This window comes from Bos taurus, chromosome X (genome assembly GCF_002263795.3).
Source record: "Bos taurus isolate L1 Dominette 01449 registration number 42190680 breed Hereford chromosome X, ARS-UCD2.0, whole genome shotgun sequence".
NCBI lineage: Eukaryota > Metazoa > Chordata > Mammalia > Artiodactyla > Bovidae > Bos > Bos taurus.
Genome location: NC_037357.1, coordinates 119234881 through 119294923, shown reverse-complemented (window position 1 = coordinate 119294923; position 60043 = coordinate 119234881). Strand labels below are relative to the sequence as shown.

At 38.9% G+C, this 60043-nt stretch overlaps 1 protein-coding gene across 3 annotated transcripts; it reads right to left on the bottom strand.

Moving 5' to 3' along the window:
• Positions 1 to 21088: 21088 nt before the first annotated feature.
• On the bottom strand, positions 21089 to 55189 carry KLHL15 (kelch like family member 15). Of its 3 annotated transcripts, XM_059883508.1 has the most exons (4): positions 55175 to 55189; positions 54409 to 54608; positions 41541 to 42252; positions 21089 to 26668 (listed from the first exon to the last, which is right to left on the bottom strand). In XM_059883508.1, the coding sequence occupies exons 3-4, from the start codon at positions 42243 to 42245 to the stop codon at positions 25559 to 25561; spliced, it is 1815 nt and encodes a 604-aa protein (XP_059739491.1). In that variant the 5' UTR covers positions 42246 to 42252; positions 54409 to 54608; positions 55175 to 55189; the 3' UTR covers positions 21089 to 25558. The 3 variants fall into 3 exon arrangements, with proteins under 3 accessions (XP_059739491.1, XP_024843944.1, NP_001192728.1); XM_024988176.2 differs by lacking the exon at positions 55175 to 55189 and having other exon boundaries at positions 54409 to 54833; NM_001205799.1 differs by lacking the exons at positions 54409 to 54608; positions 55175 to 55189 and having other exon boundaries at positions 25559 to 26668; positions 41541 to 42245.
• Between the last annotated feature and the right edge of the window lie 4854 nt (positions 55190 to 60043).

Sequence of the window (60043 nt, the reverse complement as noted above, 5' to 3'; positions counted from 1 at the left end):
ATTAATCTATTTGTCAGCGTTTTACCCAAAAGAAATTGTGCTAAGACTTTGGGGTTGCATTGAATTTTTGATCAATGTGGGAGAGAATTAATATCTTTGTGGCCACTTGTATTCCTTCTTCAGGTGGAATATAGAAGGATGGATGAAGGTCTCTTTTTCCATCTTCAATACTCATCACTCCAGTTATCTGCTTCCATTATCACATTACCTTCTCCTCTTACTCTGACTTCTCTTGTGTTGCCCTTATAAAATACCATTGAAATTACATGAGGCCCATCCAGACAATCCAGACTTATTTCCTCATCCCAATAGCCTTAATTTAATCACATCTGCAACTTGTTCCCTTTACTATGTAAAGTAACTTTCACAAATTCCAGGGGTTAGGATGTGGGCACATTTGGAAAGCAATTATTCAGCCTATGTATGTTTAACTTTGTAAGTGTATATTCAACTTTATAAGAAACTTCCAACTCTTTCCCAAAGTGACTGTAACATTTTGCATTCCCACTAGCAAAGTATAGGAAAAAAAATAAAAATTAAATTTAAAAATACAATTTAATATGTAAAAAAAAAAAAGAATTCGAGTTGCCCCACATCCTTGCTTTGCGCTTGATGTTATTAGTCATCTTAATCTTAGCCATTCTAGAGGGAATGGAGTAATATTTCATTATGGTTTTAATTTGCGTTTTCCTAATAACTAATGATGTTAAGAAGATTTTCATGTGCTTTTTATCATCCATATATCTTCTTTAGTGAAGTATCTGTTTAAATATTTTGACCATTTTTAGTTGGGTTGTTTGTGTTCTTACTGAGTTTTGAGAGTACATTATGTATTCTGCTACAATTTCTTTATCAGATATGTATTTTGCAAATATTTTTCTCAGACTGTGGTTTGTCTGTTTCCTTTTCTTAAAAGTGCTTTTAAAGAGCAGAATTTTAGTGAGTCCAGCTTATCAGTTTTTTATAGATTGTCCTTTTAGTGTTGGAGATAAGAATTCTTTGTCTAATGAAAGTCACGAAGATTTCATTCTAAAAGTTTTATTGCCTTAGATTTTACATCTAGGTCTGTAATTTATGCTTAATTCATTTGTGTATATGATGTGAGGTATACAATGAGGTTCTCTTGCTTGTTTGGCATGTGAATGTTCAGTGGTTCAAACAACATTTGTTGAAGAAATTATCTATGTAAAACTTGCTTTTGTGCCTAGGTCAAAAATCAATTGACAATATATGTGTGGGTTTATTTCTGGATTCTCTGTTCTATTTCATGGATCTAGGGGTCTATCTTTTTGCCAATACCACACTTAATTACTCTGGCTTTATATCACATCTTGAAATCAGGCATTGTGAGTCCTTTAGCTTTGTTTTTTTTTTTTTTTTTTTTCAATACTGTCGACTATTCTAGTTCCTTTGCTTTACCATATCAGTTTAGAGTCAGCTTGACAACTTCTAACAAAATCTTTCTGAGATTTTGATTGGGATTGCATGGAATCTATCCATCAATTTGGGGAAAATTGACATTGTCTTATCTATTACTACATAACTAACTCACCTAAAATTAAGCAGTCTACATCATCAAGTATTTATTACCTTACAGGTTCTGTGGATCAGGTGTCTCAGTTTAGCCAGGTACATATGTGGTGGTGGTTTAGTTGCTCAGTTGTGTCCGACTTTTGGGACCACATGGACTGTAGCCCAACCAGGCTCCTTTGTCCATGGGATTTCCCAGGCAAGAATACTGGAGTGGATTGCAATTTCCTCCTCCAGGGGATCTTTCTAACCCAGGGATTGAACCTGTGTCTCCTGCATTGCAAACAGTCTCTTGCATTGCAGGCAGATTCTTTACCGCTGAGCCACCTGGGATTCCCAGAGTGCCTCTGGCTCAAGTCTTTGCATCAGGTTACAATAAGCTGTCAGCCAGGGCTTAGTTGAAGGCTCAACTGGTGGAAGTTCTCCTTCTAAACTCGCCCATGTGGTTGTTGGCAAGATTCAGTTCCTTTTGGGGTGTTGACTAGAATCCTCCCTCAATTCCTTTACCCATGGGCCTTTCTTTACCCATGGGACTTCCCTGGTGGCTCAGATGGTAGTGTCTGCCTACAATGTGGGAGGCCCGGGTTCGATTGCTGGGCCGGGAAGATCTTCTGGAGAAAGAAATGGCAACCCACTCCAGTACTCTTGCCTGGAAAATCCCATGGACGGAGGAGCCTGGTAGTCTACAATCCATGGGGTCACAAAGAGTCGGACACGACTGAGCGACTAAACTTTCACTTTTCTTTCATGGGCCTTTCTTTAGAGTAGCTCACAATGTGGCAGTTAGCTTTCTTCTAAGCAAGAAGATGAGAGAGTACTCAAGACAAAAAGAATCTTTGCCACTTAACCTAGAAAGCAACATCATGTTTGCCCTGTTCTCTTCATTAGATGTGCATGATCTGGTGTAGCCCACCTTCAAGGGGAGGGGTTTGTGCAAGGGCATGATTACCAGAAGGCAGGGATCATTAAGGGTCATCTTAGAGGCTGCCTACCACAGATGTCTTATGTATGCTGTTTATTTCTTTTTTCTTGCCTTTTTTCATTACCAATGTTCCAGATGTTCCTCTTAGAATCATTTTTATCCTTCTGGGATATGTTCTTTAAAAGTTCTTTTAATGATGTCTGTTTATGTCTGAAAATATCTCAGACCATAATTCATAAATTTTCCAATTTTATCTTTAGTTCTATCTGCTCTTTTTATAAGATCCTTTGAGTTTCTAATTTAAATTATTACTTTTTATTGCATAAGCTCCTATTTGATTTTCTTTCCAATATACCCTAGTCAGTTTTGATAGTCTCTTTGCCCTTAATTGGCAACTCTATTTTTAGTTCTTTGTATACAACAAACATTAGTATTTTGTAATCAGTACCTGAATATCACATATCTATTGTTTTGTGTGTTTATGTACCTGATTCTGAATTTTGATGTTTATGCTAATGCTTACAGATTTCGTGATTTACATATTATTCTAAATTAGTAACTTTTTGGTAATTCTTAAAGCTGGTAAATGTGTTTTTTCAAAGAAAAGTTTTTGTTTTCTTCTGGTAGTTTTCTCAAGGCACTTCCCAGGACCACTTTGAACTCTGTTTTGGGCATGGGGTTTATTTTGGCCACAGCGATTGAGGCTTAGATCTGGCCCACACCCATGCAAGTTTGCTTGTGCTTGACTGTTCCTATGAAGTTGACTTTCCCGAGCTCCATTGACAAGGTGGGTTTTTCCCAACTGATCTTCTGGAGGCTGTTGCTCTTTGGCTCTCCAGCCTTGATACAATCATCTCCATCCTGACCTATCACACTGCTTGGGCTCTAAGCTTTGTCTCCTGTCCCCCACAGCAATGGCTCATTAAAACCTGGCTCTAGGCCATCAGAAATCAGCAGATACCTCCAGAGTAACATGATCTCTAACTCTTGTGAATTTGTGCTTTCTTATCATTCCTGCCCCCACCGCAGGAATTCCCATATTTTCCTACCACTGCCTTGTGTATTAAAACATTAAAACTTCTCTCTTTTTTGTCATTTAATGTGTTCTGAAGTAGGAGTTTCTCTAAATATCTAGTTCAGCATATTGTTGGAAACACAAGTTCCACTATTAAATTATTAGTATTTTCCTTTACGGAAAGTTTTTCTATATGAGACATGTAATCTGTATAATAAGAAAACACCAGGCGTCCTGCTTTATAACTTGTTGTGTCATTTAGCAATATATTTTGAATATCTTTTTTATATGAATAACTGTGTCAGCAGTACTGTGGGTGGGGTTCCCAGGAAACAGACTCTGGAGAGATTTGAGTGCAGGAAGTTTATTAGGAACTACTCTTAAGATCAACACCACCGGGAAAGGGAATAAAGTAGAATTAGGCAGAAGGGGAAGTTAGGCAATGGTGCAGTCGTCACTGGGGCTCCAGCTCTGGAGCTGGGGGGCCCTCCAAGTTGAAGAAATAAGGCTGGACCTGTACCCTTCTGTGGAGATGTTGATGTGGGCTGCCTTGCAGGGCTGGTGTGGGGGGTGATGTGACATTGGGCAAGGCAGCTAACTTCAACTGAGTGCAATACCTGGAGAGGGCTGGCAGCTGAAGACTGGCAGCCTGGAGCACTCTTAGCCCTGAAGAGACATCTGAGGAAGCACATCACAGCATCCACCAAGTTAGAGACACTTTGGGCTCCAAATAACAGAAAACCAAGCAACTCTTGCATAACAAATAGTTAAAATTTTCTCCCTTAATATAAGGTCTGCAGTAGATGATTACTGGCTGAATCAACAGACTCTTTCTCTCCGACTGGTGGTGGTGGTTTAGTTGCTCAGTCGTGTCAGACTCTTTGCGACCCTATGGACTATAGCCTGCCAGGCTCCTCTGTCCATGGGATTCTCCAGGCAAGAATATTGGAGTGGGTTGCCATGCCTTCAGGGGGTCTTCCTGACTCAGGGATGGAACCTGCTCTCTTGCATCTCCTGCATTGCAGCCAGATTCTTTAGCACTCAGTCACCTGGGAAGCCCTTCCCTTTGATTAGGAAAACAACAAACTTTCTCAAAGCCCCAGTAGATTTCTCCTTATATTTCATTGACCAGAACTGGATCACATGGCCACTCCTAGGTACAAGGGAAGCTGAGAAACTGGGAACAGGATTGTCATGATTTTCTGCCTGGAAAGTGAGCACTGTCGCCCTGAACAATAGTTGGGTTCTGTAACTACAGAGGAAGAGGAGAAAGGATTGTAGATATGCAACTAACACAGCCTGCCACAACAGACCTCCACAAAACTATTTGGAATAATTAGACATGGATATAACTTAGTGAAGTGGTCCCCATGTTACTGGACATTACATTTCCAATATTTTGCTATTATACACTCCACTGCAATAAACATCCTTGCCTGCCCATATCCTCAAGTATACTTGAAATGCCAAATATGTAACTTCTGGACCAAGAGAATGTACATTTTTAAGGATCTTGATATAGATACCAAGATGTACCTGAGAAAAAGTCTATAGATTTATATTTCCAGGAGCAGTAAATGTGGAGACCCAGTTACCCTGGATCCTTACTGATGCTAGATATTAACATTCTTGTGAATTTTCATCAGACTTATGTTCTCAAAAACGTACCTTGTTATAATTTGCATTTTTTATTACTTTGTACTCATCATATTTATCCCTTTTTTTTGGAATTATGGTCCAAAAATAGAGTTTGTATGTTTTCAGCATTTTGGAAATTACTGAGTTATGCTTTGTGTTTTGCTATTGAACTGGAAAGGTGAATCACAGCAGACCTGCAATTAACCTGAGCTGTTTGGTAAAATTAAAGCTCCTGCTTAACAGTGACTCTTGGTCATAGCACAAAGCATTGATGTGTAGTGTGTCTACATATCCAGGAGTCCAAAGACTTTCAGGGTGGTTTGACCCAGCTTGTCAGCCTTGTTTATTAATAACGATGAGCTTGAAGAGTTGCACCTGGTTTGGTGTGACACTCCCCAACGCCCGCCCCAGGGTTCTGCTGGTTCTACAGCAGGGCTAGGCCTAGGTGGTGAGCAAAATATAAATAAACTCAGCAAAGACTTCATTTTAGTATCTCTGGTTCCGAAGTGTTCTGTGCATACGTCAGTGGTTCCTGATCCACAAGACATCTGGCCTGGCCCTTCCAGTGAGAGGACAATAGGAGCCTGCACCTGGCTTCTCCCCAGCCCCTGCCGTGAGTCATATGCTCTGATGTATGTTCTGACTTTCACGCTCTTGCGGTAGTATGTCCTTTCCCTGTAATAAACTGTTCGTTTGTAAGCTTTGCCATTTGGGGTCCTGTCAGTCTTCTTCAGCAGTTGAGTCCTGGTTAAGCACCACTGTTACTACAGCTATATATTTAGTTTTTTTTACTCCTCCATGGGCACTAGGAAAAAAGATATATTGTCTGACATACATGTCCCTTTCCAGGAATCTGTAAGACTTACTGTTATTATTTTTTAGACCTTTTTAAAAAAATAATTGTATTTATTTGTTTTTGCCTGTACTGGGTCTTCATTGATGTGCGGGCTTTTGTCTAGTTGCGGTGAGTGGGGGCTACTGTTTAGTTGCAGTACACAGGCTTCTCATTGCAGTGGCTTCTCTTGTTGTGGAGCACAGGCTCTAGGCACGTGGGCTTCAGTAGTTGTGGCTCCCAGGCTCTAGAGCACAGACTCAGTAGTTGTGATGCATGGGCTTGGTTGCTCTGTGGCATGTGGAATCCTCCTGGACCAGAGATTGAACTCGTGTCTCCTGCATTGGCAGGCAGATTCTTTTCCACTGAGTCACCATGGAAGCCCAAGACTTACTGTTATTGAGGATCTATCCTTCATATTTTAGTTTTATACATTTCCATGCCATTTCATTCGGTTTTGGGTCTCAAATTCTACTAATTTAAGTATTTTGATCTTGATGTCCCTTCATTTATGTCTGTTTTGCATATATTTTCCTATTCCCTTTTTGTGCCATTGTATGACACTTTTAAATACCATAGAATTGATTTTTTAAAATCCAGTCTGCAAAATTTTATTTTTAAATATGGGAGCAGATACCATTTATATTTTTCATTATAGCTAATACATCCAGTTTATTATGTTTCATTTTTTTCTATGCTATTTAAATTTTTTTTTGCCATTTCCTTTAGTTTATGATTTGTTTTTCTCTTACGAGTATTTCCTTTGCTTTTATCTTCTTCTTGCTTTGGAGAGCACATATACTTCTTTTAGGACTAGTAAAGTATGACCTTTAAGCATTCTGTGAATTTGTGGAAGGACACATACAAGATGTTCTGATAGCAGTAAAGCTATCAGAGACTGCTAGATCATGGCAAAAGGATTCAGGCGCCTACATTGTTCCCACTAGCCATAGTGGTGATCATTTGAGTATCAATAAAGCTAATTGCAGTGGTGTGAAACATATCAAATATGTTTGAATCCATGACTTCATATTATCAAAAAACCCTTACTGCTTACCTTTTAAAAAAAAATTACAGTTTTTCATTTAGAGATCTTTACAGTCCCAGCTATATTTGGAAAACTGCTAAATACTGATAAAATACTCAAGCAGAACAACAATTTTTTAAAAAAGCATTCTGTGGCCTCTATTTCTTAAATTATCAGAATTTTTTAAAATAAAATGGTAATGTTTTAGTTCTTCCTGACTCAGCCAGGTTGAGCTCACTTTTACTTTCCTCCCTCTTTGTTACTAAAATCTTACATTTATGATAGATACAGATTAATCATTTAGACTTTCAAAAACTCTGTTTTTACATGATTTTGACCTCTGTTTATTTACTCTCTTGTTTCATCATACATTTTTATTACATTTTTTCCAAGAAGTGTGTCTTGATGATATGCTTTTGAACCATGACCTTGTGGGAGGGTAGTTGCCTGCATGGGTTTAGGAGATCAGATTGCCTAGGCGCCACCCTGGCTGTTAGATAAGATCCTCAACCTCTCTGGCCTTCTATTTCCTCATCTGTAAAATGAGGATAATAAGAATTTCTGTCTTACAGTGTAGTTCATGGAGTGGTGAGTCAATACAAATAAAGCCCTTAGAACAGTGCCTGTCACACAATGTGTGTTTTGTGTTTGTTCCTTATTGTTGTGAAAGACAATTTGTCAGAGCACACAAATCTTCGGTTACAGTCTCTTCCCCCTAAAAGTCGAGCTGTTGCTAGACTTTTTCTTCTGAAAACTGATGTTGCAGAGAAGTCTGTAACCAAACTGGCTTTGTTGCTTTCGAGCACAGTGGTTAAGAGCTCTGGTCAGACTGCCTCGCTTTGTGTCCTGGCTCTTTGACTTGCCTGTGATGTGCGACCTTGGGCAAAGTGACTTGACCTCTCTGATCCTCTCTGATCCTTACTGTTGTCCTTTGTAAAGTGGGGCAGCTCCTAGACCTCCCTGTCATGGCCCCTTTGGATCTGTTAGCCAGACCAGCCTTCCTCTCTTTTCTTTGTCTGTTTCTTCTCGCTCTAACCTTTTAGTTCTGGTGGGACTTCTAGTCATAGTACCCTCAGCCCCTGCTTGAATATCTCACTCCATCCTCTTGCCCACCGTCATGGATCCAAGGGCGAGCACAGAACATAAACAACCGGTGTCCTTCTGTGGGGAAACCAGAAGAGGGACTCTGTCTTCTTCTGGGGCAGCTGAGTTGGGACACTGTGAGCCCAGAGCTGCCTGTGCATCTGGGGGAAGCCTGCCTGCTCCCACGCGCAATGAGAGAGCTGAGGCAGCTGGAGGGCAGAGGGATCCTGACAAGATGGTCCGAGTCACTGAATCCAGTCCACTTAACAGCCAGCACCACCATTTTATTGGAAGGCTATGAGGGTTAAATGAGAGAATTCATGGAAAGTACCATGTGGCGTGTGGAACTCAAGCCCTCCATTAATGATGACTTGTTTTCTCCTCCCTGAATGATGGCAGGGCTTTTCCTCCTCCTTAAGCATCATTGCCAAGTGTCTCTGTGGGCAGGTAGTTAATTTCCCATGAACCGTGGCGCGTTCTTTCAGTCCACAGATACAGATCTTCCTCCAGCTTAGGAAGACCTTCTTCTCAAAGAGCTCTCTTCGCATGCCTTGGTGGGAACAGCAAGTCCCTGGGTGCGGATGCTCCCTCTCTGTTCTCTGTATCTACCATCTCTCTTTTCATTCCTCCCTCAACTCTGATGAGTTCTTGGGGGCACTGTTGTGGGTAACTCCTTCCTTGTTCTACCCCCAACCTCCTGGGCCACAGAAGGCCCAGATTTGTGCCATTTGTGTGTCCGTTAATGTTTGAAAAGCTCAGCTGCAGAGCACAGGCATTTTCAACCCTTTATTCATAATCCTTTTTTTGTGTGGGGACGTCTACTGACAGAGTCATTCTTTACAGCAAAAAGCTTCCCAAACTTCTCACCAGACCACATCATGTCATGTTCTGTTTACTTCTTGCTTCATCTTCATGTGAATTTTCCCTTCATGTAATGCCACTACCATAAGTTGGGGGCTCTATTGTCAGGGACTAGGAATCTTATATGCACAATTCACACTTTCTTGAGCCTTTAATTTTACCAGGTCAGACTCCTGATCTGTCCCTGGCTTGCCTCACCTTTTCAAGAATTCCAAAACTTGCCATGGTTGTGTCAGTAGCTTCTGTTTGGTTCTTCCCTCCCTAAGAATTCAGTGATTTGAATACTTTCTCCTGGAGTTTAGAAACTTAAGTAATTTGTTTCCACTCACTAACCTGGATATATTTTTTCCCTCCAATATTGGATCAATATTGCCCACCCAACAATACCAAAATAATAATGGCTAACATTGGTTAACCACACACTGTTGACATGGTGAATCTCATTTTATTCTCATCATAACTCCATGGAGTAGGTTCAGACATTCCCATTTTTTTTGGATGAGTTGGAGTTGGGAATCTTTCTCTCTTTAGGATACTTACCATTCTCATGACAAAATATTATACATACTATGATGGGTACATAGAAATTCAGTATATAATTCTACTTTCGTGTATCTTGGAATACTTCCATCAGGAAAAGGTATGTAAAAGCAAAATAAATAAGTACTGTAGGTAATGGTGAATGACTGGCCATTGTATCTCTGCAGCTCTGACCTCTCTTCTGAACTTCATCTAGATGTCTGTCTAGGGACTTTTTGGACCTCTTCACTGGTGAACACCTCACAAGCATTTGAGACCTGATGTGTCCGAACCTGCATTCCTCCTGTTCCCTCCCCAAATTGCTCTTCTGTCTTTCCCATTGTAATTTATGGCATCATCATATGTACTGTCCTCAAGATGGTCCCCTGTCGAACACTTCTTGTACCCAACCTATCACCAGGTTCTGCCAGTTGTAATCTCCCAAGCATGTCCTAACCATTCGCTCCTCTGTCATCATCACCCTTCACACTTCACTGACCCCTCAGTGAGATTTCCAACTCCATCCTTACCACCATTTGGAAACCAGATGACCCTTTAAAATGTAAATCCCATCAGCCACCTACTAGAATGCTTCAGTGACTTCCCATTTCCCTTAGAATAAAATACAAACACCTCACCCAGCCGTCAGTGGTGTCGTATGATATGGCCCTAGTAGCTCTCCCATCATAACATGCACCACATTCTTACCTTCCTCTCCTCAGCCCTCTTTCAATCTCTCTGCTGTTCCACAAGCATTTTTTGCTGCACAGTTACACACCCTGCCCCACTCTCTATTTTTTTATCTTGTTTTACTCACACTTTATATCTCTTGCTATATATACCTTCTTTAAAGAGACCTTTCCTAACCATCGAAGCAGAACTGGCTTCTTCTGAGCAGTCTTTATAGTGCCAGTTGTGACAGCCATCACAATTATATTTATGTTCAGTTCACAGGCTCAGTCCTGTCCGACTCTTTGTGACCACATGGACTGCAGCACACCAGGCCTCACTGTCCATCACCAACTCCAGGAGCTTGCTCAAACTCATATCCATCGAGTCGGTGATGCCATCCAACCATCTCATCCTCTCTCATCCCCTTCTCCTCCCGCCTTCAATCTTTCCTAGCATCAGTCTTTTCAAATGAGTCAATTCTTCGCATCAGGTGGCCAAAGTATTGGAGTTTCAGCTTCAGCATCATTCCTTCCAATGAATATTCAGGACTGATTTCCTTTAGGATGGACTGGTTTGATCTCCTTGTAGTCCAAGGGACTCTGAAGAGTCTTCTCCAACATCACAGTTCAAAAGCATCAATTCTTTGGCACTCAGCTTTCCTTATAGTCCAACTCTTAAACCAATATATGACTACTGTAAAAACCATAGCCCTGACTATACAGACCTTTGTCGGCAAAGTAATGTCTCTGCTTTTTAATATGCTGTCTAGGTTGGTCATAGCTTTTCTTCCAAGGATCAATCGTCTTTTAATTTCATGGCTGAAGTCACCATCTGCAGTGATTTTGGAGCCCAAGAAAATAAAGTCTGACACTGTTTCCACTGTTTCCCCATCTATTTACCATGAAGTGATTAGACTAGATGCCATGATCTTAGTTTTCTGAATGTGGAGCTTTAAGCCAACTTTTTCACTCTCCTCATTCACTTTCATCAAGAGGCTTTCTAGTTCCTCTTTACTTTCTGCCATAAGGGTGGTGTCATCTGCCTATCTGAGGTTATTGGTATTTCTTCTGGCAATCTTGATTCCAGCTTGTGCTTCATCCAGCCTGGCATTTGGCATGATGTACTCTGCATGTAAGTTAAATAAGCAGGGTGATAATATACAGCCTTCAGGTACCCCTTTCCCAATTTGGAACCAGTCTGTTGTTCCATGTCCAGTTCTAACTGTTGCTTCTTGACCTGCATACAGATTTCTCAGGAGGCAGGTCAGGTGATCTGGTATTCCCATTTCTTGAAGAATTTTCCACAGTGTGTTGTGATCCACACAGTCAAAGGCTTTGGTGTAATCAATAAAGCAAAAGTAGATGTTTTTCTGGAATTCTATTGCTTTTTCTATGATCTAATGGATGTTGGCAATTTGATCTCTGGTTCCTCTGCCTTTGCTAAAACTAGCTTGAACATCTGGAAGTTCATAGTTCACCTACTGTTGAAGCCTCATTTGGAGAATTTTGAGGATTACTTTGCTAGCATGTGAGATGATTGCAATTGTGTGATAGCTTGAAAATTCTTTGGCATTGCCCTTCTTTGGAATTGGAATGAAAACTGATCTTTTCCAGTCCTGTGGCCACTGCTGAGTTTTCCAAATTTGCTGGCATATTGCATGCAGCACTTTCACAGCATCATCTTTCAGGATTTGAAATAGCTCAACTGGAATTCCATCACCTCCACTAGCTTTGTTCATAGTGATGCTTCATAAGGCCAACTTAATCTCACATTCCAGGATGTCTGGCTCTAGGTTAACCATCGTGGTTATCTGGGTCATGAAGATCTTTTTTGTATAGTTCTTCTGTGTATTCTTGCCAACTCTTCTTAATATCTTCTGCTTCTGTTAGGTCCATACCATTTCTATCCTTTATTGTGCCCATCTTTGCATGACCTGCCTTTGCACCTGACCTGCCTCTTGAGAAATCTGTATGCACGTCAGGCAGCAACAGTTAGAACTGGACATGGAAAAACAGACTGGTTCCAAATCGGGAAAAGAATACATCAAGGCTGTATATTGTCACCCTGCTTATTTAACTTATATGCAGAGTACATCATGAGAAATGCTGGGCTGGATGAAGCACAAGCTGGAATGAAGATTGCTGGGAGAAATATTAATAACCTCAGATATGCAGATGACACCACCCTTATGGCAGAAAGTGAAGAACTAAAGAGCCTCTTGATGAAAGTGAATGAGGAGAGTGAAAAAGTTGGCTTAAAGCTCCACATTCAGAAAACTAAGATCATGGCATCCGGTCCCATCACTTCATGGCAAATAGATGGGGAAACAGTGGAGACAGTGTCAGACTTTATTTTCTTGGGCTCCAAAATCACTGCAGATGGTGACTGCAGCCATGAAATTAAAAGACACTTACTCCTTGAAAGTTATGACCAACCTAGCCAGCGTGTTAAAAAGCATAGACATTACTCTCCCAACAAGGGTCCATCTAGTCAAGGCTATGGTTTTTCCAGTAGTCATGTATGGATGTGAGAGTTGGACCATAAAGAAAGCTGAGCACCTAAGAATTGACGCTTTTGAACTGTGGTATTGGAGAATATTCTTGAGAGTCCCTTGGACTGCAAGGAGATCCAACCAGTTCATTCTAAAGGAAGTCAGTCCTGAATATTCATTGGAAGGACTGATGCTGAAGCTGAATACTTTGGCCACCTGATGGGAAGAACGGACACATTTGAAAAGACTCTGATGCTGGGAAAGATTGAAGGCAGGAGAAGGGGACGACAGAGGATGAGATGGTTGGATGGCATCACCAACTCAATGGACATGAGTTTTAATAAACTCCGGGAGTTGGTGATGGACAGGGAGGCCTGGCGTGCTGCAGTCCATGGGGTTGCAAAGAGTTGGACACGACTGAGTGACTGAACTGAACTGAACTTGCATCAAATGTTCCCTAGGTATCATTAATTTTCTTGAAGAGTTCTCTACTCTTTCCCATTCTATTGTTTTCCTCTATTTCTTTGCATTGATCACTGAGGAAGGCTTTCTTATCTCTCCTTGTTAATTTGTGTTTAAGGATTTAATGAAAGCCTCTCATACTCTCAGGATTGAGAATATGAAAGCCTTTAGATCCTGGCACTTTGCACAGTGACTGGCTCCGTAGTAGGTATTCATGAAGCATGTAGTGAGAACTAAATCTCCTTGTCATTTTCTCTTGCACTCTGGGAAAGCATCTCAAAGATGACTCACATCAGCAGGTGAATTTTCTACAACATCCTTTCTATTCTTTACTGACTTCATATGGATTTTAATTCTCTTGTTGCCTTTTCTTACAGTCTTTGAGTCAATGACCTTTTCAACTTTTGCTCATTTACCTGTGACCTTTTGTTCCTCACACACAGAGGTTATGATTATTTGCAATCTTTTGAAAATGCCAAGCAGTGTTACTTATTTCTTCTGGATCTGAAAGCAAATTATTTTTCACAAATATTTCCTTTCTCTGAATCTCCCAACTACTTCTTTTATCCCATAGTCTTTGTAAACCCCAACTTGTTTTTTCTCTTAATTCATACACAAACAAGGGAAGACCTTTCCAGTCTCAGTGTGTGGGTTGCCTTTACTCTTAACTTCTATCCATTGGGTAATGGTTCCATTCTTTTGATGCATTTGCAGTTGGAAAGTGGGTAAGGTGATGAGCATAGCTTCCAGTCCACATTTCAGCTTCTAACAGGCTTTTCCCTCATTGTGCCTCTTTCAACTCTGATGCTTATTGCCCTCCTCTCGTCTCCTTCTCTGGTACTGGAAGCCAGCGGCAGTAAGTGCAACTGTCCTTCCTGTCTGTGGTCACCTACACTGATTAATGGGGGAGGATATGCTTTGTACCACAGCCCCTCAGCTCTTACTTCCTACCTAGTTGATTACTGGGCTTGTTCTGTCTCAACGTGAAAATACAAAAAGACAGTGGGTAGACTGAGGAGTGGAGATGGGGGCCAAAGGGGTCAGAGGGTGCTGGTGCGGGTGAGGGGTTTCAAGGCAAGAGGCAAAACTCAGCAACAAAACTGCTTCCCTTACAGTGTAGCTCCTTGGAATCGAGAGAATTGAAGGGCCAGTTCTCTAGCTAGTAAAGGCACAAATCTCTGAGTCAGGATGCAGTTGGTGGAGCAAGAACAATATACCTTAAAAAAAAAATCTTTCTCTGATTTGCTGTCTATCAGGAAGGGAAGCCTGAGTATTCCATAATGTGAAGTATAGATCTGTTTTTCTCAGTCTAACTCCATTTGCCTTAAAGTTTTCAAGGCTGCTCACAATTTTGTATTATGTTGTCTGTCAATCTTTCATTATTTTATTGGGTTTTTATTCATTTCTGTAAGGTCATGGGATATTAGTGAAAAGTCGTGAGGCGTTTCACTGGAGGGCTGTAATATCCAATTTTTCTCTTATCCTCTTTCAACAAAGAACTCTGCAGATCCACAGAATATTCATGAATATGATTTTTTTTTTTTTTTTTGCTTAACATCTGCTCCCATAGCTCTGTCAGTGAGGAATTCATCATTCCCAAAGCATTCCATATGCTTTTCCACTCTGCATTTACCCATGCAATTTCCCCTGGCACAAATCCTCTTCATTTTTTGGCCTCTAGCAGTTCAGGAACAGGATGTTTCTACCCTCCTCTTGTTTTGAGCCTGAGGACACTGTGACTCCATGTTTGTGAGTACAAACGTTCTAATCAAAATCATGCCAACATTGATGAAATTTAACGAAGAACATATTTTCCTGAGCAAACTCAAAATCAATTTAATTTCTTGATATCCTTTTTCTGTATAATGCAGGTAAAATGTTTTTAAATTTTTTACTTGCTTTCATTTTGCTGAAATTATTTTCATCTGGAAAATTCTTGTTCATAAAAATGTTACCATGGAAACATGTTTTAAAATTTGTCCCAATAAAAAAATCTTAGCTTTAACCTCTTACAAGGTGAGTTTACTTTTATGGCAATAATGTCAACCAATTTCTTGACATGTAAATTTTGTGGCCCTAAATTTTGTCAGTAGGTGATTCTTCTAATAGTTTTGAGTCAATAACAAATGTAGCTGATAGTAATTGTGGCCCTCCCCATCCTCCCTTGGCACTCACCCTTCTGAATACATACGTGCAACTCCCCACCTGAGGGCTCTCAGCCAGACACCCCAGGCCAGAAGTGCTGGGGACTTAATGTGCCTGCAAGTAACCCTAAGCCAGTGACAGATGGCAATCAGTACCCCAGGTTCCTAGTCCTCTGGTGGGGATGATTCAGGTATGTTCTACACGGTTTTTCCCAGTACCCTGGGGAGGATGGTGGAATTGAACCCAGTCACCCCCAGTAAAAAACTGCTTGATGATACACCCTTTACCCTTTACTGGTTCATCCCTATCTTTGTCTTTTTTTTTTTTTTTTCCCTTGTTCTCTCGAGCTGAGTTGCTCTGCGGCAAGTGGGATCTTCCTGGATCAGGGATTAAACTCGTGTCTCCTGCATTGGCAGGCAGATTCTTCACCACTGAGCCATCAGGAAAGAACCCCCATCCCTGTCTTATTTCCCACCTCCCTAGTGATGCTTTCTGGAATGACCTCTTAGATAACTTGTATTCACATTCTAGTCTCAGATGGAGTCAGCTACCAGGGAGCCCAACCTACGATTACAAATGTAATTGTATAAAGTTTTTGCCATTCTCAGTTTTATTGTGTTGATTATTTCTACAGAGCCTAAATTTTCTATGGTAGTTATTTTTTTAATTCTCAGAGATAAATAATTTTAATGAGTTAAATGAGCCCTTAGATAAAAATAAGCCATTTTTTTCATCTTCACAAATTTTACTAGGTGCTCTTCTATGTTGATTATTTCTACCAGTACTAGAATCCACTTGAATAGAAAACCGGGTGCATGATGGATTGGATCTGTGTGCATGCCTGGATCAGAACCTCCCACCTTGTGTGACCTCCTCAGATTTTTTGCATAATCTTTCTTTAAAATTCTTTTTCGTATTCTCCACCTAGAGAAATCCAAGTCAATCTTCATGACCAACTAGAGATGCCAATTTCTCCATAAACCTGATTCTCATCAATAGTAACTAACTTCCTGACTCATTGGAAAAGACTCTGATGCTGGGAGGGATTGGGGGCAGGAGAAGGGAACGACAGAGGATGAGATGGCTGGATGGCATCACCGACTCGATGGACGTGAGTCTGAGTGAACTCCGGGAGTTGGTGACCGACAGGGAGGCCTGGCGTGCTGCAATTCATGGGGTCGCAAAGAGTCGGACTCAACTGAGCGACTGAACTGAACTGAGCTCCCACAGCATCCTGTTTTTCCCTCTACTTGGCACCTTTTCTTGCCTTAAGTGACTTATGGGTGTCTGTTTCCTCATTAGATTGAAAGCAAAGGAGATCTTTTCTTTCATTCCTACTAGCACCCACCTAGCAGGTATTCAATACAAGTATGAATATATGTTTCCATTAGAGAAGATGGCACCCTACGAAGAAAATTCTCATACCCCAGATCTAAGGGGTATGTTTGTTAACTTTTGAATAAGGTTTCTTTTGAATCTGTAATGTATACCATGCTTTTCTCAATGTTTTTATTAGCTTCTCCTATCTCTCAAATATATTTGATTCTTAATCATTTTGTTCCATCAGTATACTCTCCATCCCTTTGTTTTCTCTAAATTGTTTTGTTTTCCACATTTAATGAGATTTGATTATATGATTTTTAATAATCGCCAGTAATTAAAGATACCTAGTCATCATTTGAAATACTATACTCAAGTGTAACAAAGCATTGTTGATGAAGAATCCTTCAAAATCCATAATAAGACACCAAAATACCAGTGAAAAATGCATAAAAGACATGAACAGGAATTCATAGAACATTATGGCAAATAGACATGGGAAATATCACTCAACATTTACTGTAATCAAAGAAATAGTAATTAAAATACAGTTTTCACCTATTAAATTGCTAATTTATTTATAAGTACAAGATGTGGTAATAGAGAAATTCATATTCACTGCTGATGTGAGTTTAATATTGTACAACTTTCCTGGTGCTTAACCTGGCAATATTTGTCAAGGATTTTAGTTCATTTTTTAATTCCATCTTACAAAACTACATAAAGGAAACAATCAAAAGCATGGAATATATCAAATGAAAGAAATTTTTTAAATGTAGTATAGTGTCACAATAGGGGCATAGTTAGATAAATTATGTATAGCCATATTACGGCACACTAAGCAATTGCTACAAATATTTTCAAAGAAATTTTAATGACGTGCAATTGTTTTCAATAAAATTTTATGTGGAATACAGGATATAAAACTAATCTCACTCATCTCCATAATACTCTGATCCCTGAGACAGCTTTCTAATGACTCCTTATTTTCCTGGGTATGGTCACTTTGCTGTTTCTTTGCATGTCTCGTAATTTTTCATTAGAAACATTATAGATAATATATTTTAGCAACCCTGGATTCTGTGTGGTTGTTTTGCTCATTTTTGTTTTTTTGTGGTTTTTTTGGTTTGTTGTGTGTTTAGCGACTCGCCAGGAGGAATTCTATGGAAGCCATTCCCCACTCGCCTCCCCCACCCATGTACAGCCACTGATGGCTCAGCTCAGTTTCTCCCTTTTTAATTCGTTTTTATTTTTAAGCTTGGATTCCCAGGGATCTCCCGAGTCGACACAGCTTTGTGGTCAACCAATGACTGCTCAGAAGTTACACTTAAACACCTTAAGCCAGTAAGGCTTCTGCTCTTTGCTGAGCAATGTGTGTGTGGCCTGGGGAACGCATTCAAAGTTCAGTTTCCAAGTCTGCTGCAGTTTTTATTTTCTGCATTTACAAGACCTCACATCCAGCCAGGGACAAGTAGCTTCATAGGGCCTTCTTAGGACTCCCCTTAGATACACATGGCCCTGTCCATGAGCACAGCTTCCTGGAGCACCAGGAGCTATCTAATTCCCAAGATCTCCTGGCCTGTCCACTGTCTATTGCTAAACCAGATCACTACTGAGACCTCAGGCGAGCTGCAGTGTTAGCCACAATGACACGTGGGATTCTCCACGCTCCATTCCAAAGGAAGGCAGGCCCCCTCTGATGACCCTGGTAGAATTTCCATGCCACAGAGTTCCAGGACATGGAGATGGAATGGAAACAGCCTCAGGCTAAAACATTAGATTCCCATCGTTCTTACTCAAGTTCAGTACATTTTCTCAAATAAATACTTCTCAAGTTGTTGTATGCCTTTGGTCAGTTTCCAGAGTCTTTACATTTTTTTTTTTTTTGGGACGTTTGTTCGTTTTAAAATTTATTCATTTATTTATTTAGGCCACAGCACACGGCTTGAGGGATCTTAATTCCCCAACCAGGGATAGAACCCATGCCTCTGCATTGGAAGTGCAGAGTCCTAACCACTGGACCTTCATGGAAGTCTCAAGTTTGTTCACTTTTATCATTGCTTTTTAGGGAGAGGATTTGCTGAGCTCCTTACTTGGCCATTCTGGAAGTCCTGCTCCTTAAATCATACAAGTTGTACAAATTAATTATACAAACTTATCTTACTACTTGGGGGAGAAGGTGGGACCTTCCTTGGGATGTGAAATCTCCAGGGTAACGTCATCTTGGCAAGATGTTGACTTCAAGCCTGGAATCTAACTGGAGCTGCAGGAGTAAGTCCTACTTTGTAGATGAGAGTGCCTGAATCAGTGGTCCTTTTTGTTTTCTTTCAGTTACTCATTAGCCAGGCTTTTGCAAGAGCAATCATGGATCATATATATTCCATGAAAAAAAAAGAGCTCAGTGGTCAAATGTTTGATTTACACCTAGCTAAACCAAATAAAAATGAATTAACATCAGGACTTCTCAGAGGAGATGTTTGTATTTGCTGTTTGAGATTCTCAAGAGATGAAATGTAGAATGAAATAAGATTATTGTGACCACTGAACACTTGCCCCATCCTCCACCCAGAGCATTTCAGGAGATTAATGATCTACAAAACACCCCTTGGTCTTGTTTTATTTAAAGTTTTCAACCTGGGTCAGAAATATTGGATATTAAGGGAAGAACTATCTGTTAACAACTGTATAGCTGTATGCATCAACCTTTTAGACATAGGAGCAGTGGTAGTGGAAACTGAATGGAGGGAAATTCCTCAGGGAGGTCAGTTTTGGCAGACAATCAAGCTCTCTAATAAAACTGCCCCTCCTCACCAGGAGTATTTCAGTGGTGACCTTCCAAGTTTCTGGGTTCTATTTTTATTAAGGAAGACTTACCCTGTCCCAGACATTATCAGATTCTTGGAAAATAAAAAGACAGAATCTTTCCTCAATGCATACAGTTAAAGAAGACAGTCATAATCAAGTGTCAAGAGGAGGTGATCTAGGTATCCATAGGGGACAGTTCAAAAAGATAGAAAAAGGCCATGATGCTCGGGCTGGTTCTTGAAGGTCAAGAAAAGGGTTAGCCAGGAAAGGAAGATGGAAAGAGCATGTGTGAAGGAAGACTGGAGAAAACATGACATATTCAGGGAACTCCCAGCATCATGCATAGCTGGAGAACTGGGCACAAGAGAGACTGAACAGGTCCAATGGGCATGCTAAGGAGTCTGGATCTTATGGTGAAGAGGGATTATTAAATGCTGCTGAATCTCAGGACCAGATTAACCTTTTAAAAGCTCCCTCTGGCAGCAGAGTGGAAAATGGATTGTGGAGGTAGAAGATCGGAGAGAAAGCTCCAAGACGTTGGGGAGAAGTGGGAGAGGCAAGGGTAGACAATTCCAGATTTCTGACTTGTAACGATCTCAGGCAGTGATAGAGCCACATAATAATACAGGGAATACAGGACAAGGGGCAAGTTTGGGGGGGAAGATAATGCATTCAAGTTTGTACTTGTTCAGTTTGAGATTCCTATAAAACATGTAAGACATGTTCATGAGATAGTTGGAGATATTTCTCGGTTGAGAAATACAGATTTACAAGATATTAGAATAGAAGTGGTAGGTGAAGCCATAGCTGTGGGTGAAACTGGACAGGCAGTAGACTTGAGAAAAAAGCAGAGACAAAAACCTTGGGGAACTATATTATCTCCCTCTTCTGAATGTCTACAGCATCTTTCTATAGCTCAGGTAGAATTAGTCACATGCTACGATAAACATGTAGCTCAGTGCCTATTATGTACAAAAAGTATCACACTAGGTATGAGGGTACAAAAAGGAATAAAAGATGGTCCCTTCATCCAAGGAGATTATGATCTAATTGTGGAAGGAATTATACCCAACTAGTATGCAAAATGAAATAAGAGCTATAAATGTGTTGAGTACAGAAGAGGCAATTAATTCAATGGAAGTAACACAGGTTTCAGGAGGAGAGAAGAGTATTTGAGTTGGGCTTTGCAAAATAAATGGATTTTGCAAGCAGGGAAGGGGAAAGAAGGCAAGTGATTTGAAGCTGGAAATTAACATACAAAGATCACAACAGAAAGGAGTGCAGGAAGTGATAACAAAATAGGCTAGAAAGGTGGCTTGAGGCCAAGATCCATGGAGGCACACACGTGCCTAAAAATACCCAAGTGCTTGTGTTGTAGCAGATTCATTTCTGCTGGGTTCCCTAATTTCAGAAATGCCTTTAAGAACAATGAGGCAAAAATGCTAAAGAAAATAAAAAATCACCAAACTAAAGCTTGAGGGCTTATAAATGCTATTTATTAGTTCTCTATTTCCATTCTGCAAAATTCTGCTAGTGGAACTTTAATTACTTGGCTTCATTGTAAAATTTCCATTGCATGTAAGTGTAAATAATTTCACTCAAATGCTCTCATTTCAATCTGTGGCTGAAAGCATCAGTAGAAATTACATTTTTGTGGCACTTCCTTGGCAGGTTGAAGGAATATAAAATGTATACTGTTAATCAAGTCATGAGTGACTTTGAAAGTGATAGATTATATCAAGATAGTAAATAATAAGAGATGGAAGTATATTTTAAAGATTGAAAATATTTTATTTAAACTTTTCTTCATAAACACTTTTAACATTTTTTTCAATTTAAAAACAGAATGGATAGCATAAACATGTTTTGAATAGATTATATTCACGGCATGGGAAAAATTACCTGACAGAAATGTAAAGGCTTTCAAAATAGGTATAAAAGGCAAACCTTAAATTAGTCTAAGATTTTTAAATCAGTCCTAGGATTACTTGACTACTGGCCCAAAATGTACCTAAAGGTCAAAATATTTCTTCTATAGACAAAGTATGCCCAAGAGGTACAGGGCATAAACAAGTTAGATAGAAAATAACCTCTCTGATCACCTCACTGGAACATTCTTTCGGAAAGCAAACACCTAATCCTTACTGATATACTGATTAATAAGGTTCTTAATGTAGTTGTTCCCAAAGATGTAAAACGAAAATCCAATATTAAGGGGGAACAAATCTAATGGCATTCTCTCAGTGTTACTCATGTAATATTGAAGTTATACTGGTATACTGAAAGGATACGACTTTCATGAGTTTACCTATTCCAGTCTATGTCTATGGAATATTTGACTTTATAAACTCTTGATAAACTAATTTTTCAGGACTTTCATTTTTAAGATAAATCTCTTTTTAGAAGATACTTATTCCCAAACCAACTCTAATCTGATAGATGATCCCTAAAAATGTTCAGAGTACAAAAAAAAATAAAATAAAAAATGTGTAATAGGCAAAGAGGAAAAATGGCACTAGCAGTTTTACTGCCATATAGCCCTCATTTATATCTAATTTTACTATTATCTATGTTGTGTTTTACTTCACTCTAAAACTTTAAATTATGTATTCTCAAAAGAGCTAGTCTTTTCTGAGAGATAGCTTATAAACTGAAATAACAATTTATATTATAAACTGAAATGTTATGACCTACAACCACATATACATATATAAAAATAGTCCCACTGAACGTTTGACATGTTTAGATTATGCAGCTCAAATAATTTGTTATAAAATATTTTAAAGCTTAGTTTCATGTAATTAAGACACAACTCTCCATTTTTTACCACTTCTCCCCACACAAATGTGTGTGTCCTTTACTATAACTCGAGCAGGCTTCCCAGAATGAGGTGTCCAAAGGTGCTGCTTCAGAAAAGATAAGTGAAGGGCTCAGTCAGTATTTCACAAATTATAGTAACACTCACACAGAGTAGTGAGGACACAGAAAGCTGTCTCAAGAAATGCTAATAATTCTATTAATTAAGCCTTGCTTTTTAAAAACCAGTAGTATTTCTTCCAATACAAAACCTTCAATGTGAGAATCTTGAATTTTATGAAAAGGTTGTAGTGCAAGGATTTTCTTTAAGCAGACTAAAATAAAAACTTAGAAGGTCAAAGACATGGAAGAGAACAAACGTTTCTAATTAAGATGCAATTAATAAAGATCAGCTATTTTTGTAAAGTCTGGCATTTAAAATGTAAAGTGAAAATACACAAAGATCACAACGTGTTACACTGTAGTTTTAAATCTTACTGAATTAAAAAAAAACTATTTTGAGCACATACAATGTATATAAACAAAAATGGTTCCAAATGAAGCACACAAAAAATAAACTTGAAAAAAATTCTATGAAAAAATTTTCCATAGTCTAGTATAACAAAAATAAATCTCTTTCAGCAATTAAACCATAATTTTAAAAGGGAATGTATGTTAATCATGGATTTAAAATAACCTAAGTCAGAACTACAAATAAACAGAAGAGTTTTCTCATACATTCAGAACCCAAGCAATAACAACTATTCTTAAAGCTCAAAACTGATTACAGCTAACATCAGGTCAGACATGACTCACGTGTGAAGCTGAACCCAAAATTAGTTCAAGTTAAGATTTCACAAATTTTCCAAAACATGAACTTTCATCTTGGCCTTGTGCTTTTACAATGAAGACCAAGAATATTCAATTGTTTGTTCCATCTTACTTTAACTAGGGCTGCTGCTACTGCTAAGTCGCTTCAGTCGTGTCCGACTCTGTGCGACCCCATAGACGGCAGCCCACCAGGCTCCCCCGTCCCTGGCATTTTCCAGGCAAGAACACTGGAGTGGGTTTTAACTAGGGCTACGAAGTCATATCTAAGCAATTAAAGAGAACCACCACGGGAGTGTAAAAGCCTGATAGGGGTACCCTGTCTCAGTCTTTTTCAGCAAAAGACAACAATGAGGAAAATAAGACATTGTTATTTTCTTTAAAGTAAGATAGCACACATATAAAACACTACACCAACTAATACATTAGAAAAAGAACCAAATGGCTCACCTAATTCCTAGTTTTCCATTATTAAAAATGATTTTTCAGATGTATAAAAAGACTTTTACCTATATAACCATGGGAAACAAGATATCAAATTTAATTTTTAGAAACTAAAATGACAGGTGAGGTGAAATTGCTTACTCGTGTCCGACTCTTTGCGACCCCATGGACTGTAGCCCACCAGTTTCCTCCATCCATGGAATTTTCCAGGCAAGAGTACTGGGGTGGGGTGCCATTGCCTTCTCCATAACAGGAGTCATATCTAAGCAATTAAAGAGAACCACCACGGGAGTGTAAAAGCCTGATAGGGGTACCCTGTCTCAGTGTTTTTCAGCAAAAGACAAGAATGAGGACCACTTATTTCTAAAGCCAATCCCAATGTTTTGCTTTAAAAAAAACAAAACTACTTCTGTACCTGACTGTTTCTTAAACTCAAATGCCTCAAGCCGTGGAGTTTTAAAATCAGGTCTTTTTCAGTTGTCTATTTTAATCGCAAAAATGAAACAAGTCTTCACATTTCCATGATTTCGCATTTCCATTTTATGTTCAGTGGTGGCAGCAGCAAAAAAAAAAAAAAAAAAAGGAAAGAAAAAAAAAAGGTGAAACTCGAAACTTTTTACAACAGCCGTATAGAAGGCATTGCAATATTGCACCAACATCTAAGATCTGGCAAGTTTTGCCAGTGTAGATCTAGTATCAGATATAGACTCTACTCAGGATAAAATGGCATCAATTTGAATGATCCACTCCCTGGTTATTCTTGCTTAATTTTGACAACTATATGTTTTTCCTTTGAGTTGAAAGAGTTGAAAGGTGCGGCTAATCCTAAAACACTTAAGAATGATTTTGAACAGTTATTCTTGATCCACTCTGAACTTGGAGGTTACTATCCTTCATGCTAGTAGCTCTCAGTAAATAAAACAAAAGCTGAGGGCTTACATCCCCAGCGCCACTAAATATTTTGTACTAAATAAACAAGAAGATATGACCAGTTAATATTATAGTTCTATTCCTTACCTCGAAGTCAAAACTGAGCTCAAATTTTCCACAAGTTGCTACTTTCCATTCAATAACAGATGCAGCAGCCTTATTGAATGCAAAGAATGGGAGTTGCACTTACTTTGAAGGGGCCTTTATTTAGGAGTCTGGTATTACCTAAGTTCTCTTTAAAAGTGCTTGCACGCTGCAGGACCAGGCCTTGTCACATACCACTCCAATTTTCACTAAAAACAGGGTAACATTAAACAGACTGCAAAGAAAAACATTTTCAAAAAGAAGACATACATCGATAAGGAACACTAATGTTTACTTTTGAAAGTAAAACATAAAATGTTAGCTTTCATAAAACCATACGTTTCAGGAATATAAGGAGTTTGAATATTACTGAATCAGTATGGACTGAAGATAGGCTACTCTGATACGAAACGAGGACTCCAGTTATTATCTTTCTAAAAATGTTAATACATGAAAAGACGTTACATCTAAAATACAACACGTATGGCAAACTGTGTGTGCAAGTGCACTAGCTTAAAAATATAGAATCCTAACCACGCATAAAAGGGGATGTGCCTTATATATTCATAAGATGTAAGCAAGTATGGATATGCTTTCACTAACACAATGCAGGTAAGAGAAGGCAGCTTAGAAATAGTGTTCTGAATATAAAAAAGTTAATCTTGTAGAAAATTTATACTTTTGCGTTTTCAGCAAAAAGCCATGCAAAAAGGTCAAGAGTTTTAAACTTAAATAATAAAATCAAAAAGTCTAACAGACTGAAATAAATGTTCAAAAAGATTTCAGCTAGAGATAGGAACTGAAATTACATCCAGTGACACTTATCAGGTCTTCTCTTAGAAGATGCATGACTCCTACACTGACATTTGAAAGAAATGTTTAAAGCATAACATCAACTTCCCAGATAAGTGAATTGTTCTATTAAACTGCTTCTGGAAGTAGTTTCAAGAGCTAGCACTTACAACTGACTTATTGCATGAGTTTGAGGCCACTAAAAAGAAAAAAAAGGATGCTAGCACAGAATGAAAACATTTTTACGATATTAGACCAATGGCTTTGATAGTAAAACTGGTGAGGTTTTTCTTATGTTTTTTAATTAACTACTTTGTCACAAATGGATTTTGTTTGGCTTTTTTGAAGGGAGAAAGATGTCATCAGTTGCAACGTCTGACCTCATCCAGAATATATTCTGGAAAATGCAGGTTGCATACTTGTAAACCATCCAGCTTGCAGGGCATCCGCGGGTACTCATCTTCCTTCCACTTGTTTTCATCCGGATCAAAGGTGAGAATAGAATCGCTGTAATGACCATTGTAGCAAAGGCCTCCAAGAACCATTATTTGTCTGTCCAGCACAGTCACACCATGGCCACTTCTACCAATTGGCATGGATGCCAAGATGGTCCACTGATCAGTCTCTGGGTTGTACACTTCTGTGGAAGGGCATCCCTGAGACTCAAAAGAGGCTCTCAAGATCACACAGACACCACCAAAGACATAAAGCTTGCCGTTGTATGAAATCATCTTGTGAAAGCATCTGGCATAATTCATTTTGCTCTTATTCTCCCAACAGTTGGTAACTACTTGCGTTCTCCTGGTCCGCTGTTCTATGGTCCCTTCTTTACTGGGGTCAAACACGCATACTTGCTTGGAAGTGGAAGATGAGGTGATTCCACCAGTGATAAACAACTTGTTATTGAGCACTGTCCCCTCATGTCCATATTTGTTAACTGGATAAGGATCCACAAATTCCCATTTATCATTGGTGATGTCATATCTCTCAGTTGAATAGAAAGTCTCATCTCTGGTTCTGCCTGCTACAGCATAAATAAACTTCCCAATAACACCAACTGCGAATTCTGAACGTGGCACAGACATGTCTGCCATTCGGAGCCAGGAGTTTTGTCTTGGGTCATATCTAAACACTTTGGAAGAAGCATGGAATTCGCCATCTGGACCCAGCTCTTCCCCACCCAACAAGAATACGAAGTTATTGACGATAGCAAGGCAGTCTGGACGCAGAGGTACTTGTGGGCCCTCTAGTTCCCACCAGACTCTTGGTTTCTTTAAGAGAAGTATTTTACTGTTAACCATGCTATGTCCAATCATGCCTCGGAATACTGTAGTTTGGGGTTTGGCAGAGCGGATGCGGCTTGATTTCATATCCAACAGAGGCTGCTGGTGAATGTTCTGAAAGTAATTCAATGCTTGGTCAACTTCATAGCGCAGCTGTCGAGAGTATCTGTAAAATTCTGATGTCTTAACCTAAGAATACAAGTAAAAGAATTTAACAAAAAAAAAAAAAAAAGAAAGAAAGAAAAGAAAAAAGAACATCAATGGCAAAATATCAAAGCCCACTAAGATTAGCTTACCATTCTAAGCTACTTTCCTAAAACTGATTTCCTGTTAAGATCATATAGTTTCTATTTTTAACAAATCTCTTATATTTGTTTTTATAATTTGTATTTGTAGTAATTAATGCACATTCCCAATCTTTTTCAAGTAAACAAGTTATTCTCTAGGCACAAGCTAAATTCCTCTAACAAAATGTTATTAGTCACCTATGTCAGGCCCTGGGCTACAAGTGGTGGCTATAGAAGGACAAGTAGAGGTTTCACAGCAGAGGAAACCTTGGCCATGGTTTTGTTAACCATAAGGAACACTGTAAGAACAATCATGACTGAATAATCTCAGGAATTAAGTTAGTTGAGTTGGTAAAAATTTAAAGACACAAAAAAATTCTCAGTTGGTTTTAGACATAAAATCTTGGTTTAGTATCATCAACTCCTACAGTAATAGTTCAGTTGACAACAAAAGGTCAAACTTTTTCCTTTGTTTTTAGAGTTGGAACTACCTAATTATGATTGCTAAGATCTTATGAAACTTTTAAATATTATGCTAACTACTGTGGGGAGATTTTTTTAAAAAGCAGAAGATGTGGTCCATTCACTCAAAGAACTTAGAATATACTTGGGGAAATAAAAAATATATACATCTACCAATTTTAAGTAAATGAGGCAATTGACAGCTAAGTATGAAGCTGTATAGCACATCTGAGTGCTATAGAACTTTAGATAAAGAAAATATCAAACTGGTCCAAAACATTCAGGGGATATTTTGTGAAAGAAGTAGGAAGTTGGAAACCAAGCAGAAAGAGTCTGTATCGTAATGACAAGGATGAGGTAAGAGGGTTAGGATTTGGATGGTTACCATTTGGATGGTAGAATTAGACACTGTGGAGATAAAATTGACAGAAGTGTGTGGCTGATTTGAAGTAGCGATAAGATGAAGAAATGAGGACTCAAATGTGATTTGAGGATTTAGAACTAGGTGATAGGGAGAGTGGTACTGATAAGGGAAACAAGGATGCTGAGGTGGAAATGTCTAGGAGCCTGTTGGAAATCTGGGATGACAGCTTGGGAGGGAGTCAAAACCAGGCATATGTATTTATGAACTTGCTTTCCTTCTTTGCATCTCTCCTTTCTCTTCCCTTCTATCTTTCTCATTCACTTCCCACTGTAGTCCAAAAAAACGTATCTGAAACAGAAAGCACTACAGATGTTTACTTGAAGTATTTTGATAACTGTATTTCAGTACAGTTGGTTTCCTCTGTAATCCTAAGCATTTTATGTACTTAAAATCACTATTCTGGGTGGGTGGGGAGGGTCCTTCCATGGATCTTGCCAGACTAGCCAAGGGGTAAATGGCACAAAAAAGATTGAGAACTCCATGTCTTTGTAAAACAGAGAAAACTGACATTACTGCTGCAACGGGTGCTTTATGTGTGCATCTCATGTTAAATTATTCCTCCTCTGAGAGAGTGATAACTAGTCTCCTAGTGAGAGAACTGAGGCTTGGAATGTTAAGTGACTTGCCCAAATTATTTACATGACTAAAACTAGTAGAGCTGCGAGCTGAACCTTCAACCAGGACAGTCTTATTCCAAGGCTCAATTTCTAGTATGTTGTAACACTGCTTCCATCACTCTTTAGAAAACTCTTTAAATGACACGCTTATTAACAACAACAAAAAAACACTTAACATGTTTCAATGAATTAGTCTAATGATTCCTCTAAGAGAAAAGAGTAAATAATAACGGTAAACAATTTCAGTAAAGAGAAAAGTGATTAAGCTCTGAGGTCTTATCCTCTACTACTTTTACTTCACATACAAACAGTTAAAACAGACTATTTGTTACCATGGAACGATCACAATATATTTTCTAAAAGGCAATAGTACTCTGGTATCCCAATTAAATAAAATTTTGTGTATGTTTGCTTGTGTTAATAGTGATTATTTCTGGTATTCCAGATTTTTGCATTCTTTTTCATGTGTCACATTTACAGAGTCTTGTCATTCAAACAGTGGGGCTCCTAACCATCATAAATGTCTGATTAGTTAAAAAAAGACATCTTTTCCAATCTTCATTTTCCATTTGTTTCTTCTATGAACTAATAGTGTGCCTCACCCATTTTTCTCATCTTTTTCTTATTGATTTCTAAGAGCTAAAAGGCAATATCCTGGAAATCAACAAGAAACATAAACCTCAAATTAAATATTTAAGTGCCTACTGTGCACAGCCAGTAGACTGACAGTTACACAGGTTTTAAAGTAATAGAATCAGCATAGTAATTCAGAACTGCATCAAACAGCCCAGTACAGTGATTAAGAATTTGATTTAGGAAATATCTGACTTTCCCGCTCACAAGCTGTGTGATTTTGGGCAAGTGACTAAACATTCTTAAGCCTATTTTCTCATCTGTATTATTGGGACAACAGTATCACCTAAACCTCATAACCCTAAGGTAGGAGATGGGCAAGATGATCCTATATGGAAAGTACTTAGTATGGTGCCTGTCATGTGGCTGTGTAGAAAACATTACAGCTGCTATTAGCTATTATTACTGACCAGGGGACATCTGTTTGAGTATCACTCAGTTTACATTAGTGCATCTGATGATGTGCTTTTGGTTTGTGTACAAATTCAGTCTTCCAGAAACTGGAGGAGAAATTAGAAAAACTGGTACTTTGTACCTAATCTTCACCAGGAAAGCATGACTGGTGACATGCAAGTAGGAGGAAGCTTTAAAGGAAGCAGCCATATTGTCTGGAGATCAAAAAAGAAAAGGAAGGGGAATGCTGCCCATATTGGATAGTCAGATTTCAAGATTTTCAAAGGAAAATTAGGATCAATTCCAAGATCAGGAACTGTAAAGAAGCTTGAAAAAGCTTGGAAGCTCTCAAAAGTATAATGCTGACTGCATAACTGCAAAACACACTGATGAGGGGAAGAAAAGGGGAAAGCATCTAAAAAATCTGATGTGCTGCACAGAGAGCTTTCTGGAATTCAGATGTTAAAAAAACATTTACAACAGATGGTAAAAAAAAAAAAAACAGGCATATAAACCAAGTATTATGAAGAATGAAATGGAGCTTTAAGAATATTGTGAACAAAGCTAAAGCCTAAGGATGAATTGTGACTTTACAAAGTGCCAGATAGTGAATAAATGGCATTTTAGAGGCTAAAGTTAAAAAAAAAAGTAGAGGAAAAAGTGAATTCCCCCCTGGGTGACATGGTTAATGTAATATTTACAAAGATAAAGAGAAACACCCTCCTATCTTATTTCCATTCTCAGCTAAGAATATTATATTCTTTCCAATCTGAAGATCAAACATAATGACTAAGAAGAAACTTAAATCCAAGATGGCTGAGAAAAAAAGAAAAACCAGCTAGATATTCTCACCAAGTTCAAGTCATTTGATCTCGCAAATCACGTCCTGAGATCCTAGGAGGCTTCACAGATAAGGCTGCTTAATTGCTTTCTGTAATCTGTGTGGAATCATGAAAATGGGAGAGGACTAGAAACCAGACAGATTTCTGAACTACAAACCAGTTAGCTAGAGACTGATCCTGAACTGTGAAAAACTGTTAGCACTTGCATGTAAGAAAGCACTACAAACCAGGAGGCAACAGACTCACCAAGTAATGCCAAGACTGACCATTTCTGGTTTAATTTTTGATGCTGTAACAACACTGATAGAGAATGAGAGAACTTATGACTTTGGCAAAGTAATCAACAAAGCCTAATCATAAACAAAACAGAAACACTAGGGACCCATGAAACACGTGAAGTTCCAAGTTCCAACAATGACTGTGTTAATTCATTTGGGGTGGGAGGTGGGAAGTCCACAGCTTTTATCAAATGCTCCAGGGATCCACAAACTTCAAATGTAAAGCTTTTAACTGACTACCCTCACTACGAACCAAAAATGTGATATGACAGTCTTCAGAACTAATAAAACTGTGGACCAAGTTAAAAGAACAGACAACCCCACCCTCTCTGTTCAGGTGAAACCACAACTAAGACAGTGCTCAATTCCACCACTGTACTTTAGATGAAAAAGTGGATCATGTCCAGAAGACAGCAAAGGGATCCAAATCATAGGAAGAGTGGTCAGACTACGGATGTTTCAATTCAACAGAAGACGCAGGAGAAAGATGGCACCTGTTTTCAAGACCAGTAAGTAGAAGCTAAAAGAAAGATTTTAGGCCAATATAAGGAAAAGCTTTGTAATCAGGACTGACAACTTAATGGATATTCACTGCCTTATTATTTGTAAGAGCACAAAAACTGAGCATAACTCACATATCAATATGAAACTGGTTGAACAAACTCTCTTATATAACATATGCAATCAAAAAGAATGAGATTAATCCATATGCAGTAACACAGACATTTAAAATGTCAAATGACAAAACCTGCAGAGCTGTATACATAATATTCTCAAAAAATAAAAATGGACTCACAGTCGGTAGTCTATGCAGGGGGAAAATGCACTTAATATGTGTACAACATATAGTTACTAATGAGCTCGTGAGGGACTTGGCTTTTCACAAATACTCTAGTAAAAAGGGTACAGGTCCATGTTCCCAAAGTCAAGAGCAGTATACCTCTAAGCATACTGCCACTGAAGGAACTTCAGGTATGACCACCTATCCAGTGTCTCACGAGGACTAGGCACCATGGCCTGTAATGGCATTCCACCTTCCAACCCCAGGTTCTTGCAGATCACATCGAACGGGACCAGCTTAATGGCTTCCTACAGTCTATTTCCTAGTCTTTCTTTGTGTATACCCAATCTTCTGGCCCCTCTGTCCTCTCCCTATTCATTCTACATTGCTCCTTTGATATCTGGGTTCCAATGGGTTCACAAACGTCACTTCAGCACTATGTTGAAGTCCCAAAGTTACACCTTTACCCAGTTTGTTCTACCTCTAAGTCCACCATAATGGAAGTTGTGCCTTTTGAGATAGCTGTTATACCATAAGAGATCTTCTAACCAAAGAAGTTTAGCTCATACTTCTCTCTGCCAAGGATAGAAGTTCTAGATCTACCTTGCCCTTTTCTCCGGGCTACTTATTGCTGCAATTTTACTCTAAAACCACACAAAATTCATAAGCATAACTAGCTTCTCCTTTCATGGCAGAAACAGGAAATTAATGTCTCTCTGAAAATCCTAGACAAAGTAATTACAGACACTCTGCTTTAGAACAGAAAGCATAGGGCCGAAACCTTAAAACCTTCTCCGTGAATGCAATCACTTAAAACGCATTAATGAAGGGGACTATCCAAAAAGAAATGTGTGGCTCACCTTTTAACAGAGAAAGCATTTCTCTCATCATTGGCTCCTCATATAACAGTTTACCTATCTGTATATCAGGTGCTCTCAAAAGAAATAATATGGGAAGGACAACACTTCTTTCATGTTCTGAACTACTTTCCTTATCCTTTCTAGGATTTAAAAAGCTGTCTTATTTTGAAACTTGGAAAGAATATATTATCACTTTTCATGCTTTGATACTTTAAAAATTGTATTATGAAAAGCATTTTGAAGTGAAAGTATTTTCAATTCAGTTCAGTCGCTCAGTTGTGTCTGACTCTTTGAGACCCCATGAATCGCAGCATGCCAGGCCTCCCTGTCCATCACCAACTCCTGGAGTTCACTCAAACTCATGTCCATTGAGTCAGTGATGCCATCCAGCCATCCCATCCTCTGTCGTCCCCTTCTCCTCCTGCCCCCAATCCCTCCCAGCATCTGGGTCTTTTCCAATGAGTCAACTCCTCGCATGAGGTGGCCAAAGTACTGGAGTTTCACCTCAGCATCAGTCCTTCCAATGAACATCCAGGACTGATCTCCTTTAGGATGGACTGGTTGGATCTCCTTGCAGTCCAAGGGCCTCTCAAGAGTCTTTTCCAACACCACAGTTCAAAAGCATCAATTCTTCGGCTCTCAGCTTTCTTCACAGTCCAACTCTCACATCCATACATAACTACTAGAAAAACCATAGCCTTGACCAGACGGACCTTTGTTGGCAAAGTAATGTCTCTGCTTTTTAATATGCGATCTAGGTTGGTCATAACTTTCCTTCCAAGGAGTAAGCGTCTTTTAATTTCATGGCTGCAATCACCATCTACAGTGATTTTTGGATTGGCCATTTCCTCCTCTAATAATCTTTTAGTTTAATGTAATTGTGTGCATGCACATAGAGAAAATGTGAGAAATTAATAATTTTAAATGTGGTTCCTAGAAATATATTTATTAAGTCAAAGAATTATTAGCTAGCCATTACCACTGGGTAAAAATTCCATGATTCTCCCCTCACTGTCAAAATGTTGTATAATCCACTTATTAAATTTTTAACTTTTAAAGGTAATTTGTTTACACTATTCTTAATTTTGAAAGAATTAAAATATAACAGGCAATACAATTAAAACAGGCATTTCCATAGAGCTTACTACTTTTTTTGATTAAAAATCTACAATTTAAAAATATCTACTAAAAAGGGGTACAGTCTAAAAAATTATTTTACGTTTTCAGCCAACTAATTTAAGGTATTATCAGCTGTTTCACCTTCTGAAAGGATTTTTAAAATGCCCAATACACTTATACTAAACCAAAACAAAATGTCTTTTATTAGTTTATCCAGTTGTGGGGAGGTAGAAGGGGTGGGGACTGAGGGTTAGAATAATCTCTGAACTCAAGATCCCAGGTCTAAGACTTGATACTGTGCACAGGCCACTGTGTGACCATGGATAAGCCTCCAGTTTAGGTATTTTCCCATTATAAAAAGGAATATGCTGCATGAATAGACATGTCTCTGGCCTTCCCACATTCACAACTACTAACCTAATATTTGGAATGATGAGTATAAGGTGTCCTGTGGAAGGAAGATTGAGTCCTGGTTGTCAGTTTTATCATCCTTTCTACATGATCCAATATTCTCAAATACCCAGAAATAAAGCAGTGACTGTCATGGAACTTTAGTGGGAAAACAAATTATGTCTTTGGGGACCACAGCTACATTTGATACTGATTTTTATATTCAGTAAAATGTGGAAATCTTTATATGTTATACTGCAAAAGCATCTATCCTGGTATCAGAAGTCTATTTATAAAATCATGCTCAGAAATGAAGTTGATCCCGATTTATGTGAAACAAAATCATCACAAAAAAGCTAGCTGCAAAAGGCCTTTAATTAATCCCTTTGTCCTGAAAAACTGAATAATGACCAGGGATAAGGCTATTTTAAAAATATCAGTTCCTGCTAAGCACAAATCCTCTTAGTAATACTGTAATTGCAGTCAAATGCCAAACGGTAAAGGCAAACTTTAAAAAGGATTTACCCATCCTGTCTTCTCCAAGCAGGCAAGTCTAAAATATTGACAGAGCTTCAGAAGGCAAGCGACCAGGGCAAATGGGAGCAAGGGAGAGGACTCCCTGAGGACAATATTCTAATAAGAGTTTCAGCACACTCTGGTGAGCCCTCTTATCTGCTCAACTTTTCTATACAGTGAAAAATGTTTAACTCAAAAATAAATGTTTCAGACGTATAAAACAAATTATGGTTACCAAGAGGGTAGATGGGCAATAAACTGGGACATTGGGATTGACATATACATACTATAGCACAGGAACTCTACTCAATACTCTATAATGACCTATATGGGAAAAGAATCTAAAAAGGAGTGGATACATGAATATATATAACTGATTCATTTTGCTGTACAGCAGAAACTAATACAACACTGTAAATCAACTATACTCCAAAAAATTAATTATAAATAAATGTGCTTACGGAACTCCCTGGTGGTCCAGTTGTGAGGACTTGGAGCTTTTGCTGCCAAGGGCCTAGGATCAATCCCTATTCAGGGAACTAAGATCCCACAAGCCCCGCTGTGCAGCCAAATAAATAAATGTGCTTAGAAAGCTTAATTTCCTTCCAATTTTGATGCAATAGTAATAGAGCACCACTAGAAATTAGAGTACACAAGCCTAAAGGTAGAAAATTCTGAAAGACTTAAGACCATCTTATCATTTACTTATACTACTATTTAGAGAATACAACTAAGTTCTAGAATTCACAACATTTTTTTACACACTTTTTTCCTATTTATGGAAATACTCTCAACTATGTAAATATCTTATTTATAAATATGGAAGAGTAGAAAAAAGTCAAAAGTTTAATCCTAAAACTAACTTCTGAATGAGCAAGGCTTATCTATGACACAGAACATTTTCTGGGCAAATATTACATTTGAGAATTAAAACTTTAAAGCCTAAAATCTTAATATGTCCCTGTGTTTCCTTTCCTGCTCCTAACTTTTTCTCCAGTCACTTTCTGACTTCTCTGATCCTTTTCGATTTCTGTTTATCATGGTTTTTTTTCCCCTTAATTTTTCCCGATTCATTAAAAAATTTTTTCTCCTTTTACAGGTAAACATGCTATCCCCATTCCATGTCTTCCTTTCCTTTTACTACAGTTAATTTCCAATTCTGTGCTTTTGTTTTCATCTCCCTTTTATTTAAAAGGAAAATTAGCACATAAGGTTGAATTTTTTTAACTCCAATTTTAGTAGGTTCCTGTCAGCTTAAGATAGTCTCTTTCAGGGGATGAACACCAGTCAACACCTAGACTACCAGCACTCTCCAGGAACCTGAACCTGGAGTGAATGCAAATCAAAGGTGGAAAATAAGAACATTCCTATCTATACACAAAGGGCAGAAGACTTGAGAAAAATACCCTGGGTAATTTTTAAAAACTGTACGCGTATTAATTACAATCATCCAAGTCCAAGGGGCTGGAAGGGAGAGGTCGGCAAAAAGGAAACACGTAGAAAAAGATTTTAAATTAACTAAGAAAGTATGCTTAACCCATTGACCTCGTTTCAAACAAAAACCTGCTAATCTCTTGCTTTCACTCCAAGGGGCAAGTGAGATGATAGTTGACTTAAGTAATTTCAAGTTTATAGCTATATAAGTCCTGTTAATATACAAAGGGGATTTTAAACTTTTTCAAAAACAACTCAAGCTTATTAGAAATTCTAATCAAAGTTCACATTTGAAATCCAGGTTATTATCTTTTTAAAATATTTTTACTGTCAAATACAGCACTGCTTGTTTCTTTTAAAACTGTGAGGGTTAGAAGGAAATTTATTTTTCCTCCAGATTTGTCTGATTGTAGCTTAACTCATTAGAAGTAATTACTTTTTTTGAATTTTGGGGCAAACTGTGGTAACACTAGAGTTATTGGTTTGGTTTCTGGACAGAAATTTTGGATTGGTCAAGTGCGAGAGTAGTCAAAACATGTTACAGTGCCTAAATGAAAGAATTCTGAAGGGTGCATACCACCTACACTTTTTATAGATGTGTCCTTGCTAAAAGCAAATGGAATAAAGTAGAATTAATCTGTATCATCTATCAAGCGTGTTGTGCCTCAATTAACCAGAATATCATACCACCCAAGCATGACACATTAATAAGTTTCCTTATGTGTCACAGTCCATTGTTAATGCTATATAAACCAACTACACTGATAGGGAAATATTTGGAAGATTATCAGTGCTTTGTGAAGACCAGTTCTGAGAGCTACCATGTTCTTAGGAAGGTATTATAAGGGTCTTAGTAAGGTAAACTTGTAATACTTAAATTCTTTCTATCAGTTTCAAGGTGAGTCCAGGACACCTACCTTATCCCCATTTTACAGTGTAGCTTTTAAAGTCACACATTCTGCTCCTTAAGTAAAAGACATTTTTAAAAAAGTGTTAGCCTTTCTAAGCCAGAGAAGGCAATGGCACCCCACTCCAGTACTCTTGCCTGGAAAATCCCATGGGCGGAGGAGCCTGGTAGGCTGCAGTCCTACCAGTTCAGTCCGTGTCTCGAAGAGTCGGACACGACTGAACGACTTCACTTTCATGCATTGGAGAAGGAAATGGCAACCCACTCCAATGTCCTTACCTGGAGAATCCCAGGGACAGCAGAGCCTGGTGGGCTGCCGTCTATGGGGTCGCCCAGAGTCGGACACGACTGAAGTGACTTAGCAGCAGCAGCAGCAGCCTTTCTAAGCATAAAATTTCACTCTGATCCTAGGATTAATATTCACTAGTAATGAATTTATCTTTTAATGGACTATCAAAATTATCTCAAGGCTGTAAATATCCTTATAACAACAAATTTTATCAAACGTAGATATGATTTGTTAAATCCAAATATAGTCTCAGTGAAGAATTAACATCTTTTCTCATTAAAACATTAGTTTTGCTCTTCAAAAGTTTATATAAACTCAGTTTGGGGGGATATGGTGAATTACATTTAACAGATCAGAGGGAAAAAGCACATTAGGTATCTGAATATCATAAACTAATTTATAAAATGAAATATTTGAAATAAAGCAGAATTCATCTATATAACCTAATTCCTTCAAAAATATTTTCTTCTGATAAATTTTAAGATTTTATGATTATGATTAATACAATTTCTAGGGACATCATTGGTATGCTAAATCTTTATGCATATTTATGATATGGAAGATAAACCAATATATGAGTATTTTAATGACTAACGTAACAAATTTGCTAAAAAGATCTCTTCTGTACAAAAAAGTACATGTGCCTTTTGCCAAATATATGTTCACTTCATGTTTTTGATAAACCAATAATTGTTTCTTAAAAACTAAAAGACCAAAGAGAACAAAGTTTAAAACTATTTAAATCTTCACATCAGTGAAATTCAGAATGACAAATGTCAGGCCTAATCTCTGTCAACAGATGCACAGACCATTAGAGTTGCAAAAATATATGCCACAGACACTTACATTATGTAAAAACTGAAATTGATGTCTAGTATTAAAACTCGGAATCCACTATAGATAAAACGAATCATAAGAACTCCTTAACAACTATATCAAAAGGACAAGATCCTTAAATTTATTTTCAGCTTTCCTTGATTACGCAGTAAGAACTCCAGAATTGTGCTTTCATATCTTATTTCCATATCTTATACCTTTTTCAGTGCCATTAAAATTTTTAGGCTATGTTTCATTCATGCAAACATGTTAGGATTTTCACATCTCTGTACCAACTTTTAAGCCACCCAGGCAGGGCCACAGGGTTAATTACATGCTTCCTGCACCACAGAATCTTTTCCTCTCCCTACTCCAGTAGCTCGAACTGAGAAGCAAGCAGACCTGGGTTCCAGTCTGGACAGTGCCACCTACTCTGGGATAAGAGTCCCAGACCATTCTGAGCCTGTTTCCCTAGCTACAAAACAGAGAGAACCTATTGACTTTGCCTATGTGTAGAGCATGGCCTGGCATGTTATGTGTAAGGTGTTCAGATTAGGAGAATCACTGCCTCGAAGGAACTTGGTGTGGAAATCTGGGAGTCTTGGTCTCTTGGGTGAAGATCCTATCCCAGAGTATACAGTACAGAAGTTTAAGACAGTCTGTTTTCAGCTGGGGGGAAATTCTAGTAGAGGACTAGGGGAAAAGAATAAACCCAAAGACTCTGGCAGATCTAGAGGGCATGATCCAGGTCCCTGGAATCAGTGGGGGCTCTTCCTTGGGGAGAGGCAGAATGACCCCTTACAAAGCCACTGCTCAGATCTGATTGAGCGTTAACTACCCAAGAAGAATTAAAATCTCTCAAGATTCCTTCACCAAGTTCTGTTCAATCACTTTTGAATTGTCCTGGGCCAGGGGAAGGATTCAGACAAAGAAATGCTATTCTCAAGTTATCTGCATCAGCCACTCCATAGAATAATTAGATAAAGTATCTGTTAATTGAACACTAAACCTAACAGAACATTTCTAAAGGCTAAAACTCCAGGAGAGGGGTTAAATATGTGAAAAAGGCTGTTTAACGTATGCACCTTTAGAGTTTCTAAAGCACAACTTAACTCCTTGAACTTCTAGAGCAGCTTGGTGCAACAGAAAGATGATCTGAGCCACAAATGTGAGCCAGAGATATAATTTTTATACTTTCTATCAGCCATATTTTAAGAAGTAAAAAGGTAAAATTGACCTTAATAATGTATTTTGTTTAATCCAATATATCCAAAATATCATTTCAACATATAATCAATATAAAAGTTAGTAATGAGGTAATTTATATCCTTTTTGTCATCTTTTAATCTTTGAAATCTCAAATCAGATGTGTCACATTTCAAGTATTCAAAAGCCACAAGCGGTGACTGTACTGAACAGAGCAGTTCTAGAGTTATAAATATACAATTTTTTTTAAGTAAGAAAGAATAATCTTTTAATTTTGACACTTTAGCTAGTTTCAGTTTCTATAAATTGAATGGAAGAGTTCCAAATTTTTTAAAGGGAGGGGAACTTTATGAATGTAAAAGAAACCTAACACAGAATAGTGTGAATGAAGTCCTTGATGATTTGGGGCTACTTAGCCTCCTAATACAAAAAAGAATGGTAAATTCTAAGTTTGATCAGAGCTGCTAAGCGGTTTTCCAAGACTTTCTCTGGCATTACAACAATATTTTCCTGTAACTGTTCCTGAAAATACAGGATGCTAGATGTTAGATGTGTTAATAGGAAATATAAGGAAGAGAGCAACTAAGTTAACATCAACACAAGGAAATCTGATAAATCCAGAATGTGGGGACACACTAAGATAATTGCTAATTTGATTTTTCTCAAAAAAAAAAAAAAAAGTGGTGGACTGTTTTATATTAAGAAAGATTAAAAAGACATGATAACTAAAAGCAATGCATAAACCATGACTGGATTGTAGGGCATTTGGGGGACAACTTTGAATATTAACTAGCTATTAGTTGATACTAGGGTCTTACTGTTAATTTTCCTGGGTGAAATGTATTGAACTTGAGTAGGAAAACATCGTTATTCTTAGAAGAGTTATGTTAATAAGTATTAAGAGACAAGATGTTGTATTTTCAACTTATTCTCTAAGATTCAGCAAAGGAAAATCTATATAGAGAAAATATGGTAAAATGTTAACAGTTCTTGAATCTAGGTGATAGTTACATAGCTATTCATTATACTATTCTTTCAACTTTTTATATGTTTGAGTATCCTCAGCATAAACAAGAAAAAGAAAGGACCATTCCAGATTAAAAGAGAGACATCATAACTAATGTGCTATATGAACCTTGATTAAATCTTCAAAAAACAGCTTAAAAAAGACATCTTGGAGATAACTGAGAATATCAGAAAATAAACTGGGATATTACATGATATTAAGGAAAGACTGTTAATTTCAATAATGGTATTATGGTTGTGTAGAATTACCTCTCTCTTGCAACTCAGCACTAAAAAATCACTTACTGCTATCAATTACCCATCATAATGTCTTACAAGAGGGAAAATTTTATTTTATTTTCTATTTCATGAGCACCTCCATCTAAACTGAAGTTGGGGAGGGCAAGGTTGTTTGCTTTAGTAGTGGGAAAGCATCTGCATCTAACATGTAAAGACAAAACAGGGTTCCCCAGGAAAAGAAGGCAATAAAAACAATAAGAAAAAAATCAAAACAGCAGAGAAAAATGATTTGCACTGCTGACATGGGGCTGATTATCACTGAACAAAAAGTAATTAAGAAGTGTATTCTTTAGTTTCAATTATGTCTGCCGTATCAGTACATTCTGAGAATAAAGATAAAATCCCACAAAATTGAGTTATCTATTTAAAGTATAATTTAATGATATTTCACACCATTTCAGAGGGGGAAAAAACACATCCCAGGCTGCCGAGTGTTATTTAAGGCACAAATTTGCTTATTTTTCAAATGGTATAAACAACCCTTCTTTGCAAATATTGTATTTTTATCACCAGGTCTGGTAACTAAAACTGAGGAACTACCCAACATGAAGGGTGTCAACCAAAGATTTAAGTATGCTTTCTAGAAAGAAGAAAAGATGCAAGAGGTAAACAGAGCCTCAGAGGTAACCATGTGATTAGAAACCAATTAAGTTAAGCAATTACCGAAAATGCTTTCTCTCCTTTGGGCAAGAAAGGATCACAACTGAGACTGGTAAAAAACGAAAAATGCTTACATGCAAAAAGGCCAAGGCTGTTTTGGAGAAAGACAATTTTAAGATAGCAGAACTATTACATGGGAAAAGGTACACAGGAATGTTTGATCAATGTGGATAGAAGATTTATTTATAGTCTTATTTGCTTTGAAATGCCAAAAACAACGGTTTTGGACAAATATATGTTTTCATGGTTAAATGTAGTTAGTATTCACAGTGCGGGGCAGCGGGGTGAGGCGGGGAATGGACAAAGAGGGGGATGCAGAACTAGGTAAAAGGGAAGAAAATCACCACCAAGGCCTACTGCTTTTCAACATCTATTTTATGTTCCTCCTTACTACATTGTAGAGGAATAAAAGGTTGTGTTAATGTTTAACATTCAGAACTATAAAACTCCTCTCGACTCTAATTTCAGTATGGATCACTTAAATTAATTTTTAAAAACAGAGCTAGACTGACCCAGTTCAGATTTAATTACTCTGTGAAAAGAATGAGAAGCTAAAGCAAACTTACAATCTTTTAGATTAAATAATTATACTTCAACTTTAAAAGTACCTTCTAAGTGAAACTACTTTACCACCTACCTGGTCCATCTTTTAACCACAAAATGTGTTTTTAAAAAACCTAAATACACAAGCTACAACAAATTAGACTTCTTATATGTAACTATTCTTAAAAACTATTCATTCCCTTTTTGGCTCAAACCAAGCCTGGGAATCTTATCTCTAAAGACATGCTGCCTTATTAACTAAATGATGAGTCTTGTCTATTTCTTTCAAATGCACCAACCTTTTCAAAAACACTGGATGGGGTCATCAGACAAAATCTGATGTTCTGAATGATGGTATCGGTATGTCTCCAGCGTCTTCTATCATGCCGCAGCCAAGACTGCACAGCCTCGTACAGCTCTATCTCTGGGAATCTGCTCAGATGATCATTATCCAAGTAAGACATGAGCTTCTCAAAGCTCAGGTAAGACAGGAAGTCAGGCCTGGACATGAGTGGTACAAAGTTGTCTAGCAGAAAAGTATCCAACTTCTCCCTGACTCCTTCGATGTTTACACCGAAATCATCTAAGAGTCTCATAATTTCTGCACAATTTTCTAAGCAGATTTTCGCTAACAGGAAAGAGCAGCAGAACTTCACCACCTCTATAAGTTGAACATACATGGCAGCCTGAAGAATCTCGTGAACTGTACTCATACTCAGTTCTATAGTTCCATAGTACATAAACTGAAGGACGTGGCTGAAGCCTGTAGCAGTTAGACCTTTTAAGTGAATTTTGTTCTGATCCCGCTCCCTCATGTCTGCAGTAAACATAATTCTGAAGTAATCACTCTGGGTAGCCAAGAGTGCTTTATGGGCCTGGAACTGATGGTCTTCAATAACCAGAGTGACATCAAGAAGCAATCCCTCCTCATACAGTGCTCTGAACCCAGCAGAGACACTGGTGTCATGGATGGAGGAACAGAATCCTTCCATGTCCCCTGCCATGGATCACCTGGAAAAAAAGTAATCAAAGAAAACTGTGTTAATCATTTCCATGCATTCTAAAGACATTATTAACTTAGAACTTAAACAATTTTTAAAATTATCTCAATTCTACTGTGTTAAGTCTCACATATACAAACCCTTTGGAAGAAGACAACTTAAAGATTTGCAGGTTAATATTTTTGGCTCCCCTACCTGGTGAAAAAAATCTATTAAATATCTATTCAACAACAGTAAATTATTAACTTACAAATATATGCCTATCACAGTGACTTTACACTGTTTACCAAATATATTTAAACATGTCCCCAAATCATCAACCAAAAAGAATTTCTTAGCCAAATGCTAAATCGTGAGAAAGAGAGACAAAAAAGAAATTAAACCAAAAAGTATACTGTTGACCTTGAAACTTACCCAAACTTAAACTGACCTTGAAACTTACCCAAAGAAAATAATCAGATAGATATGCCAACTTGTACACACAAAGGTTTTTCTTTCTAGCCTCATTTATGATTTAAAAAACTGGAAAGTATTCAAAAGCCCAACAACAGAAACAAGTATGGTACAGTCCTATAATGGATTACTGTAGTAACTAAAAATGATGGCAGCAATATACCTAATTCTGACAAATAACATTTACTATGCATTGTTATGTGAAAAAAAGGCAGGTAACTACAGTATGCTCAGTATATTTTCAAATATTAAATACACACACACATATATATATGTTTAGATGAGAAAAAGTCTGGAGGAATATATACCAAAATTATGTCCCTGGGGTAGTGGGATTTCAGGAAATTTTGAGTATACTTACTTACCTCATTAACCTTGTTTTAAAACAGTGAGCTTATATTGCTTATATATTTAAAACATAAATATACAATTTTAAAGGAAATTAAACTGCATTTTTGCATATCAGAGAAATGAAGCCAAAATAGTGGAATTATAATTAGATCTCTTAAGCAGAATAATTCAGTCTATCAGACGTCTTATGAAGCTAAGTAATTTTCTTCTTTTCACACAACCCCCCCCAGGCCAACTATCTGTCCTCTCCTCAACTCTCACCCTCACATAACCTCTGAGCTTCCTCCCCTATGACACATCCTCATCCACGAATTCCCTCCCAACCCTTTCCACTGTGCCCTGTAGAACCTTGCTTCAGTGTAAACAAACTCCCCTACAGCGTCATGGTGGTCACACAAAGTTTTCTCTGCAGTCTGATTTAAAAACAAAACAAAACAAAATGAAACGAAACACCCTCTTCTATGTTCTTAGAACAAAATGCTCTTCTATAGCTTACAATCTACCTCCTGAGCCTTCTCTTGGCTTTCTACTGTCCTTTTTCTAAAATATGGCTTTTCTCTTAGTTAAAATCCACCTTCTATTGCTCCCTGTTATTTATCACATACACATATCCTGATCTCTCTTCCCTCCACATTTGCTGATGACTGTGTTACTTGGCTAAGAGTCATTTTCTCCACCTCTTCAATGTTCACCTAAGATCGCTCACCCAAAAACTGAGAGGTGAAGTTCTCTGATCACCTAAACTCGTGTCACCTCCCTTCTTACTCCATTTTAAAATCTTATGCTCAAATCTGCTGGGCCTCACCAGAGTCAGGAACTGATCCACACCTGAAATCTTGTCAACTGCCCACTCTCTGGCTTAATATTCTCCTCCCCTTTCATTTGGTCTGTCACCTCCAAACTTTACCTGGCCTTCTCCAGCTTAGATCTTCTGGTATCAGACCCCCAACTCCCAACCTCTTTCCTTACCCTGGTTGGGTGTTTGGGTGGGCCACGAGCCCTCCAGCGAAGCAGCTGGAACCAGTCACTGCTGGCACCTGCTCCATCCTCTTCTTCATGTAGACCATCGCTGCCAGCCTCACCACTCTTATCACAGATGCCTTCCCCTTTGTTAACTAAAAGAGCACCTCTGTGTGCCAGGCACTATTAGACATAAAGGTGTGTACCATTCAGGAATCCCCTCTGCACCCTGGGTTTGGCAGAGCCTTCAGCTGCCGAGAGTAAAAACGGCGCTTTCACAGACTAGTGTACTAACAGGCACTGTCTCTCCAATCTTTGGGCAAGCTATCACTCGATTTGACTACTTTGTTTGACACTCTATTTTAACTCCCTGACATATTAACCCATTTATTCAGTAGTTATCCCAGTCTGGGGTTATCTCCAAGAAAATAAAAACCCTTTGTTAATAAATAAGAAAAAAGTCTGAAAGGATAATAAACTAAAATGCTAAAAAAAAAAAAAAAAAGTTATTTTGGACGGGAGACTATCTGGCAAGTCTTTTTTTTTCTTTTGGCTGATCTGTGTTTGCTAATCTATCTTCAATAAAAGCATATTACTGCTTTCAAAAAGCTCATTTTTAAAGATCTACAAAATCCTCTGTCAAATCCAATGGTTACATCATAGTCCCTTGTTTCTCAGGATCTTTCTGCAGCATGACTTACTCCCTTGGCTCATCACTCTCTCAGCCTCAGGCCTCTATTTTCCTAGTTCTCTTCCTATTTTGGGGCTGCTTATTTCTCAGTCTCCTTCCTGGACTTACTTTTCTTGAGCTATCCCTTAAACATGGGTGTTCCCCAGGATTCTATTCTTGCACCTTTTATCTTTTCATCTAAACACTGTATTTCCCTCAAAGAGCTCATCTAAACCCATGGTTTCTACTAACATTTACCTTTACCAATGCCTTGACCATCACTGTCCCAATCACTATCCTTACACTAGTACTACATAGCACATCTCCTGTTAGATATCTCTGGGTACACCACAGGGATCTCAAAATCATGTCTAGGCAGAATCCTAATTCTCTCCTCTCCCCAATCAGTTCTTTCTTTTGTATTCCCTTCTTATCAAGAGGATTCTAGGTACCTCTTTCTCCCCATTTGTCCCTAACTTACCTGTAAGTCTTATTAATTATACTACATGCTCACTTACGTTAACCTACTTAAGACAGTAAAGTATGCACAAGATACTTTACATCAAAATTTTTATTAGTAATCCATTAATCCAAAAGCTTTATACTTTCATTTTGGAAAGGGAGAACACAAGAGAGCTGTCTATAATTCGGAAAATCGATACAAAATATTTTAGACACTGTAATCAATGCTTGGCAGAACTACTTTACTAACACATTCAAGATTAAAGCAAGCTATCAGATTTTATTTCTTGAATTACTTTTAAAGGCAGGATGGGGAACACGTGTATACCTGCGGCGGATTCATGTTGATGTATGGCAAAACCAATACAATATTGTAAAGTAATTAGCCTCCAATTAAAATAAATTAATTTATATTTTAGAAAAAGGCAAATTTAATAAACTTAGAATTTTCCAACTGATATAAAGTACATATACACAAATGCATACTGTGAACAAAAGGAACATCACCCACCATGGTATCCGAATAATTAAACATTCCGGTTAGTAGAGTGCTATGAACATCACACGAATTAGCAGTTTTCAAAATAATTTGAATAAAAAATATAACAAATTAAACTGGATGAAAATTTCAGTATTTCACTATCTTTCTCAGGATCATTAAGGACACCAACTATCACTCTGACTCATCAAGATTTATTGGTCATTTTTAATGCAGATTTAATAATGGAAGGCTGAACACCAGCATTCACATACTTGAGATGAAACTGCTTTGTGTCATTATCTGTTATTTGACAGTGCCTAAAATACCATGTATTTCACTTCTTGTCAAAGTAACCCTCTCTATTCAACAGGTATCACTATGTGATAAAGTCTCAAACAGCTAATATTCACCTTTCTGACAAAGATTCCATCTAAAGGAAAGTTTTTCAAGGAGACACTATGCTTTCTCAAAAAAAAAGTAACCTAGCTTCCAGATACTTAATATGGTGTAAACATCATAGCACAAAGGAGGTGGGAGGGAATTGGTAAGCTGTGAGGCAAAAGATCCTTTCGGTCTTTAGATGTAAGGGCAGCACCTGCTGTCCTCTAGGCACCCAGCCCACAGAGCGGGGGTTCCTAGCAGACAGGCTTCCATGGACACACTAACAGTATGTCAGATTCGGTCAGATGGGCTGGGAAATATGAATTAAGATGAGTGTTCCTGTGTCGAGAATCTAGAAAGAAGAGAGAAAGAAAAAGAAATAGACGTGCACTGTGTATGACTGGAACTAGAACATGTCAAAGAGTAGCTTCTGCTCAGTTGTGGGCACCAACTTTTGCCTGTCATGTGGGCTGAGTATCAGAGAATGCCAGTCAACTGAGAAAAAAGAGGAAAGCCAAGACAGAAGAAAGAGAGTGCTCCTTAACGCCTTCATTTTCCCAGTTCCTAGGCCCAGCTCCATTCCTGCCAGTGGGTGCTGAGAGAAATCCTTACATGCTCAGGATAAATCCCACCCCCCACCCCCCCGCACTGGCCTTTACTACCTCAGGTGGGTTTTTCCTACCTATAACCAAGGTTCCTAATTAAGAGAGTTTTAAAATAGAAATACTTTGAGTAAGTTACTCAAACTTTCTTGGCCTTATCTCCATATCTACAAAGGCATTAAACATGATGATTTCTAAATATTTTTAGTCATAAAACTTTCATTTATTTTACTTTTATATGATTTTACAGATGTGTAAAGCACTTTAGCTTGGAAATTTGCAGTCACTCTTTCTACATGAAAAAGCTTTGTGCATCTATCAGTGTGACAGCTTTAGGGAAGTAGCAATATCTTACACTTTTATGGGAAGCATGTATATCGATAGTATCAATGTTAACTGCCCAACATGATACAGTCTCTAAACAGTAGTGAGTACAGGTCTGGAGTCAGATGCCCCTGTTTGAATCCTGGTTGTATCTCTTATTAGCTCTGTGACCTTGGGGCAAGCTACTTAGCCTCTCTGTGTTCTAATGTCCTCCTCTGTAAAAAGGGGATACTAATATTAATAGAGCCTATTTCATAGGCTGCTGTGAGAAATAAACGAGTTAATACACATGACAATGTAGAACAGCATATGGTCCTCAAGTATACTATAGCCTTAGGGCCTATTATTACGCCCCTTCACTTACTGTTACTGGAACGAATAAAATAACCCTGACCCTTTAACAGTCCAGTTAATGTGGAGAAACCCTTCTTAGCAACACCACTTCAAACCTAGCTTATTTTCTTAGTAGTCTCCCAGGACTCAAGCCACCTCTGACTTGATAGATGAAGATACTAATATCCATAGGTGATATTTTTCTTCAAGGTCATACAACTAGTTAGAAACAGAATTAAGGCTAGAACCTGATTTGCAAAACATACAAAATAGTGTGGCTAGAAAAGAGCAAAATCTTTGAAATCAGAGCACTTATTAGTACTTACCATCAGTGTGTCTGGGAGAAATCTAACTTCCTGACCTCAGTTTCCATCCATATATTAGGAACAATCATCATCTATTATTATTGAGTTGGGGTGATGATCAAATAAATTAAGGTAAGTTAAATGTCTAGCCCAGAGGGAAGCACCCCACCAGAGGTCAATCAATGCTGCCTTCCCTATCTAACTCTTACCTAATGTCCTTATCACCCACACAACCACAGGAACTTAACACCCTTCAAACTCCCCTCTATAGACCCCACACCACCCTAAGGTTTACCACAATGCAAATTTATAAGAGATCAGGAAATGTATTGGTAGTCAAAACACTGGACCTTGTTTGCAATGGCATTGTTTTCCATTTTTTCTCTTCACACAAGCACAATTTTCTAGCTTTTCTGCCCCAACAAGAGTAACTACTCTTTGTATTTGTGCTGTTCAAAAACCCCATAGGTTTTTGAACACTGGAAATATGGTTAGATCAAATTGAGATGTGCTTTAAGTGTAAAATGAACACCAGATTTTGAAGACTTAGTACAAAAAAAAGGAAAATATCTCATTATACAAATTTTTAATAGTGATTACACGTTGGAATAATATTTTGGATATACTGAGTTAAACAAAACATTACAATTAATCTCACCTGTTTTCTACTTTTTAAAACTGTGGCTATGAGAAAATTGTAAATTACATATGTGGCTTGCATTATATTCTGTTGTACAGCATGGATCTGTAACATAAATGTTTAAGGCATCAAACAACCAAACTTACAAATGAACATGTGAAACAAAACCACCTTGTTCACAATCCATACCCTGGAAGCTATAAAGAAAAAAAAAAAAGGCTTAAATTAAAATAAAACAAAAATAACACACAAAAAACACATATAAACAAATAACAAGAAAAAGTGTAAGAAAAATACAAAAAAGGAAAACATAAAATTTATATAATTATAGAAATTTAAGGAATAAATTAATAATTGTAAGAACTAATCACTAAAAGTAAACAAAATCAAGTAATTCTACAAAATCAATGAGGTTTGGAAAAAAAAATCTGTTAAGGAGCTTTGAGAAAAGTTATTTACTAACAAACAAAATGCTCAGTGTACAAAATCATGTATCCTCACTCTTGAAAACAGGTAAGTCAGATTAAGAGAAATCATGGGTTTATAAACCTGCATACCCTTGGCCTTCTACACTTCTGTATTCTACATTTGGCCTTCAGAATTTCAAACAGTAGGTTTTTTTCAAAAGGGGAACCAACTTAAACTAAATGACAAGGCATACTTATATTATCAGGAAAGAAACACTGGAGTTTGTCCTATTCCATAAACTTGGCACTGACTAAAGAAAAACGAAAGCCTCACATTCTCTATGCATGAGAATGAGTGGTATAGTATTTCTCAAAGTGTGGTCCAGGGGCTTCAGTCTCCACAGAGGACTTTGTGAGATCAAAACAATTTTCATAATAACTTTAAAAGTGATTTTTCTTGTTTACTTTCATTCTCTCAGTGTTTTCCAGAGACTACATGTGATAAGAAATGATAAGAAGCCATTGTTTTTTATTAAGCCAGACATTAAAGAGACTTTCAAAAATGTAATAAAACTATGCCATTCTTCTAAGTATTTTGTTGTTTGGGAAAGTAGTTATTTTTCATTTAAAAAATGCTATTTAGGAACTTCCCTGGTGGTCCAGTGGTTAAGACTCTGAGCTCCCAATGCAGCGGGCTCAGGAACTAAGATCCCACAGGCCCTGGTGAGGCCAGAAAAAAAAACTTAGAATTAACAAGTAATGGGACTTTAAATTCATTTTAAGTATTTTTTCAAACTTCCCAGTTTTAATTTCTAAAATGCTCAATATAAATAGATACAACCCACATAAACAAAAGCTCTTTGAGATTCCAATAAATTTTAAGAATATAATGACGTTCTAAGACCAAAAAGTAAGTGCCACTTACTGTACAAGAGATAAATGACAATACACACACACATACACAAAGCAACCTCTTCCCACCTCTGCTCTGAAAGACCATTATTGCTATTTATACCACAGAAATTTCTAACAGTTCAAACTCTCTAGTGACGAGTAAACAAAGTCTGATGAGGGTAAAACTAGACAGGAACGCAAAGGCAAAGAAATTAAATGCTTCCTTTTCAGCTAGAAGGCTGTCACTCTGATTGGAAGGCAAAATTCTAGGCAAGTAGAGATGTTTCAAAATTAACTAACCTCCATATTTATGCCATAAGCAAAAATTTAATGCTTTCACACTATCCCCACAGCTGCTTGAAAATTCATACAAATCCCTAATTTATTCAGTACCAAAGCTAAATTCTCAGAGGTTGATACGCACATCTTCAGTGAAAATTTGAAATTATTTCATATTACCTTTATCCTCAAACTGTTAGCCTACCAATGTTAAACCCTATGTAGAAAATGCCATAGTTGCATACTAAAAAAAAAAAAACGCAAGGCTTACTATAGATAAAAATAGAATTAATTTCTGAGTCATAAAATTCCTCACAATTTCTTTAATCTATAAAGTAAAAATCTTTTATTTAACAATCTCAAAGTGACCAACTTAATCTAAAAGGAAAGAAAAATTCAAAAACAGACCAACTTTATTAGCTCTATTCATAGCCCTTTTACCCTGAGATATACTGCTCAAATTGAGAAACAATTAAGTCTAATATTAGAGAAAAGGCTGCCTAAGTTAACTAATTTGTTTAGTACTGGAAATTCTTTCTTGTCCATCAGAATGTTTTTATAACTCAGTACCAAACTGCCAATGACTATTTAACTAAGCTTTTAGGAAGGCTCTGGGTCCTCCAGCCTCCCAGTTGGCATCTGTTATCTAAATTACTTCATTTTTCAGGTATGTTTAGCATTTAGTCATCCTATAATAAAAAGAACCCTTATGAGAAAAAAACCCCACTCCTGTTTCAATGCTATTTTTTCATCAGAAGATTTTAATTTAATGCTCCTCTGCTTATTCCTCACAAGTAAAAGTAGTCCAAGAGTGATGTCATGGAAAACAGCTTCCCTAGCCTTTAGAGATTGGATCCAGTGAGAATTCTAGGAAAAGCCTCTACTGGGGAATAAAACCCCAAATCTTCTAAGTTACTTTCTAACATGAAATCATCAATACTATAATGTTAACATCTTAGTTTTACACAAGAAGTAAACAACTAAACTGAACCTTCTGGAAGGTCTTAATGTTATGATACGGATTTCCTGTAAATCTTTTAAGTGATGCAGAATCATTAACTAAATTCAATGATCTTATCAGAGACAAAGAATAAATCTTCTATTCGTTTCTATCTGCTTCAGTGATTCAGCCAGATGAATTTTAAAGGGCTTATATTAAAAACAGAAAGCCTGAGGAAATATCTTGCCTTTTCTAGTTTCTTTATTCCAAAGTTAAAATTTTTAATTCTGAAAAGGCCTCCCACTTTCGGACCAGCAGTATATATATGTATATGTGTGTATATATATACACACAAACACACACCCATGGCAAAGATGAACTATGAGTTTCTCCAGTGACTCCTAGAACAGCAGTAATAAATAATAATTATCTCCTAATTCCTGCCCCTTGTTCACCCTGTCCCAGACACACTAGCCTCTTTGCTGCTTCTTGAAAACCAGTCAACACACCCACCTTAAAGCCCCTAAACTTGCCGTTCCCTCTGACTGGATCACTAATCCCAACATACATGGCTCCCTTTAGATCTTTACTCCAGTGTTTTATCTTGGTGAGGCACCCCCCACCCCGCAACCCCTCTTTAAAAGAGAAAACCACCCACCCACCATATTCAACAGAAAATCTTCCTTTTCCCTTTCTGTTTTTTCTCCACAGTATACTAAATGAGATACAGGCTATATTCCTTACTCAGTTTATTTTTCTGTTGTTTTTCTTTTTTTGTTTTGTATTCACTGTTGTATTCCCAGAACCTTGCTAGGAACGCTGCTTGGCACATAATAAGTGCTTAATAAATACTTACAGGATGAATAGATAAGTTTAACTCTCAGAACCCTCCATGTTCTGTAACCATCCCTGATTTAGAGATAAATCAAAACTCGAGGGGGTTAAGTAACTTGCCCAAGGCTGTGATTCCTAATAAGATGGGGCCAGTTTGACTTCAGAGCCTTGGAGTTTAACCACTATCCTGCAATCTTTCACCAATAACTGCCTTTCATGTCTCTTCAGTTAAAAAAAACAACACATCAGGACTTCCCTGGAGGCGCACTGGTTAAGACTCCCCTTCCAATGCAGGGGGTGCAGGTTCGATCCCTGGTCTGAGAACTAGGATTCCACATGCAGTGTGGCACGGCCAAATATTTTTTTTAAATTAGGGGGAAAAAAAGTCCACACGGACTGAAAATGAAAGTCTCTCAGTAGCATCCGACTCTTTGCAACCCCATGGACTGAATTCTCCAGGCCAGAATACTGGAGTGGGTAGCCTTTCCCTTCTCCAGGAGATCTTCCAAACCCAGGGATCATACCCAAGTCTTCCGCATTGCAGGCGGATTCTTTACCAGCTGAGCCACAATGGAAGCCCAAGAATACTGGAATGGGTAGCCTATTCCTTCTCCAGCGGATCTTCCCCACCCAGGAATCGAACCGGGGTCTCCAGCATTGCAGGCGGATTCTTTACCAACTGAGCTATCAGGGAAGCCCACATGGACTACAGCATACCAATTCAAAAGAAGTATATTCTAATAATTTAATCCAACGTCTCCTAAACTACAGATCCATTCTCCTCACAGTTAATGTTTTTCACTCTCAAAACATTTAAAATAGGAAAAGGCAAATTTGACAACTGACGTGCTACATAATTTGGGGAACCCAGGGCAAAATGAAAATGCGGGACCCCTCGTTCAAAAGCTGGAAAAAAGTGTCATTAAAGGTACTAAAGTATTAAAAAAAAAAAAAAGTTACTGAAGTATAAAGCTTTCTCCTTTCTTTTGAGGTCTCTCTCTACATATCATGGTGTTCTTTTAATTTGCTATTTAATGCATTCTAAGTAAAGATAAATCAGAAATTTACATTATTATCATGAATTTTACTGTTCACCTTTATACTGTACAATACCAGTTTTACGCGCTGATTATTAAACCAAGTTTGGGGTTCTTCTGGACACCCATGAAGCCACACCAGTCCCGGTTCCAAAATTTTACCCCCAGGTAACCCAGATCAAGGCAAAAAGATGGCCAAACTTTGAAATTCCCAATAAAGCAATGATTTGCCAAAATTTTATCTTCAGGACAAGCAGTAAGTCCAACGTATAAAAGCTAGCACATTAAAGTAGGCTCTTCCTTTTGCTAATTTAATCCTGCCGCCTTATATTATTCTGCCTTTTTTTAAAAAACAAAAGCATATTCATAAAGACAGTCGGCACTGGATTATAAATTTAATAAAACATTTCAGGAAAAAAACTCAGAAAACCCATTTATTAGCTAAAACTAACTATATATTTTAAAAAGCTTCTCTTTCACTTTTTATGACCCATTTTTAAAAGCCAGACCATATATTTTTAATGTGCCGAATAAGAATGATCCCATACTGTTTGTTACACATATATATTATAAATTGATAAAAAAATCCGATTTTCAACCCACAAGTATTTAAGGCTTACGTATTTCATTATCCCCCCCCCAAGCTAATCAGCAATAAAAAGTGCAAATTAACATCCCTTACCATAGAAAAACTGGTTCCAAGCACCAACTAAGTGTGGTGATGAATAAAAAGAGAATTAAATTACATAAACACTATATTAAGTGTCAAAAAGCTGAGATTTTCTATACATTTCTATATCTATTAGTTACAGAAATCCGAATGCATGTATAAGCTCTCCAAAAACAATTTTCAAATTAGTAGAGATATTCAGGCATCTTGTTTCCTAGATATGAAAAACAAGCAATAAAAATTAAGGTATATATCTTGACACCATTTTCCAAATGACAATTTTATCAAGATATTAATCTTGAAAAGAAAAATGTAAATCCGAAAAACAGAAAAGACTCAACAAATGCAAGGTGTTTAATATTCCGAGTAAGCAAAAGGGCATAAGCGGCCTAGAAAAATGAAAAGCAAAGCACCTCAGAAACGTTAAATTTGAATTAAAGAATACCGTTATTTAAATAAGCAGTTAGCATTTCGGAGGAAGAAGGCCAAGCAATGTGACTATATCTAATCGATTCAGAGCAGTGCTTTACTAATTTCCGTCCTTATCGCTTATACTTATAATATAGGGAAAAAAGAGGCAGCAACAGTTAGCCACTACAACATTCACCACTCTGGCAAAGGTTACTTTAAAAATTGCCTTGCATTTTTACAACACTTTACAGCTACGGATTATTTTCACATATATGACCTCATACAGTCCTCACTACCCTGTGATGTGGCTATTACCGACTCGATTTCATAGATAAGAAACCGAGGTTCGGTAAGCGATTTTCTCAGAGTCACCTAGTCGAACCCAGACCTTCTGATTCCGCGTTTTACGCCTCGCATTTCGCATAGTTCTATTTCAGGCAAAAATAGCATTTTTAAAGGGAAGGAGCGGGATAGGGAGAAAATAATCATGGTACCTGCAGCTGTGTGCTGCAAAAAATGGCTGAATTATGCTTCTTCCTTTTTTTTTTTTCTCCTTGGGAAAAAAATTAGATTTCAAACAATCTAAGTAAACTCAAAGACAAATTAGATTTCGGCGTCAACCAAATGTGCGACTGGGGTCAGTGCTGAGGGGCTACCGAATCCGAACCTAGCGCGGAGCCGCGGACGAAGCCCGGGCTCCCGCAGGCCGGAGGGCCAGGGGCGGCTACGCACCTCGGGGGTCTGTCCAGCCTCTAGTGGACGGCAGTCTGCATCAGGAAGAAGCGGGCCAATGGGCCGGACGGTGGGCGGTCGGGCGCCGGGACGGCACTCGGCAGGCTCCTCGAACGTCTACAAGAAGCCGCTCCCGGGCCGAGCCAGGGCGCTCTGGCGGGGGGCGAGAGTGCGCGCCTGCGGCCCCCACGAAACCAGTCCTGGGAAAGAAGACAGCTCTGAGGAGAGATTCGAGACAGTCGGGCGAGGCGGAGCGGCGTCGGGGCCGGGGTCGGCCTTGCCAACGCCAGGGGCTTCGCAGCGCCCGGCGGGGTTCGGCGGGAGGGCCGACGCGGGGCCTCGGGCGGAGAGAGGGGCTGGGGGGCCGCGGGTAGCAGGAGAAGCACCGGCGGTGAAGACGTCGACGACGGCGTCTCCGGGCTTCTGCCCCAGAGCGCGCGGAGCCTCAGGATCACCCACGCCGGGGGTGGAGGAAGGCGGGAAAGGGGCGGGAAAGGGGCGGAGCTTGCGGGGCCACGAGCCAGGGGCCGCTCCGGGCCGCGCGCCCCCTGCGGGCCGCGGGAGCCGCCCGGGGCCCGCCCAGGGAGGCGGGGCCCGCCGGCAGGGGGCCCAGTGCGCCGTCGTACAACGCGGAAGCCTGCCACGCGGGTAGGGCGGTCGAAGGGTGGGAAGCCGAGAGTTGGAACGCAGGCCCGGGAGGCACCCTCGGCCCCCGCCGGCGCCTCGAGGGGGCCCGCGCGCGGGCAGCGGCCTGGAGGGTGTTTACCTTCCCCCTGGTCGAGCGCCAATGCCGCCATCTTTCAGCCAGCGTGCGTCACTTCCGGCGCCGCGGGAGCGGGAGCGGGTGTGGGAGCGGGATGGGGGCAGGGCTGTCCCACGCCCGCGGGGCCCCACGTTCTGCCCGCCACGCCAGCGGGCCGCAAGGAGGGAGTAAAGCGGTCGGCGCTGCGGCCGTGGGCCCGGCCCAACGCGGCTTCCCGTGCGGCTTCGCCGTCGGGGCTGGGAACTCTCGGCAGTGCTGGTCCCCTCGCCGCGGTCCCACTTCACTTGCACGAGCGGTGGGCTCGAGCCACTGTGGTGCGCCCACCCTCCACAAGTTGAGGGTTAGGAAACCCGGAAAATGTCTTTTTGCATCTGGCACACGGTGGGGGTGGGGGACTCGGGGACGATATGGAAGGTGCTTTGCGGTATCTACCTGTGTTATAAACGTGACTACATCTGCGCCAAATGACATCATTGTTTTAAAGGCAACTTGCAGCGGACTGTTGCGTCATAGTTCCACTTGGCTAGTTGCACAACAGTTACACGGTTTAGAAGTACATTTCCCAGAGGTGAGAAAATTCATAGAAGCCGGCATGTCTGCACCACACAGAAATGCCGGATCTAAAAACGCTGTTCTGTTTTCTATTTGCGTCAAAATAGATGGCAAGAACGAACATTCAGAGAGCAGTGATTTTAAGGGTTGTTGTTCGTTTCTGACAAATCGGCTCTAGAGGTGTAGCTCATGCTTTTTACATACCGCCTTCTCTCGATTTAATAATTTAAAACTGCGTTACAGGACTGTTTTGTAAATTTATTGTTGTGAAATCTCTATGTGGGAAAAGTGTAGATGACAGAAAAACACAGTTGGAAGCCAGTGGTTCTACAGTTAACTGTAAGTCATCCATTGCCCATTTCTGATCCTAAACACAAATTTCTCTTACTCCCACCCCCCGCCGCCATTTTCTCTTCAGACCAATAAATATCCCGAAGAAGTCACAGTGAGATGTATGGCTGAAAGCTATCATTAATCTCTTTCTAGCAAACTTGACTATGTCATGTTTCCCAAGAGGCCAGAATAGCACACGGTGTACCATTTTGCTGAAGTAGTCTACTTCGTGGGAAAAAATAAGAGAATCACTCTCATCTTTTTAAAATAGGGAAATACGCGTCCCTTTTCCAATTTAAAGTATAAAACCAGCTTTTAAAAACTGTAAGTCATAAAATAACTTTAAAACGGCATAGATTCAACTTTGCACATCCAAAAGCACTGATTTTGATTTTTCCACATTAGCTAACAGACATACATTTTAAACTATGCATTACGGAGTGGCACTGACCTCTTGGAGAGAGACTTCTGTTCCTTATTCAAGCGGGAACTGAAATGTATCTGTATTCTGAGTAGCAGGTGTACATACAACTGTAGTGGGTGACATGAGCTGTTGTCTTCCACACACTCCTTTTTTTTTTTTAAGATTTATTTATTTATTTTTGACTGTGCTGGGTCGTCTTTGCTGCGTGGGCTTTCTCTAGTTTCGGCAAGCGGGGGCTACTCTTCCTTGCATGTGCAGGCTTTTCATTGCAATGGCCTCTCTTGTTGTGGAGCATCCACCCTAGGGCGCAGGGGCTTCAGTAGCCGCTGCGCTCTCGGGCTCTAGAGCACAGGCTCTGTAGTTGTGGCATATGGGCTTAGTTGCTCTGAGGTATGTGGGATCTTCAGGGACCAGGGACCGAACCTGTATCTCTTGCACTGCAAGGCAGAGTCTTAACCACTGGATCAGCAAGGAAGCCCCATCAGTACACTCCTTATTATGATATTTCATGGTTTCATTTGTGAAATTTCATCAAGTCCAAAATGTGTGTGTATAATAGATGGGGAAACAGTGGAAACAGTGTCAGACTTTATTTTTCTGGGCTCCAAAATCACTGCGGATGGTGACTGCAGCCATGAAATTAAAAAACGCTTACTCCTTGGAAGAAAAGTTATGACCAACCTAGATAGCATATTGAAAAGCAGAGACATTACTTTGCCAACAAAGGTTCGTCTAGTCAAGGCTATGGTTTTTCCAGTGGTCATGTATGGATGTGAGAGTTGGACTGTGAAGAAAGCTGAGCACCAAAGAATTGATGCTTTTGAACTGTGGTGTTGGAGAAGACTCTTGAGAGTCCCTTGGACTGCAAGGAGATCCAACCAGTCCATTCTGAAGGAGATCAGCCCTAGGATTTCTTTGGAGGGAATGATGCTGAAGCTGAAACTCCAGTACTTTGGCCACCTCATGGGAAGAGTTGACTCATTAGTATATAATAAGAAGCATTCCGCTTCTAAGAGACCAACCAAAGTAAAACCACATCTTTTAAATTAACTCCTCCAGGTAATTCCTGTCTTCAGTTCTTTTCCTCACTGGAAAGTAATAGGAGCTCCTTAATGCCTTGAGGGCATCCTTTCACTCTGATAGAGCCCCATGGGGGAAGTGAAAGCTGCTTTTCCTAGCAGGCTGGCTTACTTTTTAAGAATACAGTCCTTAAACCAGGTATCTAGCTGTCCCGAAGCATGCTAGAGGCTTGGGATTGGGAGTGGTAGTGGAGTTGGAAGGAAGTTCCCAGCCAGGGATTCTGAGGATTTAGGATACTGTATATCCACTATAACCCCTCCTCTCCATCAGTTTTTTAAGGGTCTTTTAATTTTTATTTACTTATCTGGCTATGCCGGGTCTTAGTTGCAGCTTGAGGGATCTCCGTTGTGGCATGCGGGATCTTTAGCTGTGGCATGTGAACTCTTAGTCACCACATGTGAGATCTAGTTCCCTGTTGTTCAGTTGCTCAGTTGTGTTTGACTGTTTGCAGCCCATGGACTGCAGCACTCCAGGTCTCCCTGTCCTTCACCATATCCCGTAGTTTGCTCAAACTCATGTCCATTGAGTTAGTGATGCCATCCAACCATCTTGTTCTCTGTCACCCACTTTTCCTCTTGCCCTCAATCTTTGCCAGCATCAGAGTATTTTCTAAAGAGTCAGCTCTTCACATCTGGTGGCCCAAGTGTTGGAGTTTCAACTTCAGCATCATTCCTTCCAGTGAATATTCAGAATTGATTTCCTTTATGATTGACTAGTTTAATCAAAGGGACTCTCAAGAGTCTTCTCCAACACAGTTTGAAAGCATCAGTTTTTCAGTGCTCAGCCTTCTTTAAGGTCCAACTCTCACAAGCATACATGACTACTGGCAAATCCATAGCTTTGACTATATGGACCTTTATTGGCAAAGTAATGTCTCTGATTTTTAATAATGCTGTCTAGGTTGGTCATAGCTTTCCTTCCAAGGTGCAATTGTCTTTTAATTTCATGGCTGCAGTCACCATCCACAGTGATTTTGGAGCCCCCCAAAATAAAATCTGTCACTGTTGCCATTGTTTCCCCATCTATTTGCCGTGAAGTGATGGGACCGGATGCCATGATCTTAGTTTTTTGAATGTTGAGTTTTAAACCAGCTTTTTCACTCTCCTCTTTCACCTTCATCAAGAGGTTCTTTAGTTCCTCTTTGCTTTCTGCCATAAGGGTAGTGTCATCTGCATATCTGAGGTTATTGATATTTCTCCTGGCAATCTTGATTCCAGTTTGAGCTTCATCCAACCCAGCATTTCCCATGATGTACTCTGCATGTAAGTTAAATAATCAGGGTGACAATATACAGCCTTCAGGTACTTCTTTCCCAATTTGGAACCAGTCCATTGTTCCATGTCCAGTTCTGACTGTTACTTCTTGACCTGCGTACAGATTTCTTAGGAGAGAGGTAAGATGGTCTGGTATTCCTGTCTCTTTAAGAATTTTTCATAGTTTGTTGTGATCCACATAATTGAAGGCTTTAGCATAGTCAATGAAGCAGAAGTAGATGTTTTTCTGAAATCTTGCTTTTTCTATGATCCAAGAGGTGTTGACCAAGAGGTGATCTCTGGTTCCTCTGCCTCTTCTAAATCCAGCTTGTACATCTGGAAGTTCTCAGTTCACATACTGTTGAAGCCTAGCCCTTGAAGGATTTTGAGCATTACCTTGCTAGCATGGGAAATGAGTGCAATTGTATGGTAGTATGGACATTATCTGGCATTGCCTTTCTTTGGGATTGGAATAAAAACTGACCTTTTCCAGTTCTGTGGCCACTGCCGAGTTTTCCAAATTTGCTGGCATATTGAGTGCAGCACTTTTACAGCATCATCTTTTAGGATTTGAAATAGCTCAGCTGGAATTCTGTCACCTCCACTAGCTTTGTTCATAGTGATGCTTCCTAAGGCCCACTTGACTTCCCAGTCCAAGGTGTTTGGCTCTAGGTGACAGATCACACCACTATGGTTATCCAGGTCATTAAGATCTTTTTGTATAGTTCTTCTGTGTATTCTTGCCACCTCTTTTTAATATCTTCTGCTTCTGTTAGGTCCTTTATTGTGCCCATCTTTGCATGAAAAGTTCCCTTGGTATCTCTAATTTTCTTGAAGAGATCTCTAGTCTTTCCCGTTCTATTGTTTTCCTCTATTTCTTTGCATTGATCACTGAGGAAGGCTTTCTCATCTCTCCTTGCTATTCTTTGGAACTCTGCATTCAAATGGGTATATCTCTCCTTTGTCTTTCAGTTCTCTTCTTTTCTCAGCTGTTTGTAAGGCCTCCTCAGACAACCATTTTGCATTTCTTTTTCTTGAGGATGGTTTTGATCATTGCCTCCTGTACAGTGTTAGGAGCCTCCGTCCATAGTTCTTCAGGCACTCTGTCTATCAGATCTAATACCTTGAATCTATTTGTCACTTCCACTGTATAATCATAAGGGATTTGGTGGCTCAGACTGTAAAGAGTCTGCCTACAAGGCGGAAGACCTGGGTTCAATCCCTGTCGGG

What these genes read in the sequence shown, in the direction of transcription:
- KLHL15 (XM_059883508.1), bottom strand. Translation starts at nt 42,245, where the DNA reads ATGGCAGGGGACATGGAAGGATTCTGTTCCTCCATCCATGACACCAGT. An exon ending in CATCCAGTGTTTTTGAAAAG is followed by an intron (nt 26,669 to 41,540) that starts GTTGGTGCATTT and finishes TTGTATTCTTAG; the next exon opens with GTTAAGACATCAGAATTTTA.